This window comes from Eschrichtius robustus, chromosome 7 (genome assembly GCF_028021215.1).
Source record: "Eschrichtius robustus isolate mEscRob2 chromosome 7, mEscRob2.pri, whole genome shotgun sequence".
Taxonomy (NCBI): Eukaryota; Metazoa; Chordata; class Mammalia; order Artiodactyla; family Eschrichtiidae; genus Eschrichtius; species Eschrichtius robustus.
In genome coordinates, this window is record NC_090830.1 from 90,046,064 (window position 1) to 90,116,888 (window position 70,825).

General features: G+C 50.0%; 2 protein-coding genes across 2 annotated transcripts; both read right to left on the minus strand.

Moving 5' to 3' along the window:
* Window positions 1-6,852: 6,852 nt before the first annotated feature.
* Window positions 6,853-10,819, minus strand: GDF2 (growth differentiation factor 2). Its single transcript, XM_068548929.1, has 2 exons — window positions 10,474-10,819; window positions 6,853-7,805 (listed from the first exon to the last, which is right to left on the minus strand). Exons 1-2 carry the CDS (start codon window positions 10,817-10,819, stop codon window positions 6,853-6,855), a joined length of 1,299 nt encoding a protein of 432 aa, XP_068405030.1.
* An 8,746-nt stretch (window positions 10,820-19,565) lies between these two features.
* On the minus strand, window positions 19,566-32,011 carry GDF10 (growth differentiation factor 10). Its single transcript, XM_068548930.1, has 3 exons — window positions 31,705-32,011; window positions 21,691-22,616; window positions 19,566-19,757 (listed from the first exon to the last, which is right to left on the minus strand). Exons 1-3 carry the CDS (start codon window positions 32,009-32,011, stop codon window positions 19,566-19,568), a joined length of 1,425 nt encoding a protein of 474 aa, XP_068405031.1.
* Window positions 32,012-70,825: the final 38,814 nt, after the last annotated feature.

The following is a 70,825-nucleotide window of genomic DNA, read 5'->3' on the forward strand; positions in this document are numbered from 1 at the left end:
TTCTAGAGGGATATTCATATTGTATTTCTTTCTTTCCCATCTACAGATTTCATTTCTTATCCTTGCCTTATTGCACTCCTTAGGACCTCTGGGGCCTTGATCCTGATCTTAGGGGGAAACAATTCAGTCTTTCTGCATCAGTGTAATGTTAACTGTATATTTGTTTTTGTTTTGTTTTGTTTTTGATAGATGCTCTTTATCAGTTTAAGAAAATTCTCTTATATTCTTAGTATTTAAGAATTAAAAAGAAAATCATGAACAGATGTTAAGTATTGTGGAATGCATCTATTGAGATGATCATGTTTTTTCCTCTTTAGTTTGTTAACATGGTTGATTACATTGATTGGTTTTCTAATATTTAACCAGTCTTTCATTTGTGGGATAAAATTCTCTTGGACATTATGTATTATCCTATTATATGTTGTTGGATTCAATTTACTGGTTTTTTTTGAGGATATTTGCATGCTCATGAGGGCTATCCATGTGTAGTCTTTTCTTTTGGCTTTGGCTTCAAGGTAGTTCTGACCTCATAAAATGAGTTGGAAAGGATTTTTTCTCTTCCTATTCCTTAATCTTTTCTATTTTATGGGACAGTTCATGTAGAATCGATATTATTTTAATTATTTGAAGAGCTAAGAAGTACTGCTCTAGGCAAGGAAGGGCTGGTTCTCTTTATTCCTTATTCCCACTTCCCAACAAAGCATGTTTACAGTTTTGTGCCATGAAAGGAAAACAATAAGTTAAGTCCCAGAATAAAGATCATTCCAGCTGTTAATCACTCACATAAGAAGTGTTCACATAAGAAGTGTTCAGAGCCCCCAAAGAACATTATTTGCCTGATGCAGAAGAGACCTAGGGTAACTGTGGGTGCAGCTCCCACTGGCACCTCCAGGGGGCGCTGTGTGTCAGACAATGAGCCGGGGGGGCGGGGCGGGGCGGGGGTGGTGCTCTGAACTGGGATCGGTTCTGAGGTGTATCTGGCGCTCTGAGTAGTGACCACGGTCCTGACGGCAGTGGGAACATCACCCACATGCTTTCTCTGCAGGGGGTAAACCTCTATGAAGCGCGTGGCTGCCTTGACTCTTCCCTGTATCAAACATTTCCTGTGCAGTGAGGACAGAAATTCAAGTTTACAGACAATGAAAGTTGTGGCCAGAACCAGCCTAAAGACAAAGCACAGGAGTGCAGGGCCTAAAGAGGTTCTGGGAACGCATGCTTTTTACAAATAAATAAGATTTATTTTAAATTAAATCTGGAGAGAATTTATGCATAAGCAGTCATTTTTACCAGAGAGGTAAAACCATAAGAATAGTAAACAAGGGTCAAGTAGGTTTCCTGCTGCCCCAAGTCTGCAAGGTCTTGTGCAGTAAGTATTTGTTCACGGGTGATGCCTTCATTCATAGGTCTTGTTCACATCCTGCTTCTAAGGTGATTTCTCCTAAACCATCCTTCCTCCTATTTTATGGGTGAGGAAGCTGGGGCTTGGGGAGGTTACAGAACATGCCCAAGATCACAGAGCTGAGGAGCAGTGGATTGGCCGAAGGAAGGGAGGACATTGCCATCCTCCCTTACCTGGGTTTTGGTTCCTCTCTTTGTGTCGAAACCCCAGGCATGGACTTGTGGGGAGAGGGGGGGTTGGGGACATGAGTAGGGCCTAGATCCCCTATGGCTTTAGTAACCCCAGCAATGCCATGTCTCTGTAACTCCAGGGCAGATAGTCTGCTGGATGCTGATGTGAAGCCTGAACCCAGAACATCTCTCCCCCATCCCATGGGAATCCACAGGATAAGACGGATGAGATGGGAGTGGTGGGAATGGTGAATGGAACACAACCTTGGAAATCTAAGAGCAGGTCCACCTGGAGGCCTTGGAACAGGTCGGGGGGCAGACCCTGGAGGGCCTGGGGCTCTGCTCAGGCCACTGGGCTCAGCTGTCCTCAACCTCTGATGTCCCTTGAGCATCTACACTCCAGGAGGGCTGTCTCCTGCTCTCTCCTGTTCATTCCTCTCTCTCTCTCTCTTTCTCTCTCTCTCTCCCCTCTTTCCTTTTCTCTCTCTCCAGGCACTAAGAAAAGTCTCCCTTTTCTTGTGCCAGCTCTTTTCTGGAAGACCAGGGAGCTAGCACGCCTCATGCTATAATTCTTCCAGCTTTCCCTCTCAATGGTGCTCTTTGGCCTGGTTTACCTGTAGCCCTCTCTGTCCACATGTGTTGCCTGGGGTGGCCTCACCCTGTGTCTGTGGTCATCAGTACATTGCTGGTGAGCAGGGCCTGCCCTCCAGATGCTGACCTCACTTTTCCCCCATGACTTAGCCGTTCTTCTTGCATTTCTTTCTCCCAGGTTTATCAGACATGTCTGTATATGTATGAACCCCAATAATTAAGAGGCATCAGGATTTTCTCCATGAGACCCCTGGGTCCAGGCAAATCAAGGAAGTAGAGAGTTGTCTTTGCAGTTCCCAGATGTCTGGCTACATTTCAGGTTTGGGTGCCCAGCACATGGAGGACCTCTGGTGCATGTGCACGGGGAGGGCACATGTAGGCAGAGGTGACTCTTGCTTCCAACCCAGGTACAGGTAGGAAGGCCGAAGATACTGGGAGAGCATGGGGAAAAATGAAGAGGAGGGAAATAAAAAAAGATAATGAGGAAAGAAATGAAGATTCAGAGTGAAAGAGTGTAATAAAACGTAATAGTGTAGCTCTAACGTTTTTCCAAGTATTACTCAGAAAGAGAAGCAAGAACCTACATGAACTTTTCCAAAGTACCCGGGAAGCATTTGCATGTCATTTTGTGGGTGATAAGCAAGGACCTCAAGACTCAGTGACCATTGATGTGACCATGAACCAGTGAGTGACCTGGTCAGGACCTGAGCCCAGGCCAGGCAACCCCACACCCGGTGCTCTTCAGCCACCCTGCTGCTCCCAACTGCCCTCTGCTATTGGCCCCTGAGCTGTCCCTGACTATGGACACCATATAACCTGTCATCCAAACAGAGGCCCTAATTCCAATTATACATGGACAACACGCATTAACCAGGCCCATCCCAGGCAAATCAGGGTGATGGTCACTGAGCCAGAGGAAAACGTCGGCCAAGCACTGCCCAGCAGGAGCATGGTCCAGGCGAAGGAAGGACAGTCGGGCACTGATGTGGATGACCTGGAAGGCACTGGAGGTGCGGCCCCAAATGGCCTCCAGAATGCAAGTGTGATACTGGGGTCCTGAGAGGGCAACAAAGCTCACATATTCACTGTCTAGTTCCTCAGACCCAGCAATGCTCTCCGACTCCTCAGCCCCCATCAAGACAGCTCGGGTGTCAGGCTCTCTGGGCGGAAGGGAACCCTCATCCAGAACAGAAGCTCACGGGAGAGAGCCGCAGAGGAGCAGCCGTTTGCTGCGGGCCCAGGGACATCTTTCTGCGGAGCGGAGTCGTCTGCTGATGAAAAGGGTTCCCTTGGGGAGGGGTGCTCGTCTTAGTGAGAGGTGTTCAGGGAAGCTGAGACAATGGTGTGAGATTTCTACCTGAGTTAGATGATCTGATTTGAACAGGAAAGAAGTTCCAAAAGGTTTATTCAGTCTGGTCTCACGGAAGCCATCTGTGTGCCACCAGTGCGGCCTGTCTAGTGTACAGTCTCTGGCCTCCCCTTTAAGGCGCATCTGGGAAAAGTGGGACCCCCTTTGTGTCAGGCTGCTCCCATGGGAGCTGCCATATAGATGGAATGGACCAGCCTTTGAGAGCCAAACAGCGTTGCTGCCTTTGGTCACAGACCAGAGAAGCCCCTGGGCCCCCTCGGCGTGGGGCAGGGAGGAGGGGCAGGGCTGGTCCTTTCACTCAGACCCTGGGGAAGCTCTCAGCAGCCAAGCTCCGACACCCTGTTCTACAGGATCATGTCAGTGTCTGGGCCCGAAGCAGCCTCCAGAGTGTCCCTGGGACTCGGGAAACCAAGATGACAACCACACACAAGCATCTAGAATCAGCTGCATCGTTTGCGGGGCCAGGCACAGAATGAAAATGTGGAAACTTTGTTTAAAATTTATTATGAATTTCGAGATGGCAAGACCAGAACGTGACACCAAGCGGCCCTGTGGGACTGCCACTTCATATCCGTGATCATCACCCTGAGAGGATAAAAATGAAAACGCTTCAGGACACACTACAAATGCAACATTGACTGTGGCAGTCATTAGGCAGAGGGCTGATTGGCCGTGTAACAGAGTGTCCAGAGGATGGCACTGTTGGATTTCATTCTCTGCCTGGGGCTGAACAAGCTTTGGAGGGTCTGGTGGAAAGAACACAGTGAAATGGAAGGCAGAGGGTGTTTCTCAGGATCTTCTTGCAAGTTCTGTCCCAGCACATCCGTCCAAATCACTTTGTCCTGAGCCACAACCCACATCAGCCCTCCAGGGAGTGACTGAGGTCAGAGGCCCTTGGGCCTTGTCCCCAGAGGACTCGGTGCCCCAGGAGGCTCAAGATAAGAGGTCAGTAGGACCCCACACCAGGCCGATGGCAACCAGGAGACAAAAGCACTGTAATGTCCTTTAGAGCCAAGAAGATCAGAATTGGAGCATCAAGAGAGGGGCCAGGGGGTGTGTGTAGGGGACACTAGAGCTGGGCCTTCATGGAAGGTGGACTTGGGCTGCAGAGCTGGGGCCGGGGCAGCCACGGCAGTCACCTGAGGGCTGAGAACAGGGGGTGGCCTTGAGTGTATCTGGCTGGAGCTGGGCGTCTGAGCAGGGATGTAGAGGGAGCGGAGGCTGGAAGAGTTGTGCAGGCCCCAGGACACCGGGCAGACAGGATTTACGGCCGGATGTGTCTCTCTGCCAGAGCTCAGCCTCCTGCCCCTGACATGTGGGGAGGTCAAGGAAGGCATGGGGCTGACTGTCGTTTTCCACTTGCAAGTATCCACTTCACACCTGCTCACACCCAGGCCTGCATACCCACACACGGGCTCTTACACAGACGCGTCCATTCCCCCCGACCTGCAGAGACACCGCCCACATGTGTCCACCCCTCTCCGTGACTCTCCCTTCCACTTCCCCCCAGGGAAAGAAGGGCCTGAAAGGAGGGGTGGGCAGGGTGTGGGGCTAGGGGACCATCAGGCCCAGGTCTCACACCCAAGAAAGGCCACAGATTAGACTTCTGAGTTTATTTCCAAGTGAGACTTTGATGCAGGCACAGAAATACACAACCGGGACTAAAAGATGTCTGTCATCCATCCTTACAATTGAGCAACATTGTCGTACCAGGAATTAGTATTTTCTGTAACTCCAGTAATTAAACAATAATGTTTTTATTGCATTTTTGTGTTAAAGCTGTTCATTGGTTCCATGTAAACATTTAACACAAACCATTAAAAAAAAAATATTCTGGGAACTTCAACCAGTGGGAATGGCCCAGGTCTCTCCAGGCCTCCTATAGGCTCTGCTCTGGTCAGCGGTCAGAACTTCCTACTCCACCCCATTCCATGTGTGACCTCAAGAGTCAGATGTCCTCTTTTGCGGTCAGTGGGGAAGGAGCCTGGTCCCAAGGCCCAAGCCCAAGCCCAGGGCTGGACACACATTGCTCAAGAAAGCCACCGAGTGCAGCCAGAGCCAAATGCGGCCAGTAAGGACCTGAGTTCGCCAGTGGCCAGGAGCCCTCCCCCAGGAGGACTGGATGTCATCACCTGAGTACATGGAGCAAGAATAGGGACGTTGCAAATACCGAAGCAAGAGTGCATTTATTCCAACAAATTCAAATCCAGGTCTTGTCATCCATGGAGTCCTTGTGGGAGGGGAGCCCATGGTGTGTGAGGCTGGTGAGCTGGTGGTGCAAAGTAGCTGCAGAGACACAGGCCACGGGCTGCCCCACCCCTCAGGGTTAGCTGTGCATCCCCTTCCAAACATCTTGCAGTTTGAGTCCACAGCGGCAAGTGACCCTGTATGAACCAGCAGGTCAAAGTACCTCCAGCCACAGTGTTCACTGCAGCCTGAGGGCTTCCGTCCTACCCTCTCTCCATCCCGCAGTTGCTTTAGGGGATAGTTTTCAGTGACTCAGGGGTCATCTTATAAAGCACCTGGACACTGAATCAGCAGAGGCGCGGAGCGGTCAGAACGTGCCCTGGATGTGACAGGCAGCCCAGTCATCCTGCTGGGTACTGGCCGACCTCAGTCCCGTTTGCCCCGCACTCCCCAGCCCCCAAAGTCGAATTGTCTTCAGCTACCAGGTGACCTGCTAAACCTCAGTGGGGTACTTGGGGAGGTCCTGGGCTTCGGTGATCGACAGACCTATGGAGACCCGTGGGTTGGAATCATGCCATTGACTGTTGTTACTTGAACTGCCCGAGTTTTGGCTTCCGCGTGTGTGAATTGGGAGTCATGATGCTCATCTCACAGGTTGTGGGAATAACGTGGAGTGGGTGTGGCGCACACAGCCCATTCCTTTCCCCTTCACTCCCTGAGGTTATTGGAATAAACCCCATGCCTCTCACGTCCTTTAATTTCCATTAATCTCTGCGCATCTCCCATCTATACTCCTCGGCCTTGTTTTCCCTCAGTTTTCTGCTGACTCTGGATAATTTTTCTCTTGTCCCCTTTTCTTCATCTCCCCTTCCACCCCAGCAACACTTCCAGGCTTTCCTCTTCTCCCCAAACCCCCATTGCCTGTTGGCATCCCCTCCCCTGCAGTTCAACCCAGTGGTGTGTGCTTGGGGTGGGCCGTGAGAGGGAGAGCAGGTCTTTACTGCAAGGACCTGGTGGCTCCCCTTCCTTCTCCAGGCTGCCACCCAGGTGGACGTAGTCTCTGTCATGCCCAGCAGGACACAGGACCTCTCACTAGGAGCCCCCTCCACCCTGCCTCCCCCACCCACGGGCCAGCACTACCTGCACCCACACTCGGCCACGCTCATCCCTTCATAGTGGTACTTGAGGGTGGGGACCCCCATGTCATCCTTGTAGAGGATGGAGATGGGGCTCAGTTTGGTGGGCACACAGCAGGCCTTGCCCACCTTCATGGGGAACTTGAGATGCACCAGGGTCTGCACGATGGCGTGTTTCGTCGGGGTCACGTCGTCAGCGAGGGGGAAGAAGCAGCCGCCTTTACATTCAAAGGCATCGTACTCCTTGGGCGCGATGATCCAGCTGTCCCAGCCGATGTCCTCAAAGTTCACCCGCAGGGAGGTCTTCTGACAGTGGTTGTTGGCCCCGGCACTCCTCTTCCGTCTGGCCGAAGACGAGCTCATGGCCACGTGGCTTTGCACATCCTCCTCCTCTTCCTCGTCCTTCTTCTCACCTGCCTCCATCAGGCCGCTCTTGAACAGCTTCTTGAGCACACTCTCCTGCTCGTGGCCGATCATCTCCCTGAGCTCCAGCCTGGTCTCCTTGGTGCCATTGCTGCGGTCATTGGAGAAGACGACAAAGAAGGGCAGGTTTTTGGAGCTGGGGGGGACACTGATATCCAGCTTGTCACAGCCCTTCCTGTGACTCTCCACTGTCACTTCCAGTTTGTTTTTGCTCTTAGTGGGGTCTGCTCGGATCCACCTCTTCACAGCACTGGACACCTCAAAGTTCTCCCAGCCCTCGTCCCGGATATCCTGGGACACCAGGAAGGTCTTGGTTCCCCCAGAAGCATCCCAGGCATTGGCTCCATCCAGAACATCATAAATGACCATGTTTCCTTTCAGCTCGTGAGAGGAGTCCACGTGACTTTGACAGGAGAGGTAGAGTCGGAGCTCGGCCCTGGTGATCTGCTCATGCCTGGGAATGGAGATGTTGAAGAGCAAGATGTGTTTCTGGAAAGGGAAGTCTTCTGTGGCGGCTATAGAGACGGCATCTGAAATGCAAATACACGGTGACAGTCATCTGCTGGGAGAGTCTGTTTTCATAACACCAAAGCTGAGACTCATGGTTTAGATGAAAGGGCATCTGGCATGACATTGTCTATCTCTATCAAGTCTCTGTTTGGTTTCACTTAAGCCCTTAATGTAGAAGGGTATTTTAAAATGTACATTTGGCATCTTCCAAAGAAAAATAGAGGCAGGAGATGCATTGCATTGAAATTGACAGCTCCAGCTGTTTATTGAGCATTTACTACGTGCCCAGCTTTGCACCAGGAGCTTTGCATATTATATTTCACTTTTCTCTTCACACTGACCCCCAGAAGATCTAATTATTATTCCACTTTTACAGATGTGGAGACTGGGACTTAGGGTGTTTAACTGCCAAAGTGCATACATCCTGTAACGATCCTCACTTTAAAAAAAAAAAAAAAAGAATCAAATAAACAAAACAGAAAAGCACACTGTCAGCCTCAGAGTGCAGATCCTGAGTGTATGATTTTAAAGGAGAGATCATGGGAGGGGATGGTAAAATTCCAACATTATGGCAATGTTAAAAATCTCAGCATCTAAATGGTGTAAAAAATCATTCAGAATTGTAACTTCTGAGAAAAATGAAAGTGGATGATTTTTTTTAATGTTTGAGGGAAAAATATATTAACCTCAACGGCTTGGTCATGTTAGGCATACATAGGGCTTGCCTTTTAGCCACACAACTGTTTCACTTTCCCACTCCCCTGGCTGACACCCGGCCATTAGCACATCTCTATTATACCATGGCCTGGTCGCAAAGAGGGAAGAGAAGTTGTGTTTTTTGAGCACCTACTATGTGCCAACATGAGGGGATACTGTGTGCTGTCGTGAAACCCGGCAGTGTCTGACAGACTGAAGTGCCAATCCTGACTCTCTCCCTTCTAGGCTTGTGACCTTGGAGAAGTCCTGAGTCTCTTTGGGCCTCAGTTTCCTCATCTGTAGAATGGGACTCATCCTACCAACCTCCCAGTGTTGGTGTGAGCCTTCAACAAGAAGGCACATGGAACTTACCCAACACTGTCCCTGGTTCACAGCAGATACTTCAATCAGTATTTCTGTGTCCTTCCAAGACCGTCTTCCCTACTTGTGCACAGGTCCCCCACCCCCAAGCACGTGGCCTTTCACACAGCTCTCTGTGTCCCCTCACCCAGCATGGATGTGTCAGTCTAGCTCCTGCAGCATGTGGTGAGCCACCGTGGCATATGTGAGTAGTGAGTGGGGTCCATGAGCAGTGCATTAACCACCCGCCGTGCTCTTACTGTGGCACACCTAGAAGATGGCCCTGGGACTGCATCAGACACTTAGAGAACAAGTACCCTCCCCCTCTGAGCCGTACTCAGGCCATCTGTGAAGGGAAGCATAATTGGCCTTCACAGCAGTACTGGCCACAGACAGAGCTGGGATCAGATCAGAGCACTTGTTTCCAGGACATGGACAATGATGGGGGGAGTGGGGAGGGGTCACTGAGATGGCTCTGAATGCTGGACTCCCAGACTACAGGATTTGGTGATAAGGTCCAGCCAAAGAAGCCTGGCCTTTCCCTGAAGCAGAGGTTACAGACACGCCCCGTGGGCATAGTGAGACGCTGGCAGTATCTGTATGACCTGCAGACCACATTAAAAAACAAAAAATTAGGCCCTGCAGACTTAATTTTTAAAAAATTAAGCCAGTGTTTTAGAAACCAGGCAAGTTCACATAAAATCCAGAATTTTCTTCTTCTTTTGGGCCATCAGAAAATACAGCCTTGCCGGGCATGCAGCATGACCACGGCATCCTTTAGCTAGGGCGTATGCCTGTTAAGAGTCTGCAGGTCTCAAGCCCAGGAGGGAAGAAGCCCTGAGTGCCTGGCTGGTTAGAGAGAGGCTGCAGCCGTAGGGAAAGTGAGCTGTGCAGACAGGTGGGCCTGGGTCAGAATCCAGCTGCTTAACTAATATGTGAACTGGGCAAGTTCCCTCAGAGTCTGCAAGCCTTGGCTTCCCTGCTCACAAGATCATGTCACCTACATTGTGTGAATTAGTGGACATAAGCCCTAAGTTGACAGTCGTTATCTTCTAGTCCTCCTAAATCAGGGAAATTATTTTATATTTAGAAAATAATTAAGTTGTCCTCCAATGTTTGTCTCTCGGAGGAACTTATCTGAATTTTAAACACCTTTTGATGAGAGAGAAATAGACATTCCTTCGGTGTTTAAAAACATACCAGTTAGTTGGAAGCTAAATAAGTTGTCTGTGTCTAAGTAGGAAGGGGACAGTACGGGAAGCGGGAGGTAGGGAAGGGCTGGAAGGAAGGGAACTGGCATTCCTTCAGCCCCTACTGTGTTAAATGTGGCTCTGGGCTCAGGGAGAGAGAATCTTCTAGAGCAGAGCTGCCCAGTAGAACTTTCTGCAATGTTGGAACTGTTCTACAATCTCCACTGTCCTATAGGGTGGCCATAGTCATGCATGATTGCTGAGCACTTGCATCCAAGCTAGTGAAGCTAAATAACTAAATTATTAATTTTATTTCATTTAAATTAACTTAAATTGAAACGTAAAGTCCCATGTGTCCAGTGGCCGCCATACTGGGCAGCGCAGCCTTGGACCACTGAGTCCCCCACCCCAACCCGGGGCGCCCCGGTGGAGCCGACTCTACCTTCCACGCTGAAGCTGCGCACGATATTGGATGCGGGGGTGGATGTCTTGTCGGTGGTGTATCTGTTGTACAGGTCGATCATGTACTGCGGCGGCTCGGCTCGGGTTTTGTCCTGGGAAGGGACCCCGCTCAGGTTGAGGCTGCGCAGGAAATCCACCTTCATGTTCTCCAGGAACATCCTCAGGTCGAAGGTGCCCCCCTCCCGTTCACCGCCGGGCCCGCCTAGCAGGCGGTGGGCATCTGCCCCAGCCGACCCCCGCCCCCGGATCTCCAGTGGCTTCCCCTGCGCGGAGCAGGCCAGCAGGGAGAGCACAGGCAGGGCCACCCAGAGCGCCCCGCGGCACATCTTGGGATGCTCTAGCCCTGCTCCGGAGACTGCGGCAGCCGCGGTGTGTTAGCGGGTGCGGGGAGGAGCCGGGAAGGAGCCGGCCCGCATTGTCCTGCCCACCGCTCTGCACCGCGCACCCGGGCCAGTTCACAGGCTCTCACCCGCCTGCCGTCCCCGAAGTGCCCTCTGCTTGTTCTTATCTGGCCCTTGATGCTGTGCTCAGGCCTCTTATCTAAGGGAGCTCTCTGTTAATGAAGGCTCTATAAACATCTGACAAACACACAGGGCTTGTGGGAAGGACACGGCCTGCTGCAAAAATCTGAATTTCTCCGTGGGGTTATCGCCCCCTAATTAGGATCCTTTCTCATTTCCTTGCCAGCTCTGTTCAGAAGAATCTCGAGACAGGGTGACATATGCTCCATCTCCTGGGCCACGGAAACAAAGAATCCAGGAAACAAACAAGACCAAAAAGTCCTCCAAATATAGAAACAACAGCACAAAACTCCCAGAAGCCCCCTGGCTAACCACTGGAGCCGGGCTGGGTGGTGGAGTGGAGGCTGTATCAGAGTTAGTAAGAAGCCTGGTTCCTGTGGAACTGGGATGTGCATTTGCGGCTCAAGCGCTCGGTGCCTTGGTTTCTCATCTGTCAAGTGAGCTCCCGAGCCTTAGAGATCATGGGTGAAGGTGGCACGTATAATTTAGTGAGATGATGGGGACTTTGGAGTCAGACCAGATGTGAGTTCAAATCCCATCTCCCTCACTTATTCCTCACAAGCATGACCTGGAGCAAGTCACTTCACCTCTCTGAGTCTCGGGTTCAGAAGAGACTTGCAAGGATTCAAGGTGATTATGTGCTGGCCATCATGGCGGTCGCCCTAAACCCCAGTCTGTTGAGTGGCTGCATTCTGGCCGCAACTTCTCCACACCAGGGTCTGACTGACCTGGGAGCTGGGGAGGAAGCCCTGTGCCGGGCTGCCCTACGAAAACACCACTTACGCACAGAATCCTGCTGGCCCTGGGACCCCAGAAGAGCCCTGTCACTGGTCTGGAGGGTGCGTTCTTGGCTCACGTCAGCTGGGTGGCTGCTTGGGCCACACTTGTCAGTCAGGAGAACCAAGTAATCTGGGAGACAAAGGAGGAGGGAAGCTCTGAGGCCAGTAACATGCCCAGGAGATGTTCCCCCCTGAGGAAGCTGACAAGCCGTGGCCCAGTCGGACCCTGCGAGGCCCCAGAGTCTGTGTTGTTTTAAGGGCAGTGGGCCCACACTTAGATCTGTCCATTTCCATCACGTGTGGGTTTGACCACAGCAAAGAATGAGCATAAACATATTCTGGGAGTCTACTTTGAGGAGGATTTGAATGTGAAAGTTTTTCAAGCTGGCAGGGCTCCTGGGGAGAGGGTGCAGGTTCAGGAAGATGGACAAGGGGCCAGGGCGGTCAGAGATCCCGGGTGTGCACCCAGCTTTTCCCCACCCCTAGTGGGGGGTGGAGTGAAAACAGGAATCCCCAGCGGCCGGGCCTGGACAGAACTTGCTGTCCCCGTACTTTGGGGACACTGCCAGGGAGGATGGATGGGAAGGGTGCAGCTTCAGAAGTGCTGCTTGCAGAGGGGGCAGGAAGCATGCTGGGCTTTGAGCCAGCTTAGTGCAAGAACTCCCTGAGGCAGGGAAAAGATGAACGGGTGCACAGCCCGGGAAGCAGGACTGCAGCTTCGCAGCAGGGAGAGGGCTGGGAGGAGCTGGGGAGCTAGGCAGGCATCCCCCACAGGGCTCTAGTCCCTGGAGGCAGCCCAGAAGCCTGTCACATTCAAGAGGTGGAGCCAAGGGATGTAACTGGGGGTGGCCTGAATGTGCTCTTGAAGCCGGAGGAGTTGCTATCTGACGTTTTCTTAAAAACATGACAAATATTTTTTTCTGATTATAACAGTAATATGTAGTGCAGATAATTTGGGAAGTGCAAAGCATTAGAAAGGAGATAAAAATAACTTGCAATCTCACCATCCAGTGATGGCCACTGTTACCATTTTGTGATTATATGCAGCTCCACAATCCCCTATTGAAAATCCTTGTGGCCAGGAGTGTTTTGAAGTTCAGAAAGCTTCAGATTTGGATAATTTGGTATGAAGTGTATACTGTAATATCCCTGGTGGGCTTGGGGGTGATCCCCTATAATCAAACACATTGACATTTCTGCAGTGAAACAAATAAAAACACAAATATCCATTCAGGTCAGGTTTTATCATGAAAGGAATTGAAAGAAACTTCAGGTTTTCTATTTTGGATTTGGGGATCTCAGATATAAGACTGCAGACCTGTTTACATGTGGCGTCACCACATCTGGCCGTGGAGGCTGCATGTGAACACTGCCCGGAGGTCCTGGTCACATAGACTGTGATGAGGATGGCGCCCCCAGAACTGTGCAGTACAACATGCCTCTGTATTTCTGGAATGATCTGCCCCACAAACTCAGAGTATCAATATGTCCACATCTCCTTTATTGTTTTTAAGTAATTGTATGAGACCTCCTGATCCATATTATTGGAAAGTCTGGTTTTCTCTCTCAGGTCATCCCTTTCCTGAATTGTCCAAGAGCCCTGTAGGTTTATTTAGTCCAAAGGAGATGGAGGTGGGATGGTATCAGTCCAACTTCTTAATGCTGGACGCGGGAAGTGGGATAGAGGTCCTGGCAGGTCCCACCTGCTGTTGCTTCTCAGTGACACTCAGCTTTGCTGCTGGGGTGGGTGTCACACATCTTATAGCTGCTGGTGCACAGCTGCTGGGATGCCCTGGCTGGTCCAGGTTTCTGCCCGGGTCCCCCATGGTGTCTCCCATTGGGCACCAAGGTAACAGCTTTCTTAGACATCCTCCCAGGCTTACCCTTTCTCTAGAAGGCACTCCCCTGTGGCAGGTGGCTGGGTTGAGAGAAGAGGCCAGCTGTGATCACACTCTGATCCCATCCTGCCCTCTCCCACAAATTTCTAGGTCCTTATGGGGACCCTGAGTTACCAGCCTAAACTCCCACTTTCCTCAAGGTGATCTAGAGACCTTGCTACCTTTCTGAGCATACGGGCCTTGGTCCTCTGAACAGATCCCCTTAACTCTAGGTCTTAGGGAACAAGGTTTGGGTCTTGTTTTCTCTTTCCCAGATGATGTGGGGTCCTCATACAAAAGGACCCCCTCCCTCTCCTTCCCCCAGCTTTCCCTTCCTGGGGCCTCAGAGAAGGGCTGCCTTAATTGAGCCACAAACGATCTTATTTACCACTCCTCTCCCCCTCTTCTCTTTCCCCAAGTAGTGTAGCATGTGATGTAGCAATTCCACTTCTCTGTATATATCCAAAAGAATTGAAAGCAGGGTCTCAAAAAGATATTTGTATACCCATGTTCATAACAGCATTACTCACAATAGCCAAAAGGTGGAAGCTACCCTAGTGTCTATTGATCGATGAATGGATAAACAAAATGTAGTACATCCATGCAGTGGAATATTACTCAACCTTAAAAAGGAAGGGAATTCTGACACATGCCGCAATATGCATGAACCTTGAAGGTATGCTAAATAAAATAAGCCAGTCACAAAATGACAAACATTGTATGACTCCGCTTATATGAGGTACTTATAGTAGTCAAATGCATAGAGATAGAGAGTAGAATGGTGGTGGTCAGGGGCTGGGGGGAGGGGGGAATGGTGAGTTACTGATTAACTGTGATACAGCTGCCTCTGCGGGGTCAGGAGCCCCTTCCATCACAAGAGACTTGACTACAAGACACCTGTCCTTCCGTTAACCTCTCAAGCTCCACTCTCACCCACACATTGCTCAGAGGAATGAAAACTGGACTGACCTTGAGGCTGTAAGAGGAGAGCATGAACCAGGCAGAGCAGCAGGCATGTCATTTCCCAGCTCTGGGCCTCGCCTCCCTGACCTCCTGCTTCCTCTTGGCACACGGTAAGTACTCAGCCAATGTGCACTCTGTCTCTGGACTGTGCCCAGGTGGTCAGCACATTTATTAGAACAGTTGTTCTTAAAGCGTGGTCCCTGAACCACAGCAGTAGCAGCACCTGGAAACTGGTTAAAAATGCTAAGTCTTGCCCCAAATCAGAAAGTCTGATTCAGCCCAGCAATCTGGTCAAGACTTCCAGGTGATTCTGATGCACATTCAAGTTTGCACATTGGTTTTAATAAAAGAGGAAATTCGTATGAGCCTTCCAAGAGATCAAGTGTGTGTATACTGCCTGGTACGGTATTTGGCACATAGTAGAGGTTAAATCACTGAATGAATAAACAGTTCATTCGTTCCTCTGCTCACCCACCCCCTAAACATACAGACAGGACTGCTAGGAGAGATTGGAGGAATCCAGGATTGGATTAGGCTTGAGTGAGAAGGAAAAGTGGACCAGAGCTTGAAAGAGCACCATCATCTTAGGGAGTAGAAGAGAGGAGGAGACTTGGAAATCTCAGAAGCATCAGTTTATCAGTGAAGGAGATTTTATGTTTGCAGCTTTGGATAAAAAGAAATAGCCTTTGGCTCTAACTTCAATGTTTTGGTGCACAACTAGGAGCCAGTGCTGCCAGGCTGGTTCTGCCCTCCTAGTTTTCCCCGCCGAAGCCCACTCCAGCCTACCTTGACCCGTGCTACCATCAAACACATCTTGCACAAGCTGGTGCCTGCAATGGCTTTATGTCACCAGCTAAGTCCAGCTCTTCCATCCTGGTGGAGTCATCTCCACTCCTCTTCCCTTGGAGCCCTCTCCTCAAACCCTCTCACCCCAGCCCCAGACTTCTGTAGGCTTCTCCATCATGGCCCTGACTCCATCCTGGCCACAGAAGGAGCCTGAGTTACAGGCTACAGCTCTGATGACATTTTTCGAGTGACTTAGACATACAGAGGCACCTATCGGGATGCCTCAGGCAAGACACCTGGTATTATCCAGATTCAGTGTCCCTGCTTGTTGAGTAAAAGGGTTGCATCCAGAGTTTTTCAAAGATTTCTCCCAGCCTTAACGTTTCCAGCTCGCAGCTGTATTGTTTATATTTGTCACATGAACTAAGGCTCTGCCCATCCAGAGGATGTATAACTTCAGGATTAGGGCTCAGTGGCAGGCCACCACACTGCCCCCTCCAGACTGACCCAGATGCACTTAGTGAGCTCAGGAACCCGCGCACATCTGGGCTGGGTCCTGGGACCTCTTGCTCTTGTGATCATGTGATGTTGATATTTTGGTTTTAAGAGGAAAAAAACGTTATTTCATACCTACATATCTTTTTAAGCCTTGCTTTATTGTAAGGCCACTTAGGGCCATTGGGACAGCCCTAATTGGCTGGTGGTGGGTGTCACTGGTCAGGAAGCTGGGAGGCAGCACCAGCTACACAGGCCTTGAACCAGGCAGCCTTGCATGTCAAAGCTGATGTTACCTGTGGTCTTGGTAAGACATTGGTGGCCATATTACTTACTTGTCTTGAGCTTGTTTTTCTGAAGCACCAGCGGGGGAGTAAGCTGCAAGGTTGCTGTGAGGCTAAATGAAGTGTCATATCTAAATGCATGATGCTCTGTAAACGTGAGGGGTCCCTGCTGACACTAGTTCCTTTCATCATACGGCAAAGTCATCACCACTGGGTACCACCCATCCTGGCACAAGCACGAAGCTCCTGCCCATGGCTGGACACAGGGGTGATCCGCCCAGCCCGCTCCCTCTACCCTTGTAATCCAGAAATGAGGGCTCGGAGAAGTTGTAGCCTTTCATAGTGACCTAGGAGATCTCCCAGAAATTGCAAATGCCAGAAAGAATAAGATAGAAGTATTATAGGACACCCCATCTTCACCAAAAAATGGAAAGGGAGCAGTTGGATGAGAAAAAATTTGAGGGGGAGAAGGGAAAATGAAGAATCTAATATTGAGAAGAAAGGCATTTGGAACCTTATCAAGCCCTAATGTTTTTACTTATTTGGCTAGTAATTTATATCCTGTCATATTTCAAAAAGGATTAGACATGGCAAACCAAGCCATGACCAATTTGCAGACCAATTTGAGACATCCCAGCAATCCAATGAATGAATCATTTAGTCCCAGTACAAGTCCTGCAGGAATAAGGCAATGTGTGCCTTAAGCACCACCCCCATCGCCTCACCTGATCTCTGCCAAGAGGCAGGGCCATGTGCCCAGGGCAGCTGTTCACACACATGTCCCACAACCATTTGGAGCACCTCAGAGGGGATGCTGAGCATATGCTGCTGGGCCCCAGCCAGGTGTGTCCAGTATTTTTGCTGTAAACATCTTCGCCGCCAGCGGTTTTGCAGCACGACTAATTGGCCTTAAGGCCATTTTGCGTAAAAAATAACTGCTTGACAGTTCTACTACACTAGAAAATGATAACACATCAATTTTTGCAAACCCTTGGTTGAGCTAATCTAAGCCAGGTTTTGTTAAAATGCTCACCATTTTCAAGAGGCTTCTACGCATCAGGAATCACATAAACATTTGTTTTGGCAGGGGTAGGAGGAGCTTGATTCTTCTTTTGCCTCCAACTTCTAATACGGCATAATAAATTTGGTAAAGACAGCTTAAGAGAACAAGGTGTCATATCTAAATGAGCTAAAGAACCCATCATTAATGCTCTCGAAGACTGTTGTTAGTAGCTGCCTCTTTTATATCTTTGATAAATCGGTAAACTTTTGGTTTTGATGGGTGGGAGGTATGACTGTGCTCACGGAAGAATGTGTAAAAACTGATGTTATATTTTCTAGTGTAATGGAACTGTCAACCAGTTATTTTATCTTTTATGGCAAAATGGCCTCATGGCCAATTAGTTGTGCAGCAAGAATGCTTGTGAAGAAACTGCTTACAGTAGAGATGTTTATGGGGAAAATACCTAGACCCCAACCCAGGTACCCTCGGCCCCCCTTACCTACCTGTTCTGGGTACTCTCTTCAGTGTCGGCCGCTTTGCCTCCAGCGGCTGCCTGGGCTTCCTAAGCCACAGCAGCTGGTTGTGTAGAGGGCCAGAGAACTCAGAGTTTCCATCTCTCCACTGGGGGCAGCCTGGGGAGGGGGTCTGAACATCCAGCATCCTTGCCTTGAAGCTGGACTAACCCAGAGGTATAGCTTAAGTGCCAGAGCTCCCCATAGGATCCAGGCTAAGTTGGGATGCTTGGCTTCTTGCCCTTCTGTCCTGCTCTACCCACTCCTTGCCTGTTTCTCCTGGGAGCACTTCCTCATCCAACCCTTGCACAGGAACCCTGGTTTCAGGAGCCTGACCTAAGACAGATGCCTTGGGCTCCTTTTCTCCTTCTAAGTCCCATCCTGGAGAACTGCTCATGGCTTTTCAACCTTCTCAGAGTAAGAGAAGACTGGGGGCCATGCCATCCTTTTAGTTCCCAGCCGAGGGACTGTTATACACCTGCCCCCAGTTGGACCTAGTTTCTCTTTCAGAAGTGCTGGTCAATCAGCTTCAGGTACTACAACTGTAAGGCGATGTCAACTCAGGGATAAGGGAGCCACTTGGGGGAGACTATCTGGGGACAGGGATGCTGACTAAGAAGCAGGGAGAAGCAGACGTTCCAGTTCCTCAGGAGCCCCCGAATCTCTGGAGAGACCCCTGACTTCTTCTACTGAATCTCTTGTTTGAACTACCCCAAGTAGAAGCCCTCTGACCAGGCTACCATAGATGTTCCTTTAAATATCTCAGGCACCTCCCCATCACTTGATATCCCCTCTGAGGCTAAGGAGTCGAGGCCACTGTGCCTGCCTGGACCGTGTCCTGCCTGGACGAGCCCAGGGTGGGGACCTGTGGTGCGATATGAGTGGGCAGGACCCTGGAAGGCATAGGAGTGGCCGGTGTCTGGAGCTTAGGATAAAGACGAGAAAGTATGGAGATGGCCTACAGAGGCCTTGGCTCCTAAAGAAGGCTGTGACCCCAGCAGCCACCCAGATGTCATACTTACACATGGAGATCTATCCATATTTTGGAATGGGTGACATTCAGTTTTTCAAGATACCACTGTCCCTTTAATTTATTAGCTTTCCATAAAAACACATACCGTACACAATCTACAGTATAGAAAGTATAATTTACAAAAATATAAAATCTTGGTTATGTTTTAGTATTCCAACGTATCACTGTATGGGTTATTTCAATAAGCACGTTTAAACAATGCACGCTCAACCAGCTTGACTACCTCTGTGGGGAATGGTGTCCACGCCCTCCTTTTTGTTTTAAAATAAAACATATATTAAGAAAAAGAAACCAAAATTGGTTATATGTGCATACTGTATGTATAAAAGCGTTTGCAGTGGATTTTGAGAGAAAACATCCATTTATACCATTATTTAGGCCCTGTTTTCCAGCATCACACTGTGGCCCGAAGTGTTTTAAACTGATTATTTAAACAGAGGTTCTTTCCATGTGAAGGGAGTGAGTGCCTTCAGGTTTGTAGTCTTCTTTCCAGGTTATGAGGTGATAGTCACAAAACCCAGCCTGTGGACATGTCCGGTTTTCAGGCCTTCAGAGCACAGTGGGCAGGCCGTGGGCAACCATCAGGCCAGGGCTAATTCCCAGATCCCTTCAAAGGATTCGGACTGGCATTGAGGGGGCTGAGTCACCAGCAGTGAAAGACCCCAGAATGATGCCCTGGGGTGACAGATGGTGGCCTGCAAGCTGTGCCCTGCCTTTGCAGCTGCACCCTGAGTCAAGTGCTCACTCCAGAAGGTTCAGAGAATGCTGCCCTGCTGTGTGCAGGCGGGGCAGGTTCTTTCCACTCCAGAGCGGCTGGTCTTACCGGCAGGCACAGGTCTCCACAGACATGTTGGGGTACACCTTCAGAACCACATTCCGGTTCTCATCCAGGAAGAGGACCCCAAGAGAGTTCATCTTGTCGGGAACGCAGCAAGGCTCTGGGATGCCCGGGACAATGCCCACGGCCCTGACGATGCTCTGGATGGTGGCGTGGTTGGAGGGGCGGACGATCTGCAAGGCGGAAAGGAGCATGGTCACCTCCGAACTCTGACCACCCTGCAGTCCTCACCCACCCACCACGCTGCCTGCATGTCCTTGACTGAGGCCACAGAAAAGGCATTGACCTAGAAGAAAAGGTGAGATCACAGGGTTGGGTACACATTTCTTCTGAAATCAGTGGCAGACTGAGTCCTAGGGACTTGTGCAAAAGGCCTTCCTGCCCTGAGGGCTCCTAGAGGGAAGGCACATCCCCTACATGGCACTGGCCACTTGGGGGCACCTGCGCGTCACACATCCCCAAGGAGCACCAGGAACTGGGCAGGAGCCCCAGGGGGAAGGCAGGCGAGAAGATTGGAGGTTCTGCCTGGGGCCATAGCTGCCCAGACTTTACAGTCCAGGGAGCACCGCCACGCTTGCCATGTGATCGCGTTCTCAGCACAGGAGGGGAAGCCCTGCAGGCACAAGTGCATCAGTGTGATGGGGCTGGAAACTCACAACTCCCAGGTGGGTCTGACTTTGGGGTGTCAGGCGCTGCTTCATCTGCATCACCCCGTTTTGTCACTGAATCAACCTTATGGGGTGGGTATGACTTTAATTTTCCTGGTGAAACTGAGGCTTAAAATGACTAAATAACTGGACCAGGAGCCCTCAGTTAGAAAGTAGTCTGGCTTGGAAACTATGCTCGCTGGGCCCACACCAGCTCTCTTCCCCTCCCTCCCCAGGCAGCCTCTCACATCCAGAAGAGTCTGGGTCCCAGCAGCAAACACGGCACCTCCCACAAGATGAAGAGGACCACGTCACAGGTGCTTCAGCTCATTGTGGGCCAGAGTTTTATATGCACAGTGCCTCTGGTGGGGAGGTGGGAGGAGAGGGACACCGGCATTTGGGGAGTTCAGGCTGGTGTCAGGGAAGGTGGAAAGACAGCCAGGCAGACTGATAAGGTAAGTGCAGGGTCAGCCAGCAGGAGCCTGCTGCACTCACCCTGCATCCGCCAGGCTGGGCCCTTCCAGCAGACGCCTGTCTCTCTGTCAGGCACCTCCCTTCCTCTCTCCTGCACATGCACGGCTTTGAGGAGAAGCCTCTTAATTCCCAAACAGGTTAATGCGGCCCCACGTCTGTGTCTGGGATTTCCCAGCTGGCTGATTTATTTACGTTCACAGTGGATTTACGCGCTGACTTCCTTTCTTGGAGAGGAAGGCATGACCTGGAACTCAGCAGAGGAGCTAAGTAGGAGGAAAGTGTGTGCTCTGTGCCGAGGTCGACATCAGCAGGCAGCCAGCCCACCGTGGTTCAGGATGTGGGGAGATGGATGGACAGAACCACGGCCCAGCCTGGAGGAAAGGTGAGCATCTGAAAACCCGGGCCAGCGCAATGGGGAAAACAGCCCCATGCTGTGTGTCCTGCCGACTTGTGTGCAGTGAGAGCTAGCTGCCCTGTGAGTTCCTGCCCTGAGTCGGGGATGGGGGATGGACAGTCACACTGGGAAGCCACTGAGGCCAACTCTGTGCTGGTCACAGACACCAACGCCCTGAGGTCCAGGCCAGGTTTCTAGAAGAGCCTTGGTGAGGAGGGGGCTTAAGAGACCTGACCTATGTGCAGGGGGCCAGGGTCTCCTCAACCTCTGTGGATATTGCTGTGTGGGAACACACACCTAAGGAGATGGATCTCCTGTTTTGCAAAAGAAGAAAGGTTCTGATTTAAAACTCAAATTCAATGAAGGCACAGCCAGACCCCATCCATCTGTGGGCCGTATCCACCCAACAGGCTGCCATTTTGGCACCTCTGTCTACCTATTCTCTGCCTTGAGTAGATGGGAGGTGTTATGATCCCTATGTACAGACAGGAAACAGAGTGAGGAGGCAGAGGGACTTGCCTGCAGGCGCAGAGCTGAGAGTCACAATTAGCCAAGGGGCAGAACACAGCGGGGTGACCCCACGCACTCTACCTTGGGCATGGGGAACTCGCAGGCTCCTGAGCAGTAGTAAGCGTCGAACGACTTGGGTGAGATGATCCACTCATTCCACCCGACGTCTGCAAAGTCCACCTTCAGATACCTCCGGGAGCAAACCCGCGGCTCGTCCCACTGCCTCCTCCGGGCTTTCTGCATCGTCTTCTCGTCAAAGTCCAGCACCTGCGAGGAGGCCATGAACACATCCTGGCCCTTCTTCCTGCGGTCCCTGCGGCCCGGCCGAGGCTTCAGTGCACGGAAGGGGCTGGGCCACAGCTCGTGCTTGTGGTAGTGCTGGGCGTGGGGGGCATGTGCCGGCCTCTCGTCCAGCCCCGGCAGCTCGTTGTTCTGGAGCGGCCCAGTGGCCTGCGTGGCCCGGCGCACTCGGGGGTCCGCTGAGCTGTTGGGGGCTGCTCCAGGCTCTGGGTCCCCAGCCTGGAAGGGGTCATATCTCTGCAGTGTCACTGCCACGCTGTTAGGCTCTGAGATGGCCAGGTCGTCGGCGTAGATGAGGATGTAGGGTGCGTGGGGGCCGGGCCTGGGTACCCCCGGGTCCTCCTCCCCAGAATCCAGCTGGGCAGACAGGAGCAGCTCGCCATCCCGGCGGGCCGCCTTGACGATGGGGGAGATGTCCTTGGCCCGCCACAGGCCCCGTGGCGGGGGCAGCAGGGCCATGGCCCCGCGGAGCAGCCCCTGCGTGGCCATGTTCTGCGAGAGGCTTCGGAAGAGCAGATGCTGGCGTGCTGGCGGGCCCGGGGGCAGCAAGTGGCAGGATGCATTCTTGGCCCACTGCTTGCATGGTGCCTCGCGTGCCCAGGGCCGCCGCGGCTCCGAGTAGAAGTGGAATGTGGCCATGAGGATCATTTCTGAGTCCTGCATGGAAGTCAGGTTGAAGAAATACACGGTCTTCTGGTTGACCACTTCTGCGAGGGAAGGACAGACCACAGCCTGTTAGGTTGTGTCCTGGACAGGCCCCCGTGCTCATAGGGTGTCCCGTCCAGCAAGTGGAGGAGGAACGCCCATTGAGGGAGCACTTCCAGGCCAGCCAGACTTTCCTCATCTCCTGTAATCCTCACATTGAACTGATGAGGGCACCCTTTGCTATTTTCAGGGACCAGATGAGGATGAGGGATTGAGGTCAGAGAGGCTGGGGATTGTCATAACCCATTGCAAAGAAAGGAAGAGAAAAAGGTGGCAGACAGGGTAGATGCTCAGGGCTGCTGGACCCTGAAGCTCCAGTTCCTGCCTCTGCACTCCAATGCCTCTCAATGAACAAATGATCTCCCCCACCTTCATTCATGAGATAAGGTGGAATCAGGTATTTGGGATAGCTTGGGTTGGGTCTGAGCCCTGCTGACAGTAGCCCCCCTGTATCTGCACAGCTTTCTATTTTATAGACATTAAATGCAGTCCTTCTTCCAAATGAGGTTTAGTTAGAGTGCCTCACGCTCTCCCAGCATTCTGAGTGGCTTCTGAGGGAAACTGGACTTAAGAACACAGCCATTTGGGTGTCTGCTATTTATTCTGCCCAAGCCCTTTTAAACTTGTTTTACAAAGAAAAAGCACTATCAGGGTTGTACCAGGTCACTCAATAAAATCTCCAACATCCAGGTTGCTCTCCAGAGGCCGGAACTGTGATACGGACCGGGATCCCTCAAACATCACATCTGCAGCTCGAGAATACTCTTGGCCCCTGCATCCCTGGGGCTGTCAACCACTCTTTCCTTTCTCTCTTGGTTCTACCAGGTGTACACCAGGACCCCAGGGCAGAAAGCTGCCCCAAGCCCTGGCAGCATGAGGTCTGTGAATAGCAAGCCCTCTCTAGGGTTTGGATGGGAGGGAGGCATCATCTCCCTGTGATGCTGCAGAAGAGCCGGAGACCAGAGCTGTCAGGTGGGCTGTCTCCCTCCCGCTGCCCTATTTCCTGTTGCCAGGGGTCTGTCTGCTGGGTGAAGCTGGGAGAGGTACAGGGCTTCCAAGAGCGGGAATGTGTGTGTGTGTGTGTGTGTGTGTGTGTGTGTGTGTGTGTGTGTAGAAAATGGGTCACAGTTTCTCTGACACCTGCATCCACAGATTCAGCTGGCATTTTTTTAACCAAAATCTTCAGTTTCTATTTGTTTCTATTGGGATGAAGGCATAATTCTACTGGGAAGAAGGCATAATTCAATTGGGAACTTTCATGTACTTTTAAGGGACTACAAGAAAGAGGAAGGAAGGAAAAGTCAGAGGGCCCAATAAATGCCAGTCAAAGCTTGGGTGACATTCTAAAGACACTACCTTACCTAATTCTCAGAAAAAAACCCTCAGCATGTCCACAGCAGCCCCTCAATATGTCCACACATAAGGAGAAGCACGAGTCTTGATGCACATTTAAACCTGGCTTCCCCAAACACTGCGGCCTTGAGTGTCATGGTCCTTGAGTCCTTAATTTCCCAAAACTCACAGATCACTGCCTTCCTCCCCTGGAGATGCTGATTCAGAGGGTGTGGGACAATGGGGCCCAGGAATTCTTATTCTAACCAGCATTCTAAGGGATTCTAAGTTTGGGAAGCAACGATGGGCAGTGGCTGTGTATCTGCAACATCCGGGGTTGACTTGTGGATGGGGTGCAAGTTCACCAACAAGGCAGCTCCTACCCCCCAAGCTGGGAAAGGCTCTAGGAACCGGGATCCCAGGCCTCAACGGGACCATGCCTTGCTCATCTGCCTCAGAGAGACAATAGAAACTCTATCTCACCTGAATGCCTGGAGGATTAAATAAATAACATATGTAATGTGCCAGGCACAAAGGGGGAATCCCCCAAATGTGCTTCTATGCCACTTTTATCTAAATGACCAAGGCTGGCAGAGCAAGCTCCTGCTACACCAATTCGGGCTCCTCTTACTCAATGGTCCAGCTAACACAGCAGAGAAAGTGTTTTCTTTCATCCAATTCAAGTCAACTCCATTGTTCCGCTAACAGGTTCTTTGCGGGAGAACACTTAAGAGGCTCTAAAATAGACATTTCTGACTCTTTCCAAAGAGCTGGCCCTTCACAGCAGGATGCAAGCATCTTTGGCCTAGAAACCTGCGGCTCTTGGTGAGAAGGAAAACAGCAGACTGGGGGAACCGAGATGGGGCTTCCCAGAGAAAAGCACCTTGGCCCCCCTTCCAGTGCCAAGGTAAAGAACGAGAGAGGATATAAAGAAGGATAACTGTGACCAGCAAGGCAGGGACAGCAGCCTTGGCTTGAGGTGGGTGTGGCCCAATGAAGGTGCTGGGAGGACTGCCCCAGGGTGGCAAAACGTGTTGTAGAGGAGGACGGGGTGGCCTCCCCTGGAGGTTATTTCTGCACGGGGTGCAGGAGAGGGACAGCAAATGCTGCCCTTCCCTTAGGATGGAGAACCACAGAGAGCACGCGCAGGCACTCAGAGAGGGAAGAACCTTAGAGGTCAGGCAGCCTGATTAATTACACTCAGGGCAGGAGTCCTTCCTCCATTTGGCTTGAATGCCTTTGGCCATAGGCAGCTCGCCCCTCACAAGGCAGCCTGATGCGTGATGACCCTCCCCGCTGGGAGCCGTGGAGGGGGAGATGGGTCACTCCCATCTCCAGGGCATGAAGGGCCACAGGCTGGCCCAGCTCTCTGACTGTGCCTGCACGCCTGCATTGCAGGGGGCTCCAGGCTGTGGCTGAGAGAAGGCCACCTACCTGAAGCCTCCCAGCTTGGATGAGCCCAGGTCACAAAGGAGAATCTCCAAAGAGTAGTCCCTATGAACTGTGCCGGTGCCTGTGGCTCCCATCTCATGGTCAGCTAGAAAAGATCCTTCCTTCCTCCCTCCTATCATTCCTCTCTCCCTTCCTTTGCCCCTCCCTGCCTCCCTCCCTTTTCCAGATAAATATTTGGGAAACTCCTACTCTGGGCTAAGTGTTGGGCTGATCAGTGTCCTAGCAAAGGTGATTAGAGGCACTCAGAGGAGCTCAGTCCAGGGATGAGACAGACAGTGATGGTGGGGACCCGCACCTGCAGCGCCCGTCACAGCTTCACAGAGCCGTGTCCAGGAGAGGCCCCCGGCATGCTGGGTGCTTTCAACCTCAGGCCACCATCCTGCTCAGAGCTCTCCGTTGCCAACCCTTTACCAAGGCCCTACTTGACCTGGCCTGCTTACCTCCCCAACTCCATCTGCTCCCCGCACCCGCATCTCTGCCCCCCGCGTCACCCTGGCCTTCCTGTCCTTACAAACATGGAGCTACCATCTCAGGGCTTTGTCCCAGCTCTTCCTTCTGCTGTCATCACTTCTCCTCTAGGAGTCACTCCTCTCTCCTTTGGGCCTTTGCTCAAGCGGCATCCCCAGCAAAGGGTACCACTGACCCCCTTGGCTGAAGGAACAGCCCCATCACTCTGTCCCTGGCTTCATTTGTCTTCACGTCACTTTGGGACATCCTGATATAATGTATTTCGTTGCGATCGTTTCTCTTTCCCTCTAGAACACAAACTCCAAGAGGGTGGGGCTTTGCCAGCTGTGTGCACTGCTGTATCCCTAGATCCTAGCACAAGGCCTGAGTGATCGTCAGTGCTCAGAAATGTGTGCTGAATGGCAGGGGAGGGGAGGGGTCTTTGCTAGATCTGTCTGCTTCACTTAATAAAGTGGGTTCCTGGCCTGCTGCCCTGGGGCTCAGTGAACAGCCTGAAAGAAGTCCAGAAAGTCTCCTTTGGAAAGATATAGCCGATTGTGCAAATCCAGCTGGAGGAACTGCACAGCAGGACGTTTGTCCAGTTACTTCCCCTTGAGCCTTAGTTTTCTCATCTTTAAAATGGGAATAATATTGTTTACTGATTAGGAAGCTCCAAGTTCCAAGCGTATAGGCATGCTTGATTCCTCGTGTTCACAATGAGGGCAGTAGACATGGCAAATGGACAAAAAGATGGAGCTTCAGAGAGGGTACGTGACTACATAACTACATAACTTGCTTAAAGTGCTTAAAGCCCCCCAGCTGGTAAGGGGCAGAGCCAGGGCGTGCTTCCAGGCCTGTCTGACCCCAAGCCCATGCCCTTCCCCACCCACCCCAACCAGGTGCTCTGGATAGAATCGGGGTCTGCCTAACAGCTAATGTAACAAAGATCATGTGCTGTGAACTCTAAAATAGTTTGCAAACATTTTGTGTTCTGCCTCTCCAGGAAAGAAAGGACTGACCTTATTTAGACAAGTTGATCTCTCTATGGTCTTTGGAAATCTGAGAACCCTAGTCAGGTCCACTCTACTGGGCACTCAACCTCCTTCCCAACTCTTTAGGGATGGGACTAGAGAGGAAAGAGGTAGGGAAGCGGCCCTAGTCCAAGGGTCCCCCCAGGCCCCCTGCTGGCCAACTCTCAGGCCAAGAGGACCCTCAGACTGCTCTGCTCTGTAGAAACAGAATCCAAGTCACCTGGAGATCTGTCCCTTCACTCATTGCCCCTGAAACAGCCATCAGGGTGACCAGAGTGAGAATACCGGGCTGAAGATGCAAGCACCAACGTAATAAGCTGAAGGAAGGAAGTGGTGGGCCACCAGTGGTGGTGCAGAGAAGGAAAGAGAACTAATGTGTACTGAGTGTCTATTTTTAGGCAGGCTCCAGAGTCAGGGTTTAAACCCTGCTTCATCACTGACTAGCTGTGGGGCCTTAGGAAGTCACACAACCTCTCTGCGCCTCAGTTTCCTCATCTGTTAATCAAGCAGAATATGTGTACGTGCCTCCTGAAGTTGTGAGATCATCTCTGCAGTGCTCTCAGCAAGGTGTCTGGCACCCAGCACATGCTCAGAACACAGTGGTCATGTAGTGTCACAAGCTACTGCTACAGTGAGGACCCCACACCCCTGGCCCCTGTCCTCGCGCCCAACGGGAGGCATTGCCACCCGTCCACCCTCTCCAGCAGGAGCCTGAGAATCTTCACAGCCTCTTCCCCCTCCTGCATGCAACTTATCCCAGTTCCTATTTCTCCACATCCTGTTTCTCCACAACCACCCTGAACTCTGCATCTTTCCACCACTGTCTTAGCCCACAGTCTGATCTCGACCACCACTGTGACCCCAGGACACTGTCACCCTCACACCACACTCGTGCTTCACAGGGAATCATCTATTACAGATGAAGGGCTAACAGCCTTCACAAACTCTACATATCAGTAAGAAAAAGACCAGAACCCCAAGTGGATGAAGTGGTTTCCACGGGAAAAATTTCAAATGTCAAAAAGCATGAAAAACAATTCAGGATGACCAGCAATGAAAAAAAAACCAGTAACTTCAAATGAGAATGAAGATATAACAAGTTTTACCTGCTGCAACTATGATCCCATTAGGGTAAAAACTATATATAATATTCCACAAAATATTAACTCTGGTTATATCTGGATTGCGATTGGGGATGATTTCTTTTCTTTACTGTGATTTTCTATGATTTCTGGATAAGTATGCATTTCCCTTATAATCTCTTGTCTCTCCTTCTCCCCTCTCCTCTTCTCTCCCTCCCTCCCCCTCCCCCCCTCCCTCCCCCTCCCCCCCTCCCTCGCCCCTCTCTCACCATACGCACTCTCTATACTGCCCCACTGCTTACAGGCCTTGGTGGCCCACTGGTTCACTTCCATTTTCTGCCTCTTTCTTCCTGTTGTTTCCTCCTTGAAACCAAACGCCTCACAGTTCCAGGCACATAGGGCTCTGCTTCACTTCTACACCTGGCTAACACCCCCTGCCCTTCAGAGTCTGTCTGGGGCCTCCTCTGCTCTGTGAAGGCTTCACTGGACCCTCCCCACCAGCCCTTCCCCTGCCAGGTCAATGCTGTCCTGTGGGGCTCCTGAAGCCCACCCCCAGCCCTTTCTCACTCCACTGCCCTACCTGTGCTGCTGGTCACATTCTTCTGTTTACTTCTCCCTTCTCCACCAGCCCGTGAGCTTTTCGGGGCACGGCCAATAGTCTATGCTTTTCTGTGTCCTCTGAGCTTACAGCACCTGCCACTGAATGAGGTGCTCAGGAAAGACTTGGGGAACTGACTGTGACTTTTGGCACTGTCGACAGATGAGTATGTATTATTACTCTCATTTTAGAGATAAAGACACCAACCTCAGAGAGGTTAAGTAACTTGCCCAATATCACATACGTAGGCGGAAAAGCCTAGATTTAAATGCAGGTCGTTTGAGGCTGCAGGTGTCTAACCTTAACCCTTATGGTCAGGCTCAGAAGCTCTCTCCACTGATGTAGACTGAAGCTCTCTCCACCCATGCACTTCAAGGAGCAATGGAAGGGAGGGAAGGAGCCGGGTGGCTGGAGTAATAATAGTAGAGCTAAAACATTATTGAACTTACATGTGCCAGGCACTGTGTTAAGCACTGAACATATCTCAGTTCATTAAAAAAACCCTATAAGGAAGAGAGCATTATTAGTCCCATTTTAGAAGGGAAAAAAACTGAGTCATAGACAAGATCAGTCCCTGGCCCCAGTCACAGACTCAGGATTTGGCCCTTACCACTCCAGCTCACAGCCTGCGCTTGGAACCTGAGTTGTGCTGCCTAGAGGCAGGCAAGGGACACAGTTCCACTGTAACACGGGTTGCAGGGACCACCCCACTGAGGCAGCAGAGGTCACCGTCACGGAGCAGGCTGGGACCGGTACGATCCAGGACCAGAGCTGAAGCCCCCCACGTGTGTGCCTCATCCATAAAATGAGGGGTCCCCACCCAGGCTCACACCTCCTCACAGCTTGGTCGCTGGGTCACAAAGCAGGCACTCTGAGGGCTGGTGAGGGACTGGGTATGAACCAACTTAAGTCAGTCAAGGGAGGAGAAGGGAAACCAAGCTGCCTGGGCCTACTCTCTGCCAGGCACAAACCCCACCTCATCCCATTGAATCTTCACCCCACCCCCACTATGTGCACAAAAAATTGATACTCAGAGAGGTAAAGCGATGTGTACCACAGCACACATACTAGTAGCAGGTGGAGCTGGGACTTGTACCCATAGCTGTTTCAAATGGTTCCAAACAAGAGTATTGGATTTGTCAAATAGTCCTAGACTGATCCAGAATAATTCTGATCTCCCAGGATCTGATCCATCCTCTGTCTCCTAAGTCCTGGGCTCAGTTCTGATGGAGGTTGGGGGAGGGGGCTAGCAGTGAGAACAGCATGAGCCTGACAGATGGACGGTGCCAACCACTGCCACTGTGAACAGCTTGCCCTGGCCTGGCCTCAGTCTCCTTATCTGTAAAATGGAAGGACTGGATCTGAAGTACTGTCGCCAGATCCTTTTCAGGGCTAAGTGTTGCTTGTACCACCCCCAGCCTGTGAAGACTGAAAAACAGACTGTGCACCTCCATGCCTGGGCCTGCAGCAACAGGGTGGGCTCAATGGGTGTGCTCATCCCTTATTGCAGCAGTGAACTTGCTGGCCTTGCTTTCCTCAACTGCAAGGCTTTGGGGACTGAGTTAATGGAGGCAAGGTCAAGTCTACACCTATATGAACACAAGTGTTTTGTACTCCAGGGAAACACGATGCACCAACACTTAAACTGGCCAGTGCTGGGCTTAGGGCTTACACATATCAACTCATGTCATCTTTCCTGCAATGCTACAGGGAAGATACTACCATGACCTGCCCATTTTGTGGATGAGTACACTCAAGTCCACAGAGCTTCAGTGATTTGCCCAAGATCATGGTCGTGCTAGATGATTCTTGAGTGACTTAATAATGGTGCTCCAGAAATGGGCCCCAAGAGGTGAATAAAAGGTACCAGGGAGGATGGAGTTAGATCTGGTTGGCCTGGAACCCAGGAACAATGACCTAGTGAGTCTGCCCAGTAGAGGATGGGGGGAAGGGGCTTCTCTGTGGCAGGAGCTCCCAGTACATGTTTATGCGAGACCAAGCTTCCAGTGTCTGGCTCTGAGGCCACGGTGTGGTACCCTAAGTAACACAGCCAGTGATCAACAAGGAGGTGGCAGATCTGACTCCAGGCTGTCTGGCCCCACTGTTGGGCTTGTTCCCCTCTACCTCAAGAGGGGGCCCTACAGACCAATGGTCTTTCTCCTGATGAATGGCCTCCTCCTTCACAAGGGCTGCAGGGGACCCCCTACCCACATTTTCTGCAATGGCATTCTGAGACCATGAGTAATCTCCATGACAACCAGGGTCTTCCCATCACCCCTGCCACCAGGCTGCGCCTCGTCTCTGCTCACCCAGGGCCTGCAGAGGTCACCCAGCCAGGGTGGGCAGACAGCTGAGGCAGGATTCTGAAATGCTCTCGGAAGCAGGGCAGGTAGGGCTCGGTGCAGCTCTATCCAAGGTATGGGTAAAGGGGAAAGGATCTGCCCAGGAGGGGCAAGGGCAGGAGAGGGGCTGGGAACCCCACTGCCCAAGCTTCTAGACCTTTCCTCAAACCCCCATAGTCTGAACACTTCATGCTAGTGCCTAGCAGGCCTCAGTCTCATGTACCCAAGGCTGGGCACCCAAGGCCATTCTCATTCCACCCCGCTTCCCCAACTGCCACACCCACTAAGTGCCCCAGCTAGAGGGGCACACCCCCTGCCTGGGCCCAGTGCCTGGCACTTCCATCAGGGCTGCATTACACCCACCTGATGGGCTCTCTTCAGTGCCTCCTTCATCTGTCAAGAGCCAACACAGCTGAACGCTGTGACATGGATCCCTACCCCCCGAGCCCCGCCACACACACACGGTGAGCTCCCCCAGCCCAGTCCCATCTCCACGCTGTGCTTAAAGCCTTGTGGATGGGGTCGTCTGTGTCCGGCAAGTGTGACACCCTCCGAGACTTGGCGGCACCCCAGGGGCAGGAACTCGTGTCACTCTGTGCCACTTCGGCGTCCCCACGGGAGGCTCAGGGCCTGGCACAGAGTGCTCGGGGCGGGCGGGGTGGGGGGAATAGTTAATGGAAGAATGAATGAACCAGTCAATGAATAGAAGGAAGAGGCAAAGCGGAGGTACAGGGGTGGGAGGATGGACACGTGAGGAGGACCGGGGAGGATGAAGAGAAGGGGGCCCCAGGGCCCCCTCTACTTACCCAGCCGGGCCCGGAAGCTGCGGACCGTGTTGCCCCCTCCTGGCCGCGCGCCCCTTCGGCTGTATTTCTCATAAAGCCGGAGCATGTGGACAGCGACCATGTCCTGGGTGCCGGGGCCCAGAGCAGCGGCCGCGTCCCCTGGAGACCGCTGGGGGTTCTTGTACCCCGCCAGGCCGTCGGCCGCCGCGGGCGGGGCGGGAGCCGTGTGGCTGCCGCCCGCGTCCTGGAGCAGCAGCAGAAGCAGCGGCAGCAGCGGCAGCACTTGGGGCCCCGGTCCCGGGCTGGTCCGAGCGGGGCCACGGGCCATGATGGGTGGCGGAGGCGAAGGGGTCGGAGCCGGGGAAGAGGAAGAGGAGGGATATCGAGGGCGCACAAGAGGCTGAGAACAAACCCTGCGGCGGGAGGGCGCGCGGGCAGCACCGGCAGGCGGGGCGCGGGATGTCGAGATCTGCGCGGGGCAGAGCTGGGCGCGCAGCCGGGCGCACGGTACGGCCAGCGTTCACGGCCGTCCGGAGCCACGCAGAGCCGAGCCGAGCCCAAGCCGGCGCGCTGCCTCGGCGGACGAGCGGGGAAACTTTGCAGCCCCAGGCGCGCCCGGCTTGGCGGGTTCGAGGGGCGGGGCGGGGCGGAGCGGCCGGCTGCGCCCTCGCGGGGGACCCGGCTGCGCGCCCCGAACCACTCCGGGCCGCCGCCTACACTGCCGTCCGTGGCCCGGCCGCGGTGTGCGTGCGCCCGAGTGTGGCGGTGTGCGCGCGCAGGGGTGTGCGCCGGATTGTGCGCCCAAAGTGTGGGTGGCGTGGGCGTGGGCGTGGGCCGGCGCGCTCCCCGCTCCCCTGCGGATAGCCGGAGACCCGGGCCCCGGCCCGGCTCCTGTGTGTCGGCGCCTCGGCCTGGCCGGGACTGCGTGGGGGCTGGGCGGCATTTAGGGGGGGCCCTCCTGCCGGGTTGCCCCTGCAATGGCATGTGATGATTGTGGTTGCAAGATGACAGCTCCCCCGTGAGGACTCGACGGGGGAATGTGTGTGCGCCCAGTTGTCTCTGAGCCAGTGTGTGCCCAAAATGCAAGAGTGAGGGGAACGCGAAGCCTCCTCGGCATCCTTTGAAAAGAAAAACCCTAACACGAAAGCTCAGCCAACCCAGGACAACTGGAACAAGATCCTGATTAAAATTCAGAATTAGTCGATTGACCCTTTATTTGGCGACTATAATTCTGGTTGTTGAAGGAACACATCAAAGGTGCTTATTAATCTTTGGACATGTAGCCATCAGGCTTGTCCTGAAAAGAAGACATGGTTTTAAATTGTTTTACAAAACGTTTCCAAACTTCAGAATAGGAGAAGAAAATGCTTAGCTTTCCCAAGACTGTGTCACAGTGAGGGTGCAGTGAATCCCTGACCCACCACCCCTCGGTTTAGCCCTGGGGCAGAAGGTCATGAGCTTCATCTTGCCTTTAGCAGGGTTTCTTGTCCATGGATAGAATTTCAGGGCATCTGTGAACTTGGATGGGGAAAACTTACATCTTTATTTTCACTAACCTGTACCTGCAACTTAGCATTCCATATTAGAAACACAGGTAAACAACTACAGTGGTATTAACCATACCTGTGACTTTGTCACCAATAGCCACCAAACACAGATATTTTCATATCACATTTTCTTATCATGTTTCAGATTTCTCAAAATATCACTTCTTGCTCATCACTATTCTGAAATTAAAGTAGTCAAGCTCGCTGCTAGTTATTTAATGAATTAATTAAAAGGCACACATATCACTATGTTGCAAAGTTGTTTTAAAAAAACATTTTGATAATTCTATTTGAATGTGATTGGCTTCCTCTGTAACCCTGCATATTAAGAACATTCTTTTGAAAAACAGTCTATGGGCTTCCTCAGATTGAGTTAGGGGTTCAAGGCCTACATAAAAGGTTTAGGAACCCTTCTGAGGGAAGGAAAGGACCTCTTCAAACCCATATTCTTCCAGCAAGGTCCAGGATACTGTCCATACTACATTTCTAAGGACTATTTGCAAACTTGCAAACACACTGTTCCCTTTACTTGGTAACTTTGGGCTCCCTGAGCCAAAATAGTTACTTTTCTTGGAGGACTCACAATGCAATAATTGAAAAACTGCTGGAGAAAGCTTCCGTTTGGTGTGTAAAACACAACCCATTTGTAATTTTTCAAAATCTTGCAGTGTCGAATTAGAGGCCATCCTATTGAAAGCCTCAGAACCTCAGGCCTGTAGCTTTTGGAAAACGATAGAGAAGCATTTTATTTCTTTTGATAATTCGCACACATCACGTTCAACTTCCCGTTAGTATAGCTCCCGTTTGTTCGGTGAAACAGTTTTCAAAAACGGTGTGCCTGGAGGTGAGATGACCAGTCACAGTCTTGGACTTGATGAATCTCTCCTCGAAAATGATCCACACCAACTTTTACTGCTCCCTTCCCCCAGCCCCACCGCCACTTCCCTCCTTCTCCCCGTGCCCCTCACTTCCCCTCCGCCCCCCTCTCCTCTTCTCCCCCAGAATGCCTCTGACCTGTACCGGCTGGGGGTAACCTCTGCTCATGGGTAGTTTTGTCTCTGCTGGGGCCATACACAATCGAGGCCTGTGAAAAGGAGTGTGAGTCCGCAGGAGGCCGGGACAAGCTGGGCTATTCGGGGTCTGTGTCCATTAAAGCCTCCTTGCTCTCCTTAACTCATTCCCGCTCCATTCAAGCGAGCCCGAGGGTCAGGCTTTAGCCGGCACTAAAACCTGTAGGGTACAGATTCTCTGACATTGTTGGGAAAGAATTAAGGCATCAGCCGGGGACGGCTAATATTTCTTGCCTCATTTTATTGCCGAACAGCGGGACTGTAAAGTCTTGAACACTGGAGCACTATGGCCCCCTTTCATGTAGCCGAGATGATGGGATAAAAATGTGTTTGGTGAAGCAATTCAGATTACCACCGGGTCACATCCTCGCTGGCTCCCAGCATCGCCTGCAAACAACATCGCTGAGACAAGAAACAATCGCTGTGCAACTTCAGCTCAGGCAGAACAGTGTTACTAGCGTGGAAATGAGGCTAACTGTGGAGCTTGCCAATGAGAATGTTTGGTTTTTAATAGCTCAGGCTGCAGCTCAAAATAAGAGTTGAGATGGCGGACGGTGGATTCAAGTCCTGAGAGCTGTGATTTCTCGCAGCTTCTTACTAAAATGATCCTGGTCCTGGGAGCTTCCGATGCTATTTTTACCAGGGTCTCTGAGGTCTTGAACTTGCCGTCAGGGATGGAGAGTGTTCTCTCTAGGGTGATGAGAGGTTGTTTGGGGAACCTCGGTCTCCCAGGCCTATCTGCCACGTGCTCTGGGGTGGCAGGGTTTCCTTAGGCTCAGAAAGCCCTGAGCCTCCATAGTTATAAAGCTCCACACTTGAGTAAAGGAGAAATCAAACTCTGGATAGTGTGGGAAGCAAGCTGATTCAGTTTCATCTGGAACCTTGCCCCAAGTAAACCCCAAAGGAAATGTTCCTGAGCAGTTGTTTCATGATATTGTCCAGTTACCTTGTGGGAGAGTCATTTTGTGGGTCTAACTAGCTCTGTCACCCTGGGACGGCCCCATCATCTCTTTGGAACCCTGGCTGCCTCCTGTTTAAATGAGAAGACGGACCTCCTGGCTGTTTCAGCTCCAACATGCTATGCCTGAGTCTGTGGACTCATGTCAACTCATTCTTGGAAATGAGAGCATCTCCATGACCTTTTAGAGTCAATTGGGATGAGGTTCATATCCCTATTTTCACCCCTACCTTGCTGTACTGCCTTAAACAAGTTACTTGACTTCTCTGGGCCTTGGTTTCTCAACTCTAAAATGGGGACAAGAATAGGATATTAGGAGTATCATTGGTAAGGTTTTAACATGAGATGGTACTAAACAGCATTGATCCTTGTTAACTACCCTTTTTATTTATCGTGTGTTCCAAAGAGGTTGTAGCCTATTTAAAATGGATCCCGATTCTGTGAGATTTGATGAGAGGTTCAGCCTGGCCAGTCCTTGTTCTCTAGAGGAAATGCATTTCTTAGTGCACAGTCCCAAGAGCTGAAAAGATAAAGAAAAGGAAAGAGAATGTTTCCTTGTTTAGGAAGTCATAGACCTCTACTAATGTGCCTTTATCATCAGTGTCTGTGGGTCCCCATCCAAAGATAGGGTGGATGATTCATGCCTCTTCATCTAGATTTCTTAAGCTCTTGGCCCTTAGGACAAAAGAAATGCGAGCAAATCCCTCTTCCCATTTGGGGCATGAGCTGTGAAAAGGCGGCCGAAGGGTTTGCTGGGGCGCTAGAGACAAGAATCCCAGGGCCTCCCCCAGGCTGCCAGGCCCAAGTGTAATAAATCTGTGAAATAACAAGCACAAAAGACTTTATAATCAATGACAGATTTTATTTTTGTTCTGGCAAAATCCATCCACGGAGTTAACATTTTATAGGGAAATAACTACCCACTTTGTGACTCCTCCCCAGCCCATATTCTCTTTCTGAAAGTTGGGAAAAACTCAGAGAATCAAAGTCGGCTCCTCAGAGAACCGTGGCAGAAGAAAGCATGACTTTCCCTGGGTGGGAACCCAACTCTCCCGTTACTTCCGAGGGTGGCTCTGGCCATTCATTTCTGTTTTGCTAAAATACCCGTGACATGTGAATAAACCAGGATTACAGAACATTGTCTCGGTCAGTAATCTGAGCCGGCATGGGCTCTGGTTTGATGAAATATGGTGCTCTCTGAGCAAACATGGGAATTGGTATTACTTCTCGTTAAAGCTGAACAGTGGGACTATTTAGAGCTGATGCATGAATGCTGCACTGTGGGGAGTGACAATTTGAAGGGAGCTGGCTTGGGGGGAGGGGAGCGGTGGTGTGGGGGAGTTGGCCGGAGCAAGCCAGTTAGGAGTTGGCGGGGAGGCAGCCAAAGGGACACTTTAGAAATCAGGACCCCTTAGGGGCTGCACCATCTCCTTACGACCCCAAAATAAGCTTCCTCGGAACCTTTGTGGGAGGCACCAAGCCTGATGTCCTTGTGCTGGCATTCAAGCCCTCATCATCCGGCTCATTTGTCTCCGTCTGTCTTGGTAGAGCCTTTCTCTAGTCGCTCTCTTCCTGCCAGTCCCCTTGTGTCCCAGAATTCAGAAGGGTCCACATGCTCTCAGTACACTTCCCAGCCTCCCCCTGCAGTGCTATCCTACAGGCAAGCTATGGTGCACCACCCAGTACCCCTGCCAGGACCCAAGCCCTCATCCCCCCCAGCTGCCAGGACAGTCATCTGCTGATGGCTCACAGCTGAGTCTCCCCGCATGCCCCTTAGGAAATGCCTCAGCCAAAGCTGTCTCCCTCCCCGGGACAGCCCAAATGCAGTGTTGAGGCCACGAAGGATGTCTTGCCCCAAGGCAGGACTGTCTGCAGGACCATATGGCTCCAGGACTCATAGAGACTCTGCTGAGGCCCCTGTTGCAGCCGCATGGCATTCGGCTTCTCGCTCTAACCAGTCCTGGTTCCCACAAGTGGCTCGCTCGTAAACCTCTGTATGCATGTTTCCATCTGAGTCTGTTTCCTGCGACGGCTGACCTAAGACAGTCGGTTCCAGGAGTGATGTGAGGAAGTAGGCTCAGAGATGGGATCTGGAGGCTGAGTCATCTACTGCCCAGTGGCAAAGAGGACTCCATGACTGGTGTAGCTGGAGGCTGCATAGCCCTTGGCACGTGTGCTGTGAACTGGAGGATTCAATATCTCTGATATTAAAGATTCAGGGGAAGTGATCATTATAGAGACAATGGAAGTAGTTGGCTCTTGCTGAGTGAGATGGAGTCATGGGAGATAGATTATGAAAAGTTGAGGGTGATTAATCATGAATTTAAGGCAAAGTGTGCAAATCAGAGGGCCTTCCTGGCAGCGTATAAGAAACCCTCATCTCTTGCAGTGGGGACAACTGAGGATCAGGCCCAGAACGTAAATGTGAAGGTAGCAGAGCTTCAGAGATTGTTGAATTCTCAACCCCAGCAAGTCTGTCAGGGCGCTGGTTAGGAAGGAGTGGGAACCTGAGATTGGGATGGGGGCATCTTGGTTGATACACTAAGAACCTTAAAACCCTATACTTGTAGCTCGGTGCTTTGTGTCTAGGGTGCTTTTTCCACCCTAGAGGGGTGGGATAGGGAGGGTGAGTGATATGCAAGAGGGAGGAGATATGGGGATATATGTTTATGTATAGCTGATTAACTTTGTTATACAGCAGAAACTAACACACCATTGTAAAGCAAGTATACACCAATAAAGGCGTTAAAAAAAACCCCAAAAAACCTATACCTGTTTACACGCTCAGGGCCTGGAAAATGGCCCACACCCCGCCTTGCTTGAAGATGATGTATACATAACATGTGTCCCTCTCATAATCTATCCATACCTCCCTTCCTGGTTGCCAGATGAAAACAGGGGTCATAGCCTCGTATAACCCAGTCAGGGAAGTGCTGGGACCACTAAGTGGGGAAGGTTCTGTAGTCTGGAATGTCTTAGTACAGAATCAACATGCACCAGCAGGACATGAGAGATTATGATTGGGACCAGATCCTGAGGGGGCTGGATCTAGGGGGCTGGGGTATAGATTTGGATAAGGGAGAGTTTAGCAAACAGAAGCACTGTCCCATGATGCAGGGTTTATACCATGGCAAGGGCCCCAGTAGATGGGGCTAATATGGGTTGGCTTTTGGATGGTTGAAAAAAGCAACCTGCACTAAGTGAAGTACCAATACCAAAATTGTCATGGTAAAAGGTAGAGGAATGGATTAAAGGTTCAGAAAATAAGACATGCTAGAGAGGAAATAGTGTATAGGGCCAGAGAACCGCAAGCCTATATGTTCCATGGAAGGGTTCAGAGGACCCTTCATTTACAAGTGACAAGGAATTCAGTGGTGAGTGGGGCCTCAGCATCATGAAAAGCTCCCTGATGGCTGTCCTCTGTGGGCTGGGGCTTGGGATAGGAGACTGGGGGACTCCCTCTGTTCATGATAACACCCATTTAGGCTCTTTCCCAACATTTAGCTCTTTTCAGGAAAAAGTAATGCTTTGGTAGGCTGGCTGTGGGGAGTACTGGGTGAAACACGATGGGGAAGGCTGGAGTGAGAAGGCAGCTGGATGGCCAGGCTGCAGGTGGACACGGGAGCCCTGGGGAGACTTGTCAGCAGGGAGGGGCTGGATGGGGAGGGGCTGGGAAGATTGGCTGGAGGGAGGCTGGGCCTGGGGGGCGCCAAGAGATCATGAGTGACTGCTCCCGCCCCCCACTGCTTCCCGAGGACTCAGACAGTAAACCTTCTGTCCTCCTATGTTCATGGTGCCTGCAGGGCTGCAGATGCATCACGTGACACCAGGATGGAAGGCCCTCGGGCTCTGCCACTTTTCCTACTACTGAGGCTGAGTTGACTGACAGAGTTAAAGCGGATTCCCCTTAAAGCAAACTAGACCACAATCCATTCTTCTAGAGCCAGTTTGCCAATGGTGCCTTGTCTCAGATTTAGATTAATCAGATTAATATTTTAACTGGGATAGTTTTGCCCTGTATGAGATAGTTGGCAATCTAGTAAGAGTTTCCCCCTGATTTTCTTCTTTATGAGCATTTTTTTTACCCAACCCAGAATTCTAGTGTTTATTAAATTTGCCTATTTCAGGTAAAATTCACTGGATGTGGTACTTCTCAATATGTGTTCCTCTGTGTGGCTTAATGTTTACTTTTGCCCACCTTTGTGCATAATGAAGATTGTAGTGTTCATACCTGCTGGTGGGAGTACCTTCTGTGACCAGGGACCCTGAGCCCATGGCCTTGTATTAGTCCCCCATACCCAAGTCAGCACAGTGTCAGATCGTAAAGAAGAATCATTCTAGCTTTGCTGAAAAAAAGATATTTGCTTATTTATTATAAATATACTTAAACCTCATTAAAGAATATATGGAAAATCTAAAAAGCAGAGATAAAAAGAATTCTCTATTTTTGTACCATCCAAATTGTGTCAATAGATTATTCAATTCTCTTCCATTATTACTCTGTGGATGTCTTTTGTTTTCAAATAGTTGACATCATTCTGAATTCACATGCTTGGATTTTCCTTTTGTCACTAAATTTGGAGCATAAATATTTCTTTATATCACAAAAAAACTTTACAAAAGTATATTTTGATTGCATAATTCATTGGTTAGCTTTACCATGGTTCAATTAACCAGTATTCTCTTATTGATTACTTTAATTTTTCCTATCATAATGTCAAAATATACATCTTCGTACAATAAATATTTTTTCCAAATTTAAAATTATTGTGGCTTTTGCAAATAATTTGCAAAATAATACCAATTTCCAGAAATGAAATTATTTGATCAAAAACTATGAATATTTACAGGACTTCTGTGCATATTTTAAGCTACTATCCAGTAAGCTTATTACTAAGCTGATTTTTTTTTAATGTATCACGTTTTACGTGCTTTATAAAATTGCCTGGTTCTTCTGATATCATTTATACTTCTAAGCCTTGTTATAGCCCCTTCTACAGGTTAAATATTCAATTATAGTTTGTCCTGTGTTGTTTATTTTATTTCATTTTTATTATTATATGTTGTTACGCTTGCCTGTTTGGTCTGGGTGGGATTACTTTGACCCACCATGTGAGGTGAGGTGGCTGGGCTCTGAACGCTGGTTCCTAACTTGCTTGGGGCATGAAAGTTAGGAATAAACTCACCTCTCAAGCCACCTTCCCTCCTCTGAACCCATCAGTCAGTTTTCGTGCATCTTTCCTGGTGAAACAGAGGGGCTTCCTTTCGGGGTTGTAAGGAAATGTGAGATGCTGTAATGTTCCGTGGAGCCCGCTGGCAGGGCTGTGCTGTGGAAGGGGCAACTGTTGTACCCCACATCCTCCTTGGTAGTCCTCTTTGCATCCCTTCCCCCACCCCCCCGCCTCATTCTGGGACACCCACAGTTCCCCAGGCAGCCAGGCTTCCCCCCATGTCATCATCCCGGGCAGCCAGTCGGCCAGCATGGGGTCTGGTCCCACGTGCAGATGACAGGAGATTGGAGCAGTTGCCAGGATATTCCTCAAGAGCAGCTCAGGGAGGTGCTGGCCCTGCTCCTGCCCTTGCTCCAGTCCAGCTCACAGGGCCCTTTGGAGTCCTGTTTCTGGACTCTCACTGAATCCAGTAGGATTTGGAGATGTTTCCTCTTCAATGTCCATTTGACAATGTTTCCTGAGGGTTTGTGATGAGCTGAGCACTGGGGCAGGTGGTTCTGGGAATGCAGAAAGAGCAGGTGGGCTCAAGGCTTCCAGGAGCTAAAAGCAAGTAGGGGTGGGTCACAAGATGAGGACAGGTGGGTGTGGAGCCAAGGGTGATGGTAGAGATCTCACTGGGAGACCCTAACTGAGCCTGGGTGGAGAGGTCCAGGAGGGCTTCCTGGAAGAGGTGGTAACTGGGCCGAGAAGGAAACAGCATAGGGAGAGAGGAAGGAAAGGTGTTCCAGGACAAGGGAGTGTACAGAGTCAGAGGGAGAGGAACAGGCATGGTCTTTCCAAGAACTGCAAGTCAGGTGGAAGGCAACCCTGGCCCTTGTAGACTCTGCAAGCTATCACAGCCACCAGGACCACTGAGTTAAGCCACTGGGAGAGAAGGAAAAGGCATGTGGCATGTGCTGAAGCAGAAATGTGGCAGGGCAGTTTAGAGAAACACAAAGACTGCTCATGGGCAGAGACATGGGGCTGGGGTCCTCCCTGCAGGTGAGGCAGAGGACCAAGAGAGGCATGAAGCAGGATCAGGTCTGGCTTGCCATCCACCCCACCCACCAAGCCGTCACCCTCCAAGGAGCTGGGATTCTGAAACAACAGCTCTCTGCTCTCCCTGAGGAGGGGGTCTGGCCTCCCACAGACCCAAAAGTGGTTCTCTAAAGCCTGGTCTATGGAGAGGAGCAGTAAGGGATTCCTCAGCAGACAGCAAAGGGTGGAAGACTAGCCTCTGCCTGCCTGCCTACGTGACCTCGGACAAACTTCAACTTCCCAAGCACAGTGTCTGTGCCTGGGGTAATATTCACTTTGCCTGGTGGATCCCAAGGCTTCAACATCATTCCTTAAATCACTGGTGATGCCGAGTCTCTTCTGTCCCAGAGAGAGGGGGCAGCCAGGTGGTTTTCAAACTGGCCACCACAGCCTTGCTGCGGCTACACTCTGTGCCGAGGTGCCAGGCGTCTGGGGACACTGTGTAACCTGGTGCCGCTGTGTCCGGACCCTTGCCGTCTGTCTGGGCTGGTTTTGGAGGCTCTCTGGAGCCAGCAGAAGCACCGGAGGGCTGGCAGGCGGCTTTTATGTGCCTAGTTAGGGTTTTATGGTGCAGCCTGGCAGATATGTGTCTGACTAGACGTGTGTGGCTGGGGGTGTCTGTGCTCCTGGCTGGGGGTGTCTGTGCCCCTGGCTGGGCCTGCCCCAAGAGCGGAGGCCATGAGCCACCCCAGCAGGCCCGCTCCGGGGATCGCACCCCCAGGTCCATCCACAAAACAGGGGGACTGGGCCCTCCCGGCTATAGCCTTCAGCTCCTGAAACGCATGTTTCCATTAGTTCAAAAAAGGGCTGGGCTGAGCCAGGCAGAGGGGGTGGAGGAGGACGTGGCGTGGGCAGGCAGAGACAGGCTCCTGGAAGCCTGGGGTTGGTGGGAGCTCCAGGGCTGCAAGCATTTTGGAGCAGGAAAGTGTCACTGCCCATTCAGCCAGGTTCCTCCAGTCTCCTGCCAGGGCCTGTTTTAGGCCCTGGGAACTCCGGGGACAGGCAGCAGTGTCCTGGCCCCTGAGCTCGTGAGCTAACTCTATGTAATTTTCCTTCCCTAAGGGACACATAACCTGGGACTCTCACCGCCACCATGGAGAGATGTGTTATAAGTCTCAGTCATGTCCGTGATCCGAATGAGTGTCCAGGGCAGAGTCTGATGAGGTTTCATCCAGGTGGGGTGTCTGCCAGCTGTTCCACCCTCTTGCTCAGGGCTGGAGGCAGATTCCAGACCCACCATCTGAACTCTGGGGCCATCAGCAGATTTCAGGCAGAAGATGAACTTGTTTCCATGCAGGAACTCATGGGTCTGAGCACCATGGAGAGCAGGAGGGAGGAACAAGGAGCTCCTTTCCTTAATGTGTCATGGAGGTGGGGGCAGGGAGTAGGTGGCCCACTGGCTGGCAGCTGATGACAGTTCTTTGAGCTCTGGAGGTTCTAGTGATTCTAGAAAGACTCCACCATCCAGAAGAAGTGATATATGAAGTTCCAAATATCCATGTTCCCTAGGTCATTTTCCTGCTTGACTGCATTCATGGGAGCAGTGGTCCTTAGGTCACCAGGATTTCCAATGGTAGGATGCATTGTAGACTCCATCCTGGTTCTGCGAGGAGTTTGGTCCAGCAACTTCCCCTTGCTCTGAGCCTCAGTTTCCCCACCTGTAAGGATGCATAGCATGAAGACTCCTCACGTGCACAGCTCTCATGATCTCAGCCCGAGGGACTCCACCCTCCATCAAAGTCTTCAGCTGTCCCATTTGGAAACACTTGATTCTTCATGTTGATCAGTAGGAGATTTTGTAGCTAATCACTTTGCCGATGGTTCTTTTTTTTTTTTTTTTTAAACATCTTTATTGGAGTATAATTGCTTTACAGTGGTGTGTTAGTTTCTGCTGTATAACAAAGTGAATCAGCTATACATACACATATATCCCCATATCTCCTCCCTCTTGCATCTCCCTCCCACCCTCCCTCTCCCACCCCTCTAGGTGGTCACAAAGCATGGAGCTGATCTCCCTGTGCTATGCAGCTGCTTCCCACTAGCTATCTATTTTACATTTCGTAGTGTATGTATGTCCCTGCCACTCTCTCACTTCGTCCCAGCTTACCCTTCCCCCTCCCCGGGCCCTCAAGTCCATTCTGTACATCTGCCTCTTTATTCCTGTCCTGCCTCTAGGTTCTTCAGAACCATTTTTTTTAAAATTCCATATATATGTGTTAGCATATGGTATTTGTTTTTCTCTTTCTGACTTACTTCACTCTGTATGACAGACTCTAGGTCCATCCACCTCGCTACATATAACTCAATTTCGTTTCTTTTTATGGCTGAGTAATATATGTGCCACATCTTCTTTATCCATTGATCTGTCGATGGACACTTAGGTTTGCCGATGGTTCTTAATCTCTTAAGAGACAGATGCTCTTGTTAGGACCACAATACTATTTCTGCACATGTCTGTGGGGTCCAGAAGCACAGCCAGCTGAAGGACAAAAGCATCCTCTTTTGGTGGGGATGACAGGAAAATAACAGCGGTGATGGAGAAACATAAAGACATGGCAGTTCTTGCCATGCGTGAGTCATCTCGTCAATCCCCTGGCACAATGAAGTTCAGAGTCTCTGAGGCTGGTAAATGAGACACATGTGGCAATTGTGTCTGTCTGTCCTGAGGCCAGACACATGGGAAGAGTGAGGAAATCTTTCATTCTGTGACCACCAACGTGAGAAGAGGAGACGGAGTTGAGAGTCAGGGGACTAAGAACACACAGTAAGTCCACGCTCTGGGTCTGTCCATCCCTGGGCTGTGTCAGGGACAGAAGGAAGACAGGCATTTCCTCCCCTGCAGCCTCCTGGGGGACTGAGCTTCCCCCCTGGAAAATGGTCAGGTTTCTCTAGGGCTTGTGGGGACCTGTGGGGGACAGCAAGGTGAAAGCCCTGACCACTGGCCGTTTCGTGGAACCAGCACCTTTGTCCTCAGGCAACTTTCTATGATATGAGCCTTCAAATGCCATTGAGTCCCATCCATACAGAAGCCTCCTGCGTCAAAAGCTTAGTCTCTGTTACCACCCATGGGCCCACTTATGGAGACATGGAAGGGCTGCTGATTTGGTTTAAGCCTGAAGTTACTTTGTAAAACATGAAAATAATGATCAAACATATCCACTCATAAGAGGCAGTTTGGAAAATACTAAAAAGAGAAGAAAATATATTCCTCATTCCTATCACATAGTGTTGACTACCATTTTGACACCTTTCCATCCTTGACTTTTCCTGTGTATGTTTTTGTTTTTTCACACAGCTGTGGCTATACAGTTGTATGCGTTCGTATTGTGATTTTATGCTTTTTACTGAAAGACATAAACATATTCCCATGTGATTACAAAATTTTCCTATGTACCACAAGCAGTGGCTGGGAACATGCAGTAGGTTAATTAGTCAATCTCCTCTTATTGGTTAATTAGTCCATTTTAAGCTTTGGCTGTTATAAATAATAGTGCAGGGACCGTCTTTGGGTAGTTTACCTTTTAAATCTGGAATCATTTCCTTACAGTCACTTCCCAGAGTGGAACTGTTAACTTCAAAGGGTGTGAAAACACTTTCAGGTTCTTGATCTCCTATGGGAAAGGACAACCTTGGGATTTCACCTTCCACGTTCCCAGAGGGAACAGCATGAGTCCCCTTGTCCCCTTGTCCTAAACCAGCCGATTGGCCTGAGTCTGACCACAGGGTACTCCGTGAGCCCCTTCCCCTCTGCCCTTTCCACCCCCCACTCCTCTCTTGTCCAGAGCTGTGGGCAGCTGTGGTCTTCAGAGGCCTTGAAGCACGTTCCAGGGCGACGTGCTTAGCTGGCTCTGGACAATTCCACTGGAAGCCCTTACGCCCGAGCATCCTGTCCCGTCATGGAAAGGCCCATGATGGCAACACACGTGAGAGGCCACACCCCCGGCATGGCCCACAGAAACACAGTGACTAACCCGAGCTCTTTCCTGTCTCCTCAAAGTTCAGGCCGGGGGGTCCCAGGTTCAAAGAACTCTGTCTGACTCACTCTTTCCCATTCCCCAAAGGCAACTGCAATTGAAAAACACTGAAAGCACCTCCCACCCTGCGCAAACAGGAGCCCATCCCCAGGGCTGGCTCAGTCCAGGGTCCAGGCGGGACTGGCGAAAACAACAACAGCCAGGCCAGAGCGGGTACATGTGGTCACCCCAGCCCAGGGGCTCTTCCCCAACCCAGGGCCACCTCTTTCAACCTGCCTCACCCCTCATCCATCCACCGCAGCTGTTGTGTTGGCCACTCTTGGCTTGGATTTTCCTTTGTATGTGGACACTAGAGAGAAGGCTGGTCTGGGAGTCCCTTTCAGCCTGGTGGCCGGGCCAGGAGCCTGAGGTTACCAGGGCCTGGAGAAGGGGCAGGAAAAGTAAACTTTACCAGTGGAAGATGCATTTTTCAGGAGAGAAGAAGGTTCCAAACCAAATTCCCAACTTCACAAACATGCACGTGTACCTGAGAGTGGCCCCAACACTTGTGATACTGAGAGGAGCAGGATGCAGCTGGGCCCCCTGAGACTCATGGGAATAGCTCACCTGCTCTCAGAAGTGTCTGCACCTCCAAGCCCAGAGCTGGAGGTTCTCACTCGACAAAGGCCTCCACTCTGGAGCACAGGCGACAACTCCTCAGATGTCTCCGGGGACAAGGAGCCCACAGCCTAACAAAACAGCTTGTTGTATTGGGGGACCATCCTGTTCCTTTCATTTATTTTCAATCTTTTTAGGAATAAGGGAGGGCATCGATCATTAAATACACTCTTCCCTGTGGGAACCAGTCATCTCTCTCCCACCCAAAGGGGCCAGCAGAGCGAGGCTAGAACTTGCTTCACATGCAGGGACTCCAACTCTTACAGACATCCCCTGTCTCCCCTTTTCAGATTAAACACTCCCATTCCACCAGTGGTTTCCATGTGACCCGGTTCCTACCTGCTTATCTTCCTTAGGACAAGCCCCAGTTTTCAGTTTCAGCTCTTAGAATGCAGTGTGTAGAACTAAACAATTCTTCAGACGAGCCCCCCCACCACAGAGCTGTTGGTACCTGTGTTCTGGACACTCTGTGCCTCCAGACTCCATCTGCTGCATTGAGCAGCCCACTGTGGTCCTTGACCCAACGTAGAGTCAATAAATACCCTGTCCCCCCGCCTCATCACCCCCCTACACACCCATGCCTTTAATATGAACAGGCAATCAAACCAAGATAAGACCATCCTCTCCACGACAAGATATTCAGTTTCTCTCAGTTGTAATTTCATCTCACTTCTTATATTTGAGACTGGTTATCTTGGACTGGTCTCTGTGAGTGCCCTAAGGTATAGTTCCCGGAGCTGCTGGAAGGCAGAGGCTCCCTGCAAACCAGGAGATGAGAGCACTCCCCAGAGTTTCTAAGGCTTGGGTTGGGACGGGGGGACAGCAATAGAGCATGCTCTGTGTGGGTATGACTTCATCACACACGCAGCACCCATATTGATGCATCACAATTCTCTACTTATCAAGGACACATTCCACGTTTTAGAGCAAGCTTTAAAGAAATGCAAGAAGATAAATTCAAATAAAGACTTCCCCTCTGCCCCGAAACTCTAAACTTTTCACACAGAATAACACAGAGGACTTTGGCTGTGTGGTTGAACTTCCCCTCCCTCACTGTGCTTGCTCAGAACTCCATCTTTGCAAAGCCACTAGCTCTGCATCTGGTGCTGATTAAGAGAGTGTTGACAGCGTGGTTTTCTCTTCCTCCTAACTAGGGGGTTGGAGATGCACATTTACTGAGCTTCTACCAGGTAGCAAACTCTTGCTAAGCATTCTGCATACCTGATCCCACCTAATCCTTTCCACAATACCATGAAATCCATTCTTATCTCCATTTCACATATGGGAAATCCGAGGGTCATAGAGGTTAAATCATTTGCCCTTGTTGACAAAGCTGGTAATGACAGAGTTTGGTTTGGAGTGCAGAGCTGTTGACTCAAAAGCCCATGCTTTGTCTACTGCTTCAGACTCTAGACCAGTGCTGTCCAATAGAAATAGAATCTGAGCCACAAATAGGAGCCAAATATGTAATTTTATATGTTCTCATAGCCACATTAAAAAAGGAAAAACCAGGTGACATTAATTCCAGTAATGTTTTTTTTAACTCAATGGTTCCAAAATATTAGTATTTCAACATGCAGTCATTTTATTTATGTTTATTGAAGAATTATGATATGCCAGTCATTTTATGTTATTTTCACTTGTGGATTGTATTGCGTCCTTCAAAAATTCGTATGTTGCAGTCCTAACCCCTAGTACCTCAGAATGTGACCTTATCTGGATATGGAGCCGTTACAGATGTAATCAGTTAATATGAGGTCATTAAGGTAGGCTCCTAATGTAATATGCTGGTGTCCTTATAAAAAAAGCGGAAATTTGGAGACAGATATACACACAGGGAGAATGTCATGTGACAATGAAGGCAGAATTTCTTCACTAGGTCTATAAACAACAAAGATTGACAGCCAGCCACCAGAAGGCAGAGGAGAGGTATGGAACAGACTTTCCCTCATAGCCTCCAGCAGGAACCCAGCCTGCTAACACCTTGATCTGTAGCTTCTAGCCTCCTTAGATCAAGCTTTAGGCCTCTGTCCAGCTCAGACCTCCCTTGACGGAACTGTGAGACAGTAGATTTCTGTTGTTTGAGCTCCCCAGTTTGTGGCTCTCTGTTAATGGCAGCCCCAGCAAACTAACACAGTATGTCAGTTAATATGAATACCAGTCCTATGAAGAAGATGGTATCGTGCCCATTTAACAGAAGAAACAAACAAGATTCAGAGAAGTGACTCATCCAAAGTTACTCACAAGTATGGTTTGAACCCAAATCCATCTCACACACAAGCCCACTACCTCTCACGACTTTCAGTGGGTATTTCCTCTCAGGCTTTGTGTGAGGGTTCAACTTAGGGAAGGGACAGATCATTCATTCACTCATGAAAACACTCACTTCTCTTAAGGACATTCTCCTCCAGGTTCTTTTGAAAGGCAAGCCGACCCAGTGGGAACAGGGGCTGTGGATCACGCTTTTCAGGAACCCAGTTCTTGGACAAGCCCGCTCCTCTGGTCCCCCTGAGCCTGCCCAGTGGACTCCCAGCAGCAGACAAAATGTTTATCTAACTCAGGCCACCCCCAGATGGAGCTATGCTCCTGCCTCAGGACCCGCCCTGGCCGGAAGTCCCCTTCTGGCAACAGAAATACCCTGGACACCGATGAACGAGTGCCCCATTCGCGGTTCATGAGTTTCACTAAGTCCCATTACAGGCATGCACGTCTTTTCACCTCCTCTACGAAATGGAATGGAAAGTAAGCCTGAATCTCTGAAGAATTTTTATTGGCCCTGCCTGTCATTTACTTTGGCTCCATAAATCAAAGAGACTTTAGGCTGCAAAACACAGGCAGCCTCCTAGTAGTAGTCTATCAGCATGTGCTGTGGGCACAGTATACTGTACTTACTGGGTCAAGCAAACATCTTTTCATCTGTCTGTGATTCCGTTTATTGCGTGGGGGGCTTTCCTTCTAGTTAATTTCACTCCTCTGATGGAACATTAAGGGACCCGGGCAGTTCTTAAGCACAGTTAACGATCGCTCTTTTCAGTGTTCCTTCTTTAGCTTGACCTAGACTCCAGAGGAATTTTTCTGAGACCATAAGATAAAACCAGGCACCTCTTCTGCCTCTTCCAACTACCCCCACGGGAAGGCATAGGACACAGCAGAAGGCCCATCCCTCACCCAGCCTATTCACAGCAGGCTCACAATGACACATGGCAATAGAGAACCTTCCTGGTGATTTATCTCTCAAGGGATATTCCTGTTGACTGCATTTCTTTCTACTTTTAGTTTTGCTGAGAAATTGCAAAAATAGAACATGATCATTTTATGGTATTACTTGTTACAGAGGTGTATAAGAAAAAAAAAAACGTGACCTTAGCCTCCTTTTTGCAATTTAAAAAAATTTTAAAAGCAGAAATTGAATCATACCATAGAGACCGTTTTTCAATTGCTTTTTTTTCTTTCACTAAACAATACACTAAGGAGTCGTCTAGATCATTAAAGATAAATTGAACTCATTGTATTCCTCCTGTGTTTCCCATATTTTGTTTAACCATGCCCCTGTTGGTGATACTTAGGTTATCTATAATTTTTGACTCAAAAATAACCCAGCTATTAACATCTGTGTGTTTTGTGCAAGTATTTTTATAAGGATAAATACTTCGAAATAACATTTTTGAGTAGAAGAAATTCCCACATCAAGTATTGGGAGATACCATTAACTTTCTAGTCAAAGTAATTCTTTTTTGTTTTCCCCAATGCATTTTTCCCACCCTCTTACACCTTGGATGTTACGTATCATTTATCTTTTTTGCTAACCAGAAGCGCAAAAGTATTCTGTCATTTTAATCTGCAGTTGCTTGATTACTAGGGAGGCTGAACATCTTATCATATTTATATCAATCTTTCCTCTTCATCTATGATGTGTCACTTTTTCTATTGGATTGTTAAAAGCTTTGTGATTCAGTTAGTCAGTCTTTTATTTTCAAAATAATATTTCTGCTTCCATGCCTTGCTTATAAAAGCCTGTTCTTTCTCAAGATTAGAAAATTCTTTGTGCCAGTTGGTGTTCTTTGTTGCAAGCAATAGAAACAAATGTTATTTAACTTAGGCAGAAAAGAGATTTATTAGAAGGATACTGAATAGCTTAGTGAAAGGAGTGGGTGTCTGGAAACAAGCTTTGGAAAGAAGGTCAGATTAGGGGGAGGCTGAAGAACCAAGAACACAGAGAAATGATATCCTCAGGACCGTCGGTGCCACTGGTGCCCTTGCCCCTGGATGCTTGCTGTCAAGAAGCAGTTCTCTTGACTCTGCTGCCATCATCTCTCCCAGACCCTGGTACTGGTTGCTACCATCCCATCATCATCACCCACCACCATCCCTACCACCACCATCAGCCCCAGTGCTATGAGCTCCACTGCTACCAACACCTCCACCACCATCTCCATCACCACCACCACTAGAATTCGGAACCATCTTCTGATTCTTTGCAGTACCGGTTCCAGGTTCAAAGTCCTAAAGTGACAAACTTTAGCTGTCAGGAGTCAGGGAGAATAATCTGACACTTGAGTTCATTTGAGGAGGATTGGTATCTTTAGAATATGAAGTCTTCCCATCTAGGAACATGGTATATGTTAAAATCTCCCATGTATCCAACAATTTTTGTTAACGAAATGCCAATGCGATTTTCCTTCATTTATAGGTGATTCTGTTTCCTCTCTCAGTGTTTATGATTTTCTCTTTATCTTTCATGTTTTAAAATGTTATATGGTATTTTTTTCACTCATCCTAATAGGACGTATGGGTCATGTCCATTGAGAGTTCCTTCTCCACGTCTTTCTGTTCTATGTTCTGGCAGATTTCCTTCACTTTATTTTTTGGTTCATTTGCTGATGACTATTTTGGGGACATGGAATGGTAGATCACATTTTAAGGGTCTAAGAAGATATTTTTCCCTGGAATATTCTTTTATGAATGTACAATCTTCCTGAACTTCTGAGAGTACTAATTAGAGTTTTTAAAATTTCTTTTGTTTGTTGAATTATCTGTATGTCCAAAGGCGTCTGTTCTACTGTCTGCCTCTGTGTCACACATGCTGACTTGCTCCATCTTCCCGGCGCATCCCTGTTTGAAAACCAGGTTTGTTCTTCCAGATGGTGGGTACAATGGCCCCTTTCTCCAGGAGGCTTCTTCTCTGATTGAACTGCCTGCCTGCAGGCTCCGGGTACCTGGGCTGAGCTGGCAGCCTCCTATGGTGTGCAATGGAGAGCAAGTCTTCAGGCTGAAGGCATGTCTATTAAATGAGTTCGGTGATGTTGACACCAGAGAGCGGGACTTTCCTTTGGGCTCACCTGCCTCTCCTCCAGCCCCTCTGGTTGACCTGGGGTGTGCCTGGCTGCAGAGGGGAGACCCCCTTTCCTGTATCCATTTGTTCAGAGGAGGTGACGAATGGCTTCCTCTGAGTTCCTACTTTCTGCTGGTGAATTTCCATTCTGTTCTCTGGCCTGTGCCAGTAATAACATTTCACACTTGTCTGACACCTTTTCTCCTCTGAGCTCCAAGCACTTTACAAGCAAACAGTTACTATTATTGCCCTCTGAATTCTGATGGAAAAGCTGAGAGTCACCGGATTAAAACTGCGATGGTTGCAGGTGAGGGTGAGGCTCTCAGACACCCCGGTCGGCCGCCAGCCCTGGGCAGGACCGAAGATTGCTCCCCGGCCTCCAGGGGGAGGGGACCCAGGCCTTTAAAGAGATCTTCAAGGAGACGTGGCCCAGGGGAGAATCGTCAGTGCCGGCTACCTGGAAGCGTCCTCGGTGCCCTCTTATTTCAGTGTAAAGCTGATGGTGCATTTGTTCTTTCCTAGGGAAAGCAGAAGAGAATGGGGCTCTTGGAACCATTCCCTGAAAGGAAAGGCGGGTCAATGGTTTATGGGTTTTGTGGGGATGAGAAGACTCACGGAATCTGCAGAGTGTCATCAGCTTGTCTTGAGGAAGGAGGAGCAGATCTGTATTGTATAGCCCCAGACAGTGGAATAAGGATCAATTGGTATAAGCTACACTGGGCAGGGTTTCACTATTCGGAGGCCTTGCTGATGCAGTGAGCTGCCCAAAGGGGAGTGAACGCCTGTCCCGGTGGGGTCCCAGTGGAAGCTGGTCTAGCCATCAGTGTGGATGTGCATCACCGCACGGGGCTTGGGCAGGAGGACACATAAGCCCCCTTCCAACCCAGACATGGGCATCATAAGATGTGCCTCTCATGCCATCTCCTCCAGGTGGTGGAGGCCTTGAGGCTGAGACCCTGAAACTCCAGGGCGAGTCACACCTTGCAGGATGCACAAAGCTCCTTGGTTCCCTCCTTCTCCTTCTTTCAATCAGCAAGCCGTGTCCTGGGTCTGCATTTTCCTCCTTCTGTAGGAGGCTTTGCCCTATGGAAGTTGACTGTCTAGCTAGAAGGAACACCTGTAACCATGAAATTTGCAGCTGCCAAAAAAGGCCCTGTTGACTGAAGTGCCCACTGAGCTGGTGTGGTGAGTCAGCAGTCAGGAGGTGTGTGTGAATTCAGCTGCCTCCAGTCAGGTGGCTGGAGACTGGCCCTCAGCGACCTGGGAATGCATCAATTTCAGGAAGGATTCATGGAATCATGAGGATGGAGGGGACACCTAGCCAGGCAGCAACTGAGAACAAGCCTTCCCTACCCCACGGATGGCAGAAAGAGGCAGGCATGTGTGTGTGTGTGTGTGTGTGTGTGTGTGTGTGACTGCACTTACCAAACAGGTACAATGCTGAGTACATCTGTATGTGTTATAGCTCAGTTAAACCTTTCACAGCTCAGAGAGGGTCTTAGAATTCTATTTTACAAGTGAGAGATTAGAAGTTCAGTAACGGTCCCAAGGTCTTAGCACCAGCTGGGAGCAGAGCTGGGATTGGCACCCAGCTGTCCTTGGCTCTGCTGTTCTCTCTGCTCTGTAACATTGCCTGCCTTGACGTTAAGTGCCACAAATGGGGTCCCACAGACGTCGTCTGACAGGCCTGGAGTCTTTTCTGGCTAGCAGAGCCCTCCCAGGCCCCAAGTGCTCTTTCCCAAGGGCTGGCTGCCCCGCGAGTCCCCGGCGGCTTCTCTGGGGTCCAGCCCGAGCCTCACAGACGCTGCGGAGAGCTCTGGGCCGAGGCCCAAGCACAGCAGGGCAGCCCTTGTCCAGCCCTGTGGTTTGTGATCCAGCCATTCAGAACTGGCTCTGAGCAGGCACTTATCATTCTTCCACGACCACCCACTCAGCTCCATGCTGCCTGGAAGTGAAGCCCCGAGCTGCCCAAGCCAGCGGCTGCTCAACTCTGGGCCCTGCCGCTCCCGCCCTCTGTCTGCCACCCTCACTGCAGCTGCCCTGGCCTGCCCAGCCAAGGGGGACGCTGGAGCCCAGAAACAGCAGGGCCCGGGCATCCCCCACGAGCCACAAAGGGAGATTCACAAATCAAAAGGGCCTGGGAGAACAAAGCTGTCACATGAGCCCATCACAGAGCCGGATCTCAAAATAACACCGGGCCAGAGGCCTGCCAGCTGTGAGTCACCCCCTGGGCCCATGGCCGTGGGGAAAAACACGTCGGTGGCCAGCTGGCTGCTCCCGGCCAGACAGGGAGGTGCAGGGGTCTGTGGGTCTGTGGAGTCAGCCACGGTGTGGGCACTGCAGGGGCAGGAGGGAGGGGAAGAAACGGCCTTGGCGGTGATTCCTTTGCCTCTCGCTGAGCCAGAAGGAGGTCTGGCTCCCTCCGTCCCATCAACCTGTTTCCAGCCTCTGTGATGATGACGGTGAGGCTGGCACAACCTTTGAGGTCACTCTCTAACCCGAATGTGGCCCTCCACTGCTGGCCCACTTCTTCCCGGGTGACAGAGGAAAGTCAAGATGCTGAAATGAGCTGCAGCTCCTCTGATATCACCCTGGGGGTAACTTGCAGACTTAGAGCTTGCACTCAAGTCTTGTGATTTCCTCGCAGTGCACTTTCCCTTCCTTCTTTCCTCCAAGCACGGATCCATCACATGGATGGGGATACATGGGAAATACTTGCAGATGTCATCATTTTCCTTTCCTGCTAGTTTAAGAATTCTCCTGACATCACTCCTCTCTATTATCCCACCATCCTGAAACCTTGTTCTTTCCTCCCAGCATCCTTAACTTCTGCATTGAAGCAATGACTTGTGCATCAATAAATATGGAAGAGCCTGGATGACGAAACATGGCGTTGTCATCTTGTTTTTGTCACTAACTCCTTTCTCCTTTCTGAGCCTCACTTCTCTCTCATCATTAAAATGAGGAGTTGATGAGAAGATCTCAGAGAGACTTTCCGTTCTGAAATGTCAGGGGTTTAGAAGATGATCTGTAGTGGACTATTAATTAGGAGAATATGTTTAATCTTGGGGAAGGATGCAATAAAGGGTTCAATTTGAGGAAGGATAAGAAATAAGTGCTTGCACCTTTCTTTTGTGAATTCCTTTGCTGTCTCTTTCCTGATACTCTTCCCTAAACCCCCGGGGCCTGGGGCTACAGCACTGTCAGAGCTGAATTTGGTCACCTTGGTGACCTGCAGCTGCTGACAGGGAGAGGATGCCAAGGCACTGATTTGGGGTTTCACTCACCACCATGCCCCGGAAAACTGACTAGGCCTGCCTTGACCTTCTTCACCCGCAGCCAGAGTCCACCTGCCCGCAGCCCAGAAGGGAGCAGCTGCCGTGTCCTTTTCAGAACTGGCCTGTCCTTTCCATCTTCATGCAGCTCCTTGCCATACTGCTGACAGGTGAAATTCACATAGCATACAATTAACCATTCTAAAGTGTACGATTCAGTGCTGTTTTGTGTATTTATAATGCTGTGCAATTCATAAGCTCTCTCTAGCTTCAAAAGTTTTTCATTACCTCATAAACCACCCCACACTCACTAAGTAATCACTTTCCATTCTGTCCTCCTCCCATCCTCTGGATTCTGTCTTTATGAATTTGCCTATTCTAGGTAGAGCATATAAACCGAAATATATATTATGTAACCTTTTGTGACAGGATTCTTTCACTTAGCATAATGTTTATGAGATTTATCCAAGTTGCACCATGGATCAGTACTTCATTTCTTTTTTATGGCTAAATACTATTCCGGATAAACTGAAATTTGCTTCCTTGTTCATCCATTGGTGGACATTTAGGTTGCTTCCATATTTTGGCTTTTATGAATAATGCAGCTACATTCATGTACAAGATTTTGTGTGGACAGATGTTCTCATTTCTCTTGGGTATATGCTTAAGAGTGGAATAGCTCTGTCATATGGTAATTCTCTGTTTAACTTTTTGAGGAACTGCCAAACTGTTCTCCAAAGCAGCTGTACCATTTTACATTCCCTTCAGCAGAGTATGAGAGTTAATTTCTCCACATTCTTGCCAAGCTCATTATCATATGACTTTTTGATTATAGCCATCCTAGTGGGTGTGAGGTGATATCCCATTATGGTTTTGATTTGGATTTCCCTAATGACTAACAATGTCAACCATCTTTCATGTACTTATTGGCCATTTGTATATATCTTCCTTGGAGAAATGTCTACTTTGCCCATTTTTAAATTGTCTTTTTATTATTGAGTTGTAAGTGTTCTTTAGCTCTTCTGGATATTAGACCTTTATCAGATATATGATTTGTGAAAAATTTCCCATTTCATAGCATGTCTTTGCATTTTCCTGATAATGTTCTTTGGTACAAAAAAGTTTAAAATTTTTATGAAGTCTAATTTATCTAATTTTTCTTTTGTTGCTCACACTTTTGCTGGCATATCTAAGAATTCTGTCCCAAATTCTTTGCCAAGATCATGAAGAATTACCCTTATGTTTTCTTCTAAGACTGTAATAGTTTTAGCTCTTATATTTAAGTCAATGATCAACTTTGAGTTAATTTTGGTATGTGTTGTGAAGTGGGGGATCAAAATCCATTCTTTGCATGTGACTATCTAGTTGTCCCACTTGAGTGGTGTTTGGATGAGAAAGGGAGCTTTTAAACTGGGATTCTGCCTGAGTCCTTATGTATTTCTATATCTGGATATGCAAAAGTGTTCACACAGAAATGCATGTAAGCCAGTTCACATTTTTCAAGTTCAGGGTTGTCATGAGCATTAAATGAGATAATGTATGTAACACTTATGTAGCACAGAGTTGAATGAGACCTAATGTTGGCACTTAAGCCCAGTGTGGAGGACGTAAAGCATCAGATTCTTTAGCAGGAATAAAAGGTACAGGAATCCTTCCCTACAAGGGAGCTTAACTTGCCTGTGCTCTGTTCTCTTTGTTTCTTTCCGAAACAATGTTGCTCCAAAGCCCTGTGCCCTATCTCTGCTCACATTCACTGCGTGTGCTGGTGGCACCTCCCTTGTTGCTGGGTCATTTGGATGGACAAGGCGAGTGCCCAGAGATAACCCTTGCCCTGGGAAGGCAAGGCTGACACCCCGGAGCTTCCCCCAGAGACCATAGTGCCTTGTGCCTGACTGCGGGCCCAACCTGCGACCCCTCTCCCAATTAGTGGAGAGCTGGCTCTCAGATGTCACCACCACACCTCTGTCTGTTCAGCACGAGGAGAGTGCTGCTCTGAGCACGTGGTTGTCTATGTGTCCGTATGCCAGGGACAGGGTGCTGGATGGGTCTCCCCTGAGCTGTGGGGCTTAGAAGCCATTATCCTCGGTGGCCACCCTTGGGGGTGGTGTCCACCATCCTAGATTCCACTTCCTTACCCGATCACCTCTAATTATTGTCATTGCGATACCACCTATGTATGCCATCACCCAGAATTAAATATTCTCACTTTCTCCGTAACTATTTTCCTTATACCTGTCTCAATCAGTCATTCTGGAAACACAGCACTGGATGTCCCAGACCCCTGCTTTCTCTGCTTTCTCCCTACCTCTGGGCTCCCTCCTGCCTTCCTCTGTTCTTCCCCTGCTTAGACTCCGTGAAGCATCACTGCAGCCTCTCTCTTGCAGGTATCGTCACATCTCCTGCATCACTCTTCTTAGATTGAGTCCCCCCCTGGCAACACCTTAGCTGTGGATTGAGCCAAGCACTCCTTTCTCAGAGCTGATATCGGGGCAGTTCAGTGCTGCTCGGGAAAATCAGCCCACCAACGTGTGTCCACCAGAGCCATAGGAAGCCCATTCCCCACAGCGGCTGCTTCCAAACTTCTCTTTCACTCTCAGCAGGAGGCCTCCCCTCCTTCCTTGCAGCCACGATGGAAACCTGGCCTTCCTCTCATCTCCCTGTATCTTACATACCTTCTTGTGCCAGCCTTCCGGGCTCTGCCCTTTGATGGCCCATTTTTGCTCCCATCACTCTCTTTCTTTACCGTTTCTTTGTTGGTTTCTGCCTCACTCTTCCTTATCACAAAGAAAAGAGCCTCGATTGTCCCTACACCTCCTCAATCACTGCTTTGACTCTCTCCCTTTTTGACCACATTTCTTTTCCCTTCCCAGCCTCTGCCCATGCCTCTCCTGCTGTGTAGGGACAGGGGCTGCAGCCCTACGAGCTAAGTGAGAGGCTTGCTGTTGAAACCAATCAGGAAGGCACCCTTCAGTCTTTAGCTTTTGTGATTTCTCTGCAACATTGGAGTTTGGGGACCATTTCCTCCTTGGTTTCCATGGCGACACTTCCTTCATGGGGCTCCCACCTCTCCTGGTGGGTTCCTTCTCCAGTTCCTCTGTAGACTCCCTTCCTGCCTGCCAGTGACTTAGACGTTGGGTCTCTGGCTCTGTCCTTGCCCGTCCTCTCTCCCTGCACCTCTCCCCTCCCTGGGTCATCTGGTCCACGCTGAGGTCTCCCGTGGTCTGGAAGTTCTGGAGGTAGATGCTCTTTTCCTTGCACGCTGTGGGTCGTGGCCTGTCAATGTTCTCTGCGGGGTGGCCGGACAGGGAGGGTCTGATGGCTCTACCAGGAGGGCCACGAAGACTCTGGCTTCTAAGGTCTCAGCAGAGGACCCTCTGGAGAGCAAGGTTTTGGCCAGATCCTCAACCCTCACTCGGGTGCCACAGCAGCGTTGGCATAACCCAGGTGCTGGTCAAACACGCAGGGTCTGAGCCCCACCCCAGGGTCCAGAACTGAATGTGGGTGTTGACCACCCCCCTGGGGACATCAGAGTGTGAGGGGCTGCTGTGGGCCCATTTTGGCTTGAACAGGGTCTGAGAGGCGTGTCTGCTAAAATGGGGCCGAGCAGGGAGAGTCTCTGGGAACTTGATTTCTTAAAATGCTTTTGCCTCAAAATGGAGGCCAGGTTTCCAAGAGAAACCTGATGGAAGGAGCCCTGTATTTTTTTCTAATGGAATGAGAACTTATGCTCAGCAAACAAAAGAGATTCTTGTTTGAAAATAACTCTCGGTCCAGCCTTGTGGGCTACCAGGGGGAATCAAATTAAAGAAGAAAAAGCAGTAGCAGTATAGATGTTTCGCTGTGCCAGAGGCGGGAGGATCTCAGGGTTGAACTATTCCCATCCACGGTTTGGGGCCAGGCCCGGGTCTGATAACTCTCTGGGGAAAGGAGATCAGGAGAATTTCCTTTGAGGGGCTGGATGCATCTTTTGAATTTCAGACAAGGGCAGGGCCCTCCAGGGTGCTTCTGCCTCCCCGGCCCTCCCTCGCTCTGCCCCTCAGGGCTGATGCTCAAACCCTTTGCTCACCCAAAGGACAAATGGACCCGCAGAACTGAAGCACATGGGTATTCAGTGGCTGAATATGACCAAAATCAACCCTGGCTTTTGAGCAGGTTCCCGAGGCCAAAAACAATAGGTCCTCCTGCTCTGCGTTAACACAGTGGTTTGGGTTTAGCTGGTAACTCACCAGCCCTGCCTTTGTAACCAGCACCCCTGGACCTGGGCTAACAAGGCCAAGGCTGTCTGCAAGAAACAAGAGCCCCACTATGGGGCCTGCATGCTCTGGTCCCACACTCCCAGTGAAGATGATAGGGATGGAGAGGAAGGGAGCTTGGGACAGCCCCAGGCTCTTATGGTTTTGGGAAAAGCATGAACAAGAAAGCTCCCAGCAGCCTCCGGGAAGGGGCCAAGGTCTGGGCTCCAGAACAGTCCTACAGCCACAGCCCAAGGCCTTTGCCATATCTAGCTACCATCTCATTACCCAGTGCTGATCCTAGGCCAGGGGCCTCCTCTCTTGTCCCTGCTGGGCACCTGTCACTCACCATTTATCCCTTACCTTAGCGATCACTCTCAAGAAGACTTGCTGTCCCGCCAGGGCAGGCGTCTCTGGCATCTTCATAGCGCCCTGGCCTCCCATCAGCTCCTGTCTCTGTATGGGGCTCTCACCCTCATGCGTCTCACCCTCCATTGTAGGACTGGCACGGCAGGCTCCAAGACACACTGCAGGTCCCCCTTTAGGAAAGTGCTCTCTGCTGCTCAGCTGTGAGTGGTGTGGTGACCCGATGGCCTCTGGCTGATTCCTAGACTCATCACACTCCCCCTGGGGCAGCCTCCATCAACTGAGCAAGGTGAGGTACCAGGACATAGCTCTTCCCCCAAGCAATGGGGTCTCCTCTAATGGTTCTGCTCCGGAGCTCTGTGGGCCTGGCAGAGACTTGGTTATATTTGCATCACAGCCTGACCTCTCCCTGTCCAAACCCACATCCCTTCATAGGTGGTACCTGCCAGCCAGTCTTTTATACTCCTAACTCTGCCTCAGAGTCTGCTTTCCAGAGAACCACTTGGGACAGGCTGGCAGGGTTAGGACCCACGTATTTCCTGCACCTGGTACCTAAGGGGTCTCAGAGAGGGTGATGCGGGAGAACAGATAGATGGATGGATGGATAAACGGATGGATGGATGGATGAATGTTTGGAGCTGTTCTAATTATTTCACTTAATCCTCACAGCTTAATTTTCATGAGGTTAGTGTTATTATTGTCTTAATATCATAAGAGAGGACTGAGACGCAGAGTGGTTAAGGAACTTGCTTGGGGTCACACAGCCCAGGGGTCAGGACATGGGCGGTGTGGTTGGGGCTCCCTGAAGGCAGAGCCTCACCTCTGAGAGCTGTTTGTGCCCTTGCCCCATCTGCCTGGCATTGTCCTGCAGGATTGTCACAAAAGCCCAGGGAGCCTGACAGAGAAAGAAAAGGACACTTTGGTGTAGAGCATCTGTTTCCAATGACACATCCACACCTCCTGACAACGTTTGGCTTCACAGTGCTGCTCACTGGACATGCATCTTGGGTCTGTGCCACGCTTGAAGGCCTCACCGGCCAGGTTGTCCCAAGGAGGCTGTGGCTGGGCCCACTGTGACACGGTGTGTGGTGGGAGGCCTGGGCCTCTGGTACAGAAGCAAGCCCAGCCCACCACGGTGCTGGCCCCATCCTTGCACTCCAGCTGCTGAGACCCCTTCCTGGAGGCCACGGCACGAATGCCGGCTTGAGTGTGCGCCCAGCACGCATGCGGTGCTGTCACCCCTCCCGTCTCATTGATTCCCACAGCACCTCTGGGATCCTTGTTTTACAGGGGAGGGAATAGGCTCAGAAATTAGGTGACTCTCCAAAGGCTTCCCAGAGGGTGAGCAAGGCAGCAGCAGCAATTTGGACCCAGCACTAGAAGAGACATGGCCATTCTATGTCTCTGAGTCTCAGCAGTGAGGGGCCGAGCATCAGTCTGGACAATTCTTGCCAGGATGAGAAAATGAGTGGCATGTGGAGGGTATCCAAAGGGCCCGGGGCCTCACGTGAAAGAGGGGCCATGCCCGGCTCCTGAGCCCCGCACGGGTGAGCTGGGTTCCATGCATCACATTCTGGGCACATCCCCCCGCCTCATCTTTATGCGTGGGATGGAGGGGGGGTCAGGAGGGAGCACCGTCATTCAGCCTGGAAATTACAGAAACAGCAGGCAGCAGCAGAGGGATCACTGGCCGAGAAGTTGAGGATCCACGTGGTTCACCAGGTCCCCACAGAGACGCCTATTTCCACGTGTGCAAGAGCCGGCTGGAGGCCTGCTGACCTGGACCCCTCACCTGGCCTCCTGAGTCTCTACTTCCTCCTCTGCAAACTAGGAACAATAATGCCTTCCTGCAGGGTGCTAGAGGGGATGTGAGGCAGGGTATAAGCTCTAGAGAGCTCAGGGATCTTAACTATTACTATGATGAGAGGCTGAGGAAGAGCTCGGGATATGGAAAGCGAGGGTTGAGCTGCAGAGCAGTGATTTACAAATTTCTGGCCAGGGACCTCTGGGGTGAGCCCCACCCCTCGTTTGTTCCTTGCGTTGACCAAGGTCAGGAGGACCTCCGAGGGTCCGGGGAGGCATGGCTCGGCTTTCATGACACGCTGGTAAGAGGCCATCTGGGCTTTTATTGAGCCCCATCAGTAGGCATAAGCTGGGCCGTGAAGCAGATGCTGGGCCTCACCCTGGATGTGCCCTCTGGGTGGCCAAGCAGCGTCCAGCCTGGAGTACCAGGCCTGGGAGGGCCCAGGACGGGAGGCTCCCTGGAGACTCCTGAAGGAGGCCTGATCCCGCTGGGCGGAGAGGCCCTTTGGTCATTTTGCTTCATTGCAAGTGACGACCAGCTGTGACTGTCTCCACACATGATGGTACAGCCTGGTCCCTGGAGGCCTGTAAGTCAACAGAGACCTGAGTGCTCTGCCTGCCGATGGTGAGGCTTCCCAGGGGGCAGAAGACTGGACTGGGCAACCTAGGAGGCCCCTCCCAGTTTTCTGTTCCTTCTCTGCGGCCTAGCAGGGCCTCTTCTCTCTGCCCTTCTGGGCAGGGGCGCTGGGGAAGCTCACTTTCTGCTCCTGCTCCGAGCCCCTGGCTTAGGCCTGAGGTGAGGCCTGTCAGAAACTGCTGCTGCCCGCCCGCCTCCCGCCATGTTTTGACTAGGCCTGAGGGTCACAGTGGCCTTCCCTTGTCAGAGAGTCAGTCTAGCCTGTCGGGCCCCAAACGGCTGAGGAGGGAGCAGCAGGGAGCCCTTTGGCTTGCTGTGGCACCGGGAGGCTCGGGCTGCCCTTAGATAGGAGAAGCAGCAAAGGCCCTGCAGACACGCACAGATGGGACCACAGACCTCTCCAGAGGTGGTGACAGTGATGGCGTTTGTTGTACCCCAGTTATGCTGGGCAAAAATACAGCTCTGCAATCAAGAACATGGGCTTTGATGAGCAGGACCTGGACTGAAATTCACACTCAGACTCTCCAGCTGCATCGCTGACACTCTGAGTCTCTCAGTGTCCTCACCTGCCAGCTAGGGAGAGCATTTGCCTCCCAAGGGCCTGTGTGAGCATCCTGTGCACTGAGATGAGCCCTTTAGTAAAATGTCTGAGTCTTGCACATGGAGTTGTGGGGGAAGTCGGGGGATTATTACTGGTGCCATGGTGGGCACTGTGTGTGTGGTTCATCTCAGCCCTCACACGGAGGGTAAGGCAGTAGGATACCCATTTTCCAGATGGGAAAAGCTAAGGTAGAGGAGACTATAGACGTGATGCGCAACTTCTCACTGTTAGTAAGAGGCAGAGCCAGGCTTAGAATCCTGATGTATTTAACCCTGAAGCCTGGATTTATTTACTACCTTTTGCATTATCTCCAAGGGTTGGGATTTTATCTTCCTGATACTCGAGATGCTCCCAGAAATAGGCAGGAATCAATTGAGAGCTTGTGGGGTTGCTCAACAATGCAAGGGCTTCAGAAAATTCCTCTCCAGACATGCAATATGGGGCTGTAGGAGATCTCTATATCTTTCCTGCCCCGAGACAGCCTGCCCTTCTAGTCTCTGGCTGGAAACAGAAAGAATTCTGCCCTGCTCCTCTTCCCTCCCCCTTACCTCCTGCCCCCAGAAGATCCTTAAATCAAAGAGGACCGCACGCCTGGCTTGCCCTTATCTCCATTGGTACCCCAGGCTGCCCAGCTCTGCATTTTCTATTTTCAGAGGGCTTAGGTTAATCTGAAAGTCCTGCCAGAGACCACCCACCACCCTTAAATAAACAGCTCACCTTTCAGCCCAGAGCCGACCTCTCTGCCTGGGATGTTTGATAGGCCTGGTCTCACCGAATGTGGCTAATTAGCCCTAACATCTGTGGCGCTTTCACAGATGTCAGAGCCAGAAAACCCGGTCTGTGGAGTCAGTTCTTCTGAAAGCCCTTACTTTGGCCGGTCTCCCCGCTCCAGGGCAGTGAAGGCCAAAGCCGAGAAGGCATGTGGAGGTGATAAACGCTACAGACTTTGGCTGAAGGCTGGACGTGCAGAGCCAGCAATGCTCCAGACTACAGAGCCACACGTGGGGACCCCTGCTCTGCTCTGCTCCAAGATGCTCCTGGGGCAGGGATTTGAGTGATGGTTAGAAGGAGCTTAGCGTTCGTTTGCAATCTTCAGGAGCTTCTCCTGCTTATCATCTAAAGAGGAAGTGACCACCTCAGCCTAGGACTGGCGTGTGTAGGGCATGCTGGACCCACCTGAAGTCACTTCCTTGTGCTCGTCGCTCTGTTGTCTCATCTTTGTTCCTGCAGACATCGTTGTCCCTGTAGTAAGAGCCCTAAGTTGAGAATGACCCCTGAGCTTATCTGCAAGGACAGCAGAAAGTGGGGAGAGATGCCCTGGGACAGAGTGAAAGGAAGCCACACTAGGAAGATGATGGATCAGTTCAACCACTAGGGTTCAGGCGGGAGAAGCAGGAGGCCCCGATGCCTGTAGGTAGCTCATGAAGAGCTCTTTCAGTTAAATATTTCACTTTAAAGCTTAGTGGCTTACAGCAACAATTTATTATCCTTCCTGGTTCTGTTCTGGGTTGACTGGGCTCAGATGGGTGGTTCTTGTTTAGGCTGTCTCATGCTGCTACTGTCAGATGATGGCTGTGCTGGTGTGTCTGAGGGCTCAGCTAGGCTGGACATCCGAATCAGCTCACTGACATGGCCAGCTGTGGATGTAGGGCATGGGCTAGGAGCTCAGCTGGGATGGTCAATACCCAAACACCTACCCGGGACTTCTCCATGTGGCGTGGAAGTGAGCAGCCAAGAGAGCAAAAACAAGTTTTCCAAGAGGCCCAGGTGGAAGCCGCAAGGCTTCTTTTGGCCCCGCCTCAGAAGTCCTAGAATGTTACTTCCACCATGTTGTACTGGCCAGGCAAGTCATTGAGGCCAGTCCATTTTCCAGAAAGTGGGTTAGACTTCTCTAGATGTGAGGAGTAACATGTGCTTACAGGGCCCTGAGGTAAGGACAAGATGGTTGCAGCCTGGAATCTATTGTCTCCTGGTCTTGCCAGGTAGATTGTGGAAAGCTGGTATGAGGGTTTTCTCCAGGTCCTGTCTTACGTTGCTTGGCAACAGTGAAAATGGTTAGGATACCTCACATGTGTACCTTACAAAGCATTTTTCCCGTCCACATGATTTGCCAAAGAGTGAGCAAGAGGTTAGTGAGAGGCAGAATATTCTTGTGTCTACCTCTGTTGAAGAGAAGAGACAGACTGGAAGCAGCTCAGTGACTTTCTTTACGTGACTTGGGTCTTCTGCCATTGGCCAAGCTCAAAGCCTACTCGTTCTGGCAGGACATACCCTCAGGGGATGAAATGTCCTCTTGCCCCAGCCTCCCTAGCATTCTCAAGGCTTGGTGGCTTCTTTCCATGATCCCTGGGCAACAGGGTCACTCTTGGGTTCTGACCTGGCTCTCCTGCTCTTTGCTGAATGCCTGGCTAACTGGCTTTACTTCTCTGTGGCTCAGTTTTTCCATGCTTACTATGAAATTGGAGTCAGGAGTGGGGATAAAACAAAGGAGTCAGAGAAAGCAAAACCTCCCTGGGTGGTACAGAGTGGGCTCTGGGAACTGCGAGGAGGCAGACAAAGAGGCCATCTCCAGCTGGCCCCACTGGCACCTCCCTTGCTGCTTTCCAGGTCACAGGTCCAAGGAGAGCACAGATCAAGAGCTAGCTACTGGTCAGATCCCCAGCTCAGGGCAAGCTCTGTGCATCCAATTGTGTGTGGAACCTGCAAACTGCCCCAGACTTTAGCCAGTTGAAATATGAAAAGTAATCCTGTTTTGCCTAAATACACTCACATCATTCAGTTGTGTGTGTGTGTGTGTGCTTAATGAGATGGTTGATATTTTAAAACAGATTACATTAGTAGACTTGGTATTTGTCCTTCCTCCCCAAGTGCCTACCCCAATTCTTCTATGTCTTAACTGTTTGGGGGGTGGACTTGGCTGGTACTAGGGTCAACACAAGTGAAGACCATCAGTAACACTGGCTGGAGACTCCTGCACGTGGCAGCTAGTCTGGAAATCAGGGTCCCAAATGCCAACAACATTGATGACTAACAGCTCAATTTCACATGCAAGTACCTTTCTGGGACCCTGGCCTTGAAAGTCTGGAGAACACAATTGTCACACCCATGAGCAACTACACCATGCTTGTGTCGGGAGAAAAGTGCTTCACGGGGAGAGTGAGCTAGTGTGTCTTCCAAAAAGGCCAGACACGGGGATAAGAATGGAATTTTCACCCCAAGAAGCAAGCTCTGTTTTGACCCTGACACAGGGTTAAGAGGAGAAAACTGACAGCATACAGAGAGAATAAAGCTCTGTAACATGATTTTCCTCCCCGAAACGCAGCCCAGGAAATGCTGCCCCCTGTTGCCAGCATAAACACTTATGTGTAGCCTGGGCCACCAGTGATAAAATGTAAAACACACAGAGCCCAAGTCAACAGGCAGGGAGGGCCGGGACATGTGGTCGGTTCCAGTCTGGCCTGGGAGGTTCTTATGGGCACCGATTCTGACAGCCTCTTCCCTTTCCAGATCTTTCCCAGGTTCCCTCAGCGAGGTCTTCCCATGCCTGGGACAGGCAGCAGCAGGGTATTTCAGAGCTCTAGGATGGAGAAATGGAGATTCAGAAATGGCGGGGTCCTGGGCGTTGCCCATATCTCTTGGTGCTGCCAGGGAAATTAGCAGCCGGAAGCAGGCAAGCCCAGGGGTCCATGAACTTTGTCCTCAGAAGAGCTGATTGGAATCTCTCTGGCTCTCTTGGGGCAGGAGAGAAATGTGGAGAGGGCTGATATCAATGGGTACTCCTCATCTAGGGATGCTAGTAAAGCAACTGGGGGGCAGGGGTGACAGCTCCCCACTTATTCTGATCCATGGAAATGGTCCTAGTGTCTACAGAGAGAGTGGCTCTCACATGGCTTTCTGGGTTAATGTTCCAGTTATCTATTTCTATGTAATAAAGTAAGAGAATTAAACTTAGAGAACGAAAACATTTTGTCATGCCCTTTCATGTTTCTGAGGGTTGACTGAGCTCAACAAGGTGATACTCTTTCATGTAGTTGTAGTCAGATGTCATCTGGGGCTAGAGTCATCTAAAGCCTAACCTGGGCTGGACATCCATAATGCCTGGTGCCCAGGCTGAGGTGGCTGGGATCTCAGGGCTGGCTGGGTATCTCTCTCTATACATGGCCTTTTCCTGTGACTGTCTTGAGCTTCCTCATAGTAATGGTGGTTTCAGGACAGTTGTACTGATTACATGATGTCAGACTTCCTCCAGATCAACTGTTCCAAGAGACCAAGGCAGAAACTGCAAGGCTTCTCATCACCTAGCATGGGAGGTCACTCTGTGTCACTTCTGTTGCATTTCATTGGTTATATTGGGCCAGCCCAGATTCAGTGTGGGAGTGGATTAGATGAGGATGTGGCTATTGGGAGGCATAGTTCACTGAGGAGACCACCTTTGGAGGCAGCTATCACAGACAGAAAGAGAGGAACTCAGACTGGGGAGGCTTAGAAACCGTTATTCCTTCTTACATTCACCATGAAGCCAAAATGGCCAATGGGAGTCTTCTGATTCACCACCTCTGACTGACAGGCAGGACTTTTGGAGCCCTGGGGATTCTGGGACCATGTCTGGGCAGACTCCCTGGTCCTTGGGTCAGCCATTATCGCTATGTTCTGAAACTCTCCTCAGACAACTCTTCCTTATTTCCATGTGTCCTGTTGTTCTGTTTCCACAGTAACATCTCAGTTTTGGTCCCTGGCTCTTCACCCTTTGTAGCAATTTTCTCTTCAATGGCTTTCACTGTCTCTACCCTCTCACCGCTCCAATCCATGGAGCACAAAGTTGCCAGGATAATTATCGTGAGATGTTGCTCTTAGTCTCATATTCTTCTATAGAGGAACCTGCAGTAGATACGAATGAAGTACAATACCCAAATGAGAGGCTCTGGAAGGCAAAGGAAATGCATTGGCTCCATATGAAGTCAAAAGTCATTTATCTCTATTTGATCCATGAACACTGTAGAGGGCTTAGAGGGATTTATTATGTTTTCTGAATATATATATATATATGGCATACTTCTCTCTCTCTCTCTCTCTCTCTCTATATATATATATATATATGGCATACAGAAGTATTTCAGATCTCTTGGAAAGGCTGATAAGTCAGAAGGCAGTAGACGAAATTCAAAAGATAGAGCTTGCAAGTGATGAACGCTATCTCTCTGCTGTCTGGAATAAAGCAAGACCAAAATTGTGCTGTGAGCTGGCCTGGCAGGAGCTGTCTGTAGGGGTTTCCAGCCCCCAGGCCAAAGGAAAAAGCAAAACTTTAAAGATCTGGGGAATTAGTGGTCTGGCTCTAGCCATGTTGCCCCAGTAGGACTCTGGAGCCCATCATCTCTGCTTGGGGAAGGATCTGATTTACTGGATGGGAGGCATCTATTTTTCCTTGTTCTAAATCTTAATCTTGTTCTAAATCCTATTCAGAAGATTTTTTTAAAACCTGCAACAGCAATGTTATGTTAAGTTCTCCTGTGGAATTTATTCCTTTATTCTTTTTCATACCCATCAAAATCCCTCAGCTTAGAGGAATAGCTCTTCCATGTCCCCAGCCTCACTTTACTCTCTGCCTGTTGTTAGCCTTCACACCATGCAGGCCTGGGGACTTCTCTGATCAAGGGGTCTCTAGTTTCTCTAGTTGGAATGTACTCCTCATTCGCTTGTGGCAAGCTATGACCTTTCTTTAAAATCTGGATCATAAATAGATGTGTAATTATTTAGAAGGAGGGCTTATAAGAAAATTCCAGGTAAAGATGATAGAAGAATGTGTCTCTGCCTTTATCTTTTGAAATGATTTGGAACCATTAAGGAGAAATAAAATAGAAAAAAATTACATGTGATGAAACTAGAAATCAGGCACACCTTTGAGCCACAATTGGCAAAGAAGCCTGCGCAGCCCTCCAAAAACAAGTTGCACAGCCTGAGGGGTCAAACAAATGACCCCTCCTTTAGAATGACAACGGCCAGGGACACTGGAGGGTTCTTGAGGACAGCGTGGCCTGAGGAGGGCTGGGAGTCCGGGCTTAACGAGAAAACATGGTGGAAACACATGGACATGCGTCTTTGCAAAAATGTGCATACCAAGGTGGAGGCCAAAACAGGAAGGTGTTGACTGAAAAGAAATGAACAATGTGGGAGTTGTGAGTTAAGTCTTATTTGGGGCAAAATGAGGACTATGGCCTGGGAGACAGGCTCTCAGATAGCTCTGAGGAACTGCTCTGAAGAGGTAAGGAGGGAGGTCAATATACATGTGATTTTGGTGTAGGGGGAATACATGGAGTCAAGCACACATTTTGGCTGAAGGTCACTGCTAGTCACAAGGAGCAGATGCCTCCATCAATGATTTTAGTGCTTCTCTAGATATAAGAAGATGCAAGAAATTGGGTTCATAAAATCTTCTGAACATATCTAACTATCTCAAGGCCTGTTCTGCCAGTTTTTCCCAGAGCACAGAGTGCCTCATTCCTGATCTCTGCCCTGAACTCCTTTCAGGGTGTGTTGAAAGTCAGCAACTGCAGTGGCTAGTGACTTCATCCTTGTAGAGGCAGATGGTGAGGGACACATTTTCGTCCACAGAGGGAGGGCAACTGACTTTCAGTTACTGATCTTGGTCACCAGAAGGAAAGTAAACATGAAATCATAGCTAGAGATATGGATATGGATATGGATATGGATATAGATACATAAGTAAATCCTGTGCACACAACCATGACATTAAGAGCTTCACTCTAAGCCTGGAAGATTTCCTGACCTAGTTCAATCATATCTTCAGGGAAGAATGTTAGTGAGAATGTGTTTGTAGACCAGAGGCCAAAATCAAGCTGCCTGCTCACCTGCTCTTCTTCAACAACTAGCTGGCACAAGAAGACAGGACTCCCTTCAAAGATAAGCAATGATCAGAAAGAAATCAACATGATACCTATGCAAGATATGGAAACCAACAAAAGAAGGAAAAGATTAAGACAGAGGGCAAGTGAGAAATACACACCTTAAGCCTTATGCCATCCAAGCAAATGAACTTAAACCAATTCCATGAAATCAGTAAAATTAAAGAAAATGTCACCTCTCTGAAATAAAAGAGCTCAATAAAGAGGTATGAGGGCTGGAAAAGAGATGATAGAGCAATGAAAGATTTTAAAAAATATGAGTCTATAGCAATAAGATTAAAAACTTTATAGAAAGAAAAGTTACATGAGAGTCGTCACAAAGGAGACTGGATACTGTTGAATATATAGGCAGTGACAAGTACCGAATTGAGGAAATGAAGCCAAATGAAATGAAAAAATAAAGAGCTAAAATAGATTAGAAGAAAGTGAGATTTGAAAGACAGACAAATATTGTCTAATATATAATAATTTATTTTCCTCAAGACAATAGCAGAAGAAATATAATTGAAAAATAAAAATATAGTAAAGAAACCTTCCTCAAATAAAGGAAGATCAACATTTACCTGAAATTTCATGACTTAGAAAAATTGTTATAGAACAATTAAAAATGAGAGAAGAAAAATTGTTATAGAACAATTAAAAATGAGAGACATTCCTATAGAGACATTGGAGTTAGAATGCAAAGAAAAAACTCAATGGATGCCCAGGTTTTTAAAAAAACAACTCAACTGCAAGGAAAGAAATTTCCATAATAATGGCTAGCAGTTTTCACAACAGAATCATTCAAAATTAGAAGGCAATATAATAATCTTTAGAGAATAAAACAATACTTAAGAATTTAACCAAGGTATGCTGGCATTTAAAAGTAAATAATAATGATGATACCATGGGCAATATTTCTGAATCCCAGACCCTATGTGAGTGTTTACACACATAATCTCATCTAAATATCTCAAAAACCCCATAAGATTGGTACCATTATTAACCACATTTTAAAGATGAGGTTCCTGACACCTAGGGAGATTAAATAAACTTCCCAAGTTCACACAGCTTGAAATGGCAGAACCAGGATTCGAACACAGGAGTCTGAGGCCAGATCTTGCTCTCTTAAGTAGTAGTCTATATTTTCAAACTTGCAAGAGCTCAGGGATATTAATCCTTGGAAATCTGCCAGAAGACCAATGCCTGTGATGCAAGAACTGAATGGGAAAGGTGTTAAAAAAGAGCAGTGGTGTGCATTGAATTCACTTTAATATAGTACAGAAACAGCATAGATGTGGAAAGAATGTTTGTTTATGAGGTTTGTGATTGGCAGCTCTAAGATAGCCCAACGCACCCGGCCTCCTAGTATTCATGTCCTTGTCGGATCCCCTCCCCTTGAATGTGGGCTGGACCTAGAAACTTGCTTGTAATGAATAGAAAATGGCAAATGTGATGGGAGTCATTTCCGAGATTAGGTTACAAAGACTGTGGTTTCTGTCCTGCTCACCTTCTAGTACTTTCACTCTCAGGAGCCCTCCAT

Excerpts from the sequence above, each read along its gene's own strand:
- GDF2 (XM_068548929.1), bottom strand. The coding sequence starts at position 10,819 with ATGTGCCGCGGGGCGCTCTGGGTGGCCCTGCCTGTGCTCTCCCTGCTG. Across the intron at positions 7,806-10,473 it reads GCGCAGCTTCAGCGTGGAAG|ATGCCGTCTCTATAGCCGCC; the intron begins GTAGAGTCGGCT and ends TTTGCATTTCAG.
- GDF10 (XM_068548930.1), bottom strand. The coding sequence starts at position 32,011 with ATGGCCCGTGGCCCCGCTCGGACCAGCCCGGGACCGGGGCCCCAAGTG. Across the intron at positions 22,617-31,704 it reads CAGCTTCCGGGCCCGGCTGG|AAGTGGTCAACCAGAAGACC; the intron begins GTAAGTAGAGGG and ends CTTCCCTCGCAG. Across the intron at positions 19,758-21,690 it reads GCGAGTTCCCCATGCCCAAG|ATCGTCCGCCCCTCCAACCA; the intron begins GTAGAGTGCGTG and ends TCCGCCTTGCAG.